The sequence below is a fragment of the Phaeoacremonium minimum genome, assembly GCF_000392275.1.
Source record: "Phaeoacremonium minimum UCRPA7 unplaced genomic scaffold PA7_03_scaffold_597, whole genome shotgun sequence".
NCBI lineage: Eukaryota > Fungi > Ascomycota > Sordariomycetes > Togniniales > Togniniaceae > Phaeoacremonium > Phaeoacremonium minimum.
In genome coordinates, this window is record NW_006921499.1 from 168,904 (window position 1) to 240,176 (window position 71,273).

General features: G+C 47.8%; 9 protein-coding genes across 9 annotated transcripts in view; 3 read left to right on the top strand and 6 right to left on the bottom strand.

The window, feature by feature from the left end:
* Positions 1-5,589: 5,589 nt before the first annotated feature.
* Positions 5,590-7,268, top strand: UCRPA7_8505 (putative amino acid permease protein; the record flags this gene model as incomplete). Its single annotated transcript, XM_007921018.1, has 3 exons — positions 5,590-6,220; positions 6,334-6,526; positions 6,578-7,268. 3 exons carry the CDS (start codon positions 5,590-5,592, stop codon positions 7,266-7,268), a joined length of 1,515 nt encoding a protein of 504 aa, XP_007919209.1.
* Positions 7,269-8,709: 1,441 nt separating this feature from the next.
* Positions 8,710-9,246, bottom strand: UCRPA7_8506 (putative acetyltransferase protein; the record flags this gene model as incomplete). Its single annotated transcript, XM_007921019.1, has 1 exon — positions 8,710-9,246. One exon carries the CDS (start codon positions 9,244-9,246, stop codon positions 8,710-8,712), a length of 537 nt encoding a protein of 178 aa, XP_007919210.1.
* Positions 9,247-21,661: 12,415 nt separating this feature from the next.
* Positions 21,662-23,305, top strand: UCRPA7_8507 (putative mfs protein; the record flags this gene model as incomplete). Its single annotated transcript, XM_007921020.1, has 2 exons — positions 21,662-22,894; positions 22,949-23,305. The coding sequence occupies 2 exons, from the start codon at positions 21,662-21,664 to the stop codon at positions 23,303-23,305; spliced, it is 1,590 nt and encodes a 529-aa protein (XP_007919211.1).
* A 3,338-nt stretch (positions 23,306-26,643) lies between these two features.
* UCRPA7_8508 (putative duf895 domain membrane protein) lies at positions 26,644-28,105 on the bottom strand (the record flags this gene model as incomplete). Its single annotated transcript, XM_007921021.1, has 2 exons — positions 26,644-27,980; positions 28,042-28,105. 2 exons carry the CDS (start codon positions 28,103-28,105, stop codon positions 26,644-26,646), a joined length of 1,401 nt encoding a protein of 466 aa, XP_007919212.1.
* Positions 28,106-39,893: 11,788 nt separating this feature from the next.
* UCRPA7_8509 (putative tpr domain-containing protein) lies at positions 39,894-42,112 on the bottom strand (the record flags this gene model as incomplete). Its single annotated transcript, XM_007921022.1, has 3 exons — positions 39,894-41,379; positions 41,452-41,867; positions 41,930-42,112. The coding sequence occupies 3 exons, from the start codon at positions 42,110-42,112 to the stop codon at positions 39,894-39,896; spliced, it is 2,085 nt and encodes a 694-aa protein (XP_007919213.1).
* A 1,442-nt stretch (positions 42,113-43,554) lies between these two features.
* Positions 43,555-46,518, top strand: UCRPA7_8510 (putative metallo-beta-lactamase superfamily protein; the record flags this gene model as incomplete). Its single annotated transcript, XM_007921023.1, has 8 exons — positions 43,555-43,605; positions 43,658-44,162; positions 44,218-44,412; positions 45,001-45,059; positions 45,496-45,546; positions 45,674-45,718; positions 45,780-45,937; positions 46,143-46,518. 8 exons carry the CDS (start codon positions 43,555-43,557, stop codon positions 46,516-46,518), a joined length of 1,440 nt encoding a protein of 479 aa, XP_007919214.1.
* Positions 46,519-46,946: 428 nt separating this feature from the next.
* On the bottom strand, positions 46,947-48,628 carry UCRPA7_8511 (putative aminopeptidase y protein; the record flags this gene model as incomplete). Its single annotated transcript, XM_007921024.1, has 3 exons — positions 46,947-47,075; positions 47,126-48,267; positions 48,349-48,628. The coding sequence occupies 3 exons, from the start codon at positions 48,626-48,628 to the stop codon at positions 46,947-46,949; spliced, it is 1,551 nt and encodes a 516-aa protein (XP_007919215.1).
* A 4,520-nt stretch (positions 48,629-53,148) lies between these two features.
* UCRPA7_8512 (putative nmra-like family protein) lies at positions 53,149-53,615 on the bottom strand (the record flags this gene model as incomplete). Its single annotated transcript, XM_007921025.1, has 2 exons — positions 53,149-53,420; positions 53,477-53,615. 2 exons carry the CDS (start codon positions 53,613-53,615, stop codon positions 53,149-53,151), a joined length of 411 nt encoding a protein of 136 aa, XP_007919216.1.
* A 17,538-nt stretch (positions 53,616-71,153) lies between these two features.
* Positions 71,154-71,273, bottom strand: part of UCRPA7_8513 (putative mfs protein) — a gene marked incomplete at both ends in the record, with an annotated part of 1,929 nt that continues 1,809 nt past the window's right edge. Inside the window, one exon of the mRNA XM_007921026.1 lies at positions 71,154-71,273. This exon is cut by the window's right edge and continues 211 nt beyond it. Within this exon, the coding sequence (XP_007919217.1) occupies positions 71,154-71,273 (120 nt within the window).

Below are 71,273 nucleotides of genomic sequence, written 5' to 3' on the forward strand. Positions count from 1 at the left end.
CCAAGGTCATATGAGCATCAACACAATCAGGCGTCGTCACCAAAAGATAAGGCTCAGTGGCATGACATGATGGTTTTTTGCAGCTTCAGGACTAAATCAGTGGCTCCTAGCCCCCGCTTTGTGGAAGTTGTCTCCACCAATATTGGTCGAGCCGAATTTGCTTGTGGAAAGAGAGAGGCATTTCTCAACTTCCTAGTCTTGTATAGAACCTGTTCGAGTTACATCGGGTAATGGTGAAAACAATCTGTTGTGCATTAGTGATGACAAACTACCCTGGTGATAATGACCTAACCCCTGTGGCGACCAATCGCGGAATGCGGACTCGCGCTTCACTGAACCAACTGCAGCTCTCCGGCGCTTTTAGCGTCCAACAAACAGCCGCATCGACCTTGTGAGGTTACATTACCCCCCTTTCCTTGTCGTTACAGAGCTCCTTGCCCCGGTCTCTTGCAGGCAAATGCAATCACTTGATTTTGGCCGTTAGAGGTCCCGAACTCGGTTTCGCCATGAAAAGTGGATGCCGTTGTTATGTAGTTGGCTCTTTCTAGCAATAGCAACCATGCTTCGACATACAGGTGTCTTGTTCGTGCATTGGTGTGGCACACCAGCCTGATTTGGCGCTTTAGGGAGGGTAGTCTGGGGTCTTGGAAATCTTTCGATAAATTAGGCGTCCTGCCCACATACCTTTCAACGCGCTTCTCACTTCTTGAGATCCAAGAACTGAAGACTCGTTATTGCGACACGAGACGAACCATGGATGAGTCCCCGCGAGGCATCGCTCCCGTGTCTGCCGACGATAAATCCGACTTTGAGCAAGGCCTGGAAAAAATCTTGTCACATTTCAAGGATCTGAGAAAATCAGAGTTGCTTCAACTTCAAAACAAGCAGCAAAATCTCCAAAATGAAATCCAAAGATTGCAAGACGAACTGCAGAAATCACAAGATCAAATGCAGCAACTGGGGAAAGAATATGAGATTGCCAGACGAAAGCTTGATCACAATCTTCGAACACAAGTTGGCAATTACTACCTCCAAAGTGTCAATAACGGGAATGTGAGTGTACAACTTCCACTTCTACCATGCTTTCCGCTAAGTCATTACTGACATGCACGTTCAAAGCTCGAAAATGAAGAGGGTGGCCCCGTCCAGGGCAAGCAGGCTCGCCCTTCAGTAATCGAAAGTTCACAGCGCGAGAACGAGAAAAGCAATTCCCTTGGTCATAATAGTTCAATTCCAATAATAGACCAAGAAGAAAACAATGATGGCCCAGCGACAGTACAGAGGACGTCGCCTGGAGACAGCGGTGCAGCCCAAACCGTAGCCGCTGTAGAAGATTCAGCACCATCAGATCTCGCAAGGCTTAGAGCTAGACCGAGAAGAGCTGTTACAATCTCTAACAATCTGGTTCGCTTCACTATATCCTTTTATTTAACTCGACTAACAGCGAGATCCAGCAGAACGAAAAGTCAACAGAATCGTTGCCCAGGAGAGGATTACGCAAACGATTACAAACAGACAAGGCCTGGAGAAGCTCATCATCTCAAAGAGCAGAGAACTTCGGATCCCCCGAAGTTTCTCCCGAACGCGGTCTCAAGAGACGAAAGGCAGAGAGAACTATCCTGTTCGAAGACCTATATCAAGGTGGAAAAGCCAAGTATAAACACATGATCGTTCAGTTCCCCCAGGATCAGGACACCTGGTACATACTACGTTGTGATGAGCACCTTCATTTTGGATCAGGCCCATTGAAAGGCGCTATTCAGCATCTGACTGGCCAACAACATATGGTGTCACAGGTGGACTACCGCAAGTCAATCGAACTGCTTGGCGTTCGGGTGCTGAATTGCGATAAGAGGAAAGTTGCGTTGAATAACAAGGCATTCGCAAAGGCTTTGAGCAATGGATACAAGCCATTCCATGCAAAAAAAGCTGAGCGTGGCCAGGAATCGCGCCGGAATGATCATTCTCAATCTCGAGATGAATCTCTCGCCGACCAGTCCGAGGAGGACCTTCTACAAGAGAACGTCGACGCAGAAAGCCCTCAAGAGGCCGACACTGATTTCCAAGGAATAGTTGAACCCGTCAGCGGAGAGGTATATCTGGCGTTTTGGAAAAACACCAAAACATGGTATGCAGCATTGGCTTTAGATGTTGAAGATTTGGGCTCTCTGGGCATGTCAGGATCTTTCGCGGACACGGGCCTTGATCAGTACATTCCCGTGTGTTTCAATTCAGACGGCAAGAAAATCACAGGCTGGGCACATGGCTTTGAGAGCGGCGGGAAGAAGGTCACCAAGAGGAAGTTTCCCATAATGTATTTCACCAATGACCTAGAAATACCACTGAAGGGCAATTGGAAAGTACCAAAGGGAGATCTATACAGCTGGGTACTCGCCAAAGATTTAAGATATTTTGACTTCGAGGATCACGATTGCCAGCAAGCACTTGGATATCGAACAGCACTGAGGTTTCGAGACAGGCTGGAAGCAATGGCGCAGGGCAAAGGACACCGAGGTACAACTCCTATCATAGTAGAAGATGAGGATATTGGTTAGTCAATCATAATAGGGATGTATCATTACAATTGCTAATGTCATAATCTTAATGCACAGAGATTGAGCGGTTTTCTTTCTCTGCGCCGATAGTCGAAGTGATCTCTTCCGGCAGCAGTGACTTTGTTGACGAGACTCCAAGTGCGAGTAGCTCAGTGCTTCATGAAGAAGACTGTATTGCTCACAACAATGCTCCTCAGATAGCACCTTCAGACCAGCCGATGGAAGTCACGCAGGCGGGCCAAACTTCTGTTGCATTTGAAGAACGAGCTCAGGAAGAACGAGCGCAAGAAGAGGCGGCGCAAGAAGAAGCGTTATTGGTTGCACCTAGAGTCCCCACGGATGAGTCAGATTCATGCTCTACGACGGTGCTCCTTAACTTGGTTGACGAGGCACTACAGCACTCCATAGACATGGAGGATGATGGCATCAATGAGGGAGTGCTCTGTACGATGCCCGAAACTTATACGAGCCTACCTCCAGCAACGGATGTTAACGCCCACGAAGCGGAACTATCCAATGACTGTGGGAGTTCGGAGAGGCCAGCCGAATTAGGCAATCTTCCAAGCGCATTTACGACAGGTTTGGGCAGGTCTAGTGCTTTAGAATCTCTCCTCCAATACCAGAATCTCGCGAAAACAGTCCTAGAAGCTGCCGGCCATCAGGATTATTCATCTACAACGCCCCACAGCGACTCTGATCAAGATCCATGTTTCACAACGGAAGGCTGGCAACCACCGTGCTTAGATCACGTTGGAAGCGATCCAAGGGATCAAGATAAGACTATCTGTAACGCTGATGTTGTCGCAGTTGAACTCAGTGACGTGGTGTGTGAACAATCCGGTTTGGTTTCAGGATCAGGCACGCCTGCGGCAATGGGAAGTGCTTCTGAAGTCGAGAGAAATCATCATAGCTCCTCAAATTGGCCACCCATACAACCACCGAGTCCAGACTTCTCACCCCTGAAAATAAGCGATCTCGAAAGAGAACAACATGTTGAGCTTTATGGAGATCATGAGGCATCTTGTGAGATTGAGCCACGTAACTCAGTCCATGATATATCATCTACAAGACCGGGAGCTGATATAGGTAGTGCCATACCTTCCACAACGACTCCCCCAGATCTAATGAATATGATGACCCCAGTGTCAGAAGATCATATATTTCATGATGAGACCATGAACAGGACACAGGGCGTCGGCTTGTCTGTCGAGGTCGACGAAAGACAAGCCGATTCAATATCCACCCCAAAGGTGGATGTGCGGAGCCTGATCCACGGCGCTTCATATCATGCCCTAACTGGCCCAGCACAAACTCAGGTTTGGTCCAACCCACCATCTATTACGGAAGCAACTACTAGCGCTTTTTCAATCGAAAAGCGTCCTTCGAACGCAGCAGCTCTTCCATACCAGCGCGAAACGCCGAAGCCGCATATACAACTGGTAAAAAGAAAGACCTTATATCCATGGATAACTGATCCGAGAGCACAGTTGCCAAATGCAGCTGAGCAAACTCAATCGCTAGTGCAAAGCAATGCGGCCGGTCGCAGCCAGGTCCCTACCGGTCCGGCGTTTCCAACCTCAGCGGCTAGTGCATGTGATTCTCAAGCAACGATGCCTGCAGTTTGGGCTACTGAGGACATAATGAGGCAACAAAAATCACGCTTTGGACCTTGTTCAGAGCGACCAGCGTGGACTAACGCGGCGAATACGGATAATCAGCAGTCTCCTGGGCGGATATCTACTTGGACGGTGCGACAAGTGTCATTTGCTCCAGCACACCGCGAAGCGAACGCAGCTGAACTTGCAAATGTCCATCTGTTTCCGGATCACAGACAGCATCCTATACTCCAGTCGGCGCCAACGAGGGAATATAGCGAGAAGACACCAAATACTCGGGACAACAACTTGTTTACTAAAGCAGCCTGCGTTTCATGCAGAAAGGGACAACGAAAATGTGACGAAAAGCGACCTTTTTGTATGTGCCAATATGACTGATAGCGTGCCAAGCCAGCTGACGGCTTCTAGGTGAAACATGCCGCCGATATGGTGATTGCTGTCTGGGGTATTCAACAGAGTATGATACCGTTAACACGTAGGAGAATATGCTAGTCAATCTTCAACCTCAACCCGTAGTCGCACAAGCTCCGGCTGTCACCCAGGCTGTGAGTGACAACCTGCAAGCCCAATTCTTCAGCAACCGATACGATTCAGGGTGGTCGACCATAAATTAGAGTCGGTGAGTATTGGGTTCACAAAGCTCATCTATAAATTCTGATTACTTCGGTTTCTGAACCATGCTAACTGAAAGTAGTCAGTGAGTGGCTAAAGGACTTCGAGCAAAGTCTTGTCGTTGGTAGGGGCCAAACCTCAAAAGCAAGATAGCCGAACGGCAAGTTGGCCCTCTTTCAATCAGGTAACTTTGGGTGGATTACAATGGCAATTGTATATACTGGTCCATAAAAATTGGGACGTTGATTTTGGTGGACGCTAATTACATAATTGTTCCACGTTTGCGCTTGTTAAGGCTCATGTTGACGGCTCAACTGCTTTGGTGATCAAAAAACACACGAATTGCCAAATCTCCTCTTGATCTGAGAAGATGAGCGGCACGAGGCCTCCGGAGACAAACACCTTCCCGAAACAATAAAGTCAACCGGATCCGGCCTCAGGGGTCCTAACGGCCTCGGCACCGGGAGTTGGACGTACCTCGGCGAGACCGACTGTGGATACTTGGCAGACCCACAGCCAAGGAGCCAAGTCGGCGGTGATGTCAGATTTGTTTAGACTGGAGGAGATTTTGCGCGAAATTAGTCCATTATCTAAGATTAGAGTTAGTCGTTTGATCCAGTTCTGAAATTCTTGGGGCCTTCAGTTTTAAATCTGTGAGGTTGTCATCCTACATCTCAAGATCTCACTACTTCACCCCTAACGACCCGCAAACCACAGTGGCTACTCACCAACGGACCGGACCGACCTCCTGAAGGCGTTGCGAGCAATCGGACAGTGAGCTGTAGCTAATCCGCACAGCAGCAAACATGTCTTTAGTCGCTCCACAAGATCACGGTGCCCGCGCGCATCACGGCCACCATGGGCACGAAGAGTCGAAGGTCGGCCTGGGCAGGAAACACGCTGGCGAAGACCTGCTAGGCGCCGATGAAGGCTCTGCAGATCAACTGCTTGAGGCTCTCGGCTATACACCTGAGCTATCACGTAATCGATCTACCCTACAAGTTGCCTTTATGTCATTCGTCTTGGCCTCGATCCCGTACGGCCTAGCTACCACGTTCTTCTACCCACTTGCCGGGGGTGGCCCAACGAATATCATCTGGGGCTGGGTTGCCGTCTCATGTATTATCCTGTGTGTTGCCGCCTCCCTTGGTGAGATCACGAGCGTCTATCCCACGGCTGGCGGAGTCTACTACCAGACGTTCATGCTCGCACCGGCGAGATGGCGGCGCGTTGCCAGTTGGATTTGCGGCTGGCTCTATGTCGTCGGTAACATCACTATCACACTCGCTGTGAACTTTGGCACCACTCTTTTCCTTGTCGCCTGCATCGATGTGTTTGAGAAAGAACCCGGAGCCGGAGTCTTTCCTGGTGAAACGTATCAGATCTTCCTGATCTTCTTAGCCATCACGCTGCTGTGCAATGCCATCTCCGCCCTGGGTAACCGTTGGCTTCCACTACTGGATGTATGAGTTTCCATTTATTCTAAATTACTCCGCGTGGAATCATGCAATCGTACGTATGCTTACACAGTGACATCGATTAGACTGCAGCCATTTTCTGGACATTTGCCGGAGTCATTGCTATGGTTATCTGCATCCTAGTCATTGCTAAGAACGGCCGCCACAGTGGTGAATATGTCTTCACAACATTCGAACCTCGTTCTGGTTGGACCCCCGGATGGTCCTTCTGCGTTGGTCTGCTACAAGCTGCTTATGCGACGTCTTCCACTGGAATGATTATCTCGTAAGTCTCCGAAGTTGCGAACTAACGGTTGAATCGTTCTAATTCCTACAGAATGTGCGAAGAAGTTCAAGAGCCATCTACACAAGTTCCAAAGGCCATGGTCGGGACTATTGTCATCAACACCATTTGCGGACTCCTCTTCCTTATTCCTCTGGTCTTCGTGCTACCAGACATTGATGAGTTGGTGGCTTTGGCATCTGGACAACCAGTTCCTAGTATCATCAAGTCAGCTGTGGGCTCTTCAGGTGGTGCCTTCGGTCTTCTAGTTCCGTTGCTAGTTCTCGCCATCATCTGTGGTGTTGGATGTACGACAGCTGCATCTCGTTGCACTTGGGCATTCGCCCGAGACGGCGCTATCCCGGCTAGTCATTTGTGGAAGAAAGTTAACGTCAAGCTTGATGTGCCTCTCAACGCAATGATGCTGAGTATGGTGGTGCAGATCATTCTCGGTGTTATTTACTTCGGATCAAGCGCTGCCTTCAATGCTTTCTCCGGAGTCGGTGTTATCTGTCTGACAACATCATATGCTGCTCCAATTGCAGTAAGTGTTGCCGAAGGACGACAAGCTATCAGAGAAGGAAACTTCTATCTTGGCCCTATTGGTCTTGTTTGCAATATTGTTGCGATCGGTAAGAGTCTAAGTTCTACATACGTCCTCACTGCGGATTTCAAAGCTAATCTCTATAGCCTGGTCACTACTCGCCATTCCTCTATTCTGCATGCCTTCTTATCTACCGGTTGAAGCCGCTACGATGAATTACGCGTCGGTAGTTTTCGTTGGATTCACTGTTATCTCAGTTGCCTGGTATGTTGCCTGGGGCCATCGCAACTATGCTGGTCCTCCAGTTCAACACTAAGGAGAGGCACTCGATCATGCAAGCTATGATTCTCCTCTCTATACCTACCGAGACCACATCAAGATGAAACCTCGGGACAGGTGAAGTGACCGTTTGTTCAATATTGCTTTATAGTCTTTTACGGACCTCGCAGAACTTTGTTTGGAATATTTAATATCTAGAGTACTCTTCGCCCATTGAAGAGCTACATGGCGTATTTTGAAGGATTCTCGCGCATAGAGTTGTATATTGGCTGTATTGTTAGTGCGAGGCATGGAGAAGTTAGACTTAAATGGCAAGTGGTTGTCTCATAGCCCTTCTTCTAAAACAGTCTATCGTGAATCATTGTCCTAAATCAAATCTCCAGTCTAATTTTATCTCACATATTCTGAGAGGATAGCATCATGGCATTGTAAGGTGAGCACCAAACCACCAGTTTTCTTGCCCTAGAAACATGGCTATGTCCACATCCTCTCCTGTAATGTAAGGCTTCAGTGTAGTCCTATATATATGGCTCAAGAGGAGCCTCTGACAAGCTTAGGTATGTGTAGGAAGTAGGGACTAGGTGAATTCAACGTGACATAAGTTATATTTATGCCTATCGCTGACCACACGCATGGAACCAAATCCAATGGGCATACCCGACGGGGCTACCAGCCGCTGTCGGGACATCTTATGAGTCAGTGTACTCGGTTTCGAACGACTCTGTGGTGCTTGAACTGTGTATCGGCGAGTTATTATGAAATATGGTAAGTGAGGCATCGAATTAGGACCAGGACGTCAGGACCAGAGATACTATTCCACCCTTTACTCGAATGTGATCAAGATCAATTGTAGACCCGTACTTTTCATCACCAGCTGAGATATTGCTTCGGTAATTACATGACCTTCTCTTTCAGAAAGAGCGGGCACTATATCCACTTGAGTATACTACGATATACCTCTCTTCTAGCTACCTCATAGAACCAAAGATACCGAGCCGCTGTAGTTTAACTTGCGCGAGCTATGGTTTATTATGACATATCTGTCTTGGCGAGAGCCTATCGAGTCCGTCAACGCCATTATCAACAGAACCGACCGCATAGAATCGTGACCCCTCCTTGCTCACCAAGACAGAGTCACCATTGCATATTCCAGACTTCAATCTACCTTATCTTTTTTAACCGTTTATTTTAATTCCTTGTATTTTCATTTCTATATTCTATCCAATATATATATATAATATATATCATCTAACGGTATATAGCTATAATAGATATTCTACCTAGGTATTAGCCAGCACTATTATACTATCTTATCTTTAGTAGAAGAGAGATGTAAGCCAGACCTCGGCTGGTTAAAGGTCGATCAGATGCCCTTGGCTAGCACGTCGAAGTATAGATCATCGCGGAGAGCTGAGCCATTGACTAGATGTGCATACGGAAACGGAGCTTTTTTTCCCGTGCGTTCGAATCCTCTTCGAATGTACCACGCGATGAGTTCTTCGCGTGTCCAGATGACGCTCATCTCCAACCTGCTTACTCCCCATGCATCGCGAGCGTATAGTTCTGCGCGCTCTAGCACCTGCCGTCCAATACCACCGGCCTGGCGTGCAGGATCAACGGCAAACAGCCCAAAGTGGGCAGTCTCGGAGTTCTTCTTGAGTAGCTCGCAACATGCGGCGAGATTGCCGGCACAATCGTGCGCAAGCAAGACAGCCCCCTGCGGTGCGTTGATCTTTACCAGCAGGCCAGCCTCGTCAATACGGTCGTCTGCCACCAAGTCGGCCTCGCTTGTCCATCCGGCGCGGCTGGCATCCCCACGATAGGCTGACTTGATCAGGGGTAGAAGAAGAGGAACATCGCTTGGCGCCGCCTTACGGAAGGTGAGCTGGGTGACACCCATTGTCTGGCCTGGGTCTAGTAAGGCTGCACACGTCTAGCACAGTAAAAGATTCCCCCGTCGTAGCGATTGCCTAAGTTCACAGCACAATCTAAAAAAATTGGTAGATTTTACTGTCTCGCTGCCGCTTGGGGTTTGCCAGCTGGCAGACAGATGGTGGCAGCGGCAAATCTAAGCGGGTCGAAAAAAAAATTTGCGCTTGTGCTCAGGGGGTCGAGTTTCCAACAGGATTTCCTCTTCACAAGAGTCTTGAAATGTCTCTGCGATTTCCTAATATTTCTTGAAGTCATATCTTCAATAGCCCAACCTAAACCCGCGAGGTGTCATAGCCTGATATACAGTAAAAAGGCTTCCCCCACAACGGAAGCCCCCAGCAATGTCAGGTCAAGGGCGCACCGCCGCCGGTGTGGCCGACTAAGGATAGCATGCGATTTTCGGCTTTGACTAAGTGATTGACTAAGCTCGTCGTAACCAGCGCTCAATTGCGCACTACGTTATCTCGAAGCGTGAAACAATTCTAGAAAACGCCACTCAAGTTTAGCTTCGATGACGCAGAGCGCTGGCATTGACGCGTTTGTAAGTATGCCGGATGTCAACCGTGGGTTCTCCCAAAGACAGTGCCTTCAATGGCTCCATACACCACTCAATCAATTCTAATTCAGCGCATCAATCCCAGCTTGAAGCAGGGCGTCTAGCCATACTTCAAAAGATGCCATCAATGCTTTGCAGCGAGGGGGCTAGAAGGTTGAAAGATCTACAGTGGCTACATTGAGCAGCCTAGCGTCTTCAGTGTTCTTCACATCGTTTTTGCAATCAATACACAATCTAAATCTTTTCCCGCTTTGCGAGGTGACCTTGAAAATCATGCCGTCCGAAGTGCAGCGGCAAACATCTCTCCATACATAATGTCGCCAACGTAGCACTCCCCAAATTTTCACGTAGGAGCGTAGTAGTGTGCGAACAAAAGCATACAATCTCCTCCCACATATCCATGTCTGACGCTTTAGCCTGCTCTGTCCCTCGGAGAACATGAAAATTGTCCACAGTATATTCAACTCTTGGGTCCTTTATGTTTGAGAGACAGTAACCGTTGATGCTCGTTCCTGTACTGCGACAAACACCGTTGAGGTTGCCGCTTGCCGCATGCAACTAGGCTAGCGGGACCTCGCTAGTGTCGTTTCGAGAGTAACTCAGGACTGATGTTGAAGTATTAAATGGGGCAGATGGTTCAAACTGAGGCAAAATGGGCAAATGAAGATGTTGACAGAGTGCGGTAGCTTTTGACAATAGCTAGGTAAGGTATTCAATCCGAGATTTCGCAAGCGGCCCAGTCTCACATGCGCGGACTATGTTTAATTGATGAATAATTCACACCGTAAGCTTAATTTTTACTTCCACTCAAGTTTTATCGCATCCCATAGAATACCTCTCCATCGATGATTCTGTGTTAGGGTGCTAAGCGTTCATACTGTTAGTAAATTTCTTGAATATAACGAGCTATCTTCTGTCGCTTACAGATCGAGCCTGTTTGCCTTGTCATAGAGAAACATCTCGCTGGGAATTTCAAATTGCCTAGAATAATATCCCCCAGCTGTTGTTGCACTTCGGTAAAGAGCTCCGTCGGTCGCGTTCTCGCTGCTGATCTGACCCACTAGGTATTGGTTCAAACTGATGTTCAGTCCGGTTGGCGTGACCTCCGGAAAGGCATAAGAATCTCTTCCTAGGCCGTAGCCGTTCTGACTCGTATAGCCTGCAAATGAAACGCTGAGGACGGCCTTGCGGTTCTGTACGGTACTCTTGTCAAAGATTACTGTCCAATTTCCCTGGGCACTTTGAGCGAAGCACCAGTCTGCCGGCTTGTTCACGCCGATAGCATAGATCAAGTTTGCAGGGCAAAGGTCACTCAAGCCGTCTATGATATTTATTGTTAGTTATTGTCTTGTAAGAGTATCGTGAGAGCGTAAACACCGATGTTGGCGGTTCTTGAGTGCAGCTTTCAACCTTTGAATTGCACAGTTGCTAGGAAGATCGAGAAATTGGTGTAAGAGGACTGCGTTCATATCGAAGGTTACTTACGTTCCATGACTGCGCCCCCATATTTAAAGCCAAGAGTCTTGCGATCGAAGTCCCCGATTTGCCACTCAATGTCCCGATTTGGGACGGACCACACAACTGTTCCTAAGTCAACAGAGCATGTCTTATTGAATGAGACTGTTGTTCCATTGTGTACTCCATCAACATCCGAAAGTGCGCCGCCATTAGCCCAAGCTATCAGCCTGTACGACTTTTCTCGCCTGACGTTCTTTAATGTAAAGGAACCGTCATCTGCGGCATAAGTGGTGTACTGATAGAAGGTACCTTGGTTATTAGTTTCCAGTCCATTCTCATCTCCAAGAAATATGGCGGCCCCAGTTGCTGGCCGACCATCACTAAGGATAAGTTTACCAGTAACCGAGCCACGGTTCTGATAATCAGTGTCATCAAGCCAGCGATATGGCCAAGAGAGATTTTCCTTTTTGCTCCTTGACTCGGCATCCCATAAGTCGCCATTGTTGACATAGAATAGCCATGGACCCCACATTTTACCAATGGGAATATTATTACTGAATTCCGAGTTGTAATGTGATCCTGCAGAGTTGCGTATTAGTATACCCATTAGGATGTACCCTCATGATCTTACCATGATACATGTGCAACAAAACAGCATCGTCTGTGGAACTTTCTCGGTGCAACATCAGTTCTTGCTTCAAATGGTCGCCGATGTAATAGTCTTTTCCGGGGGCAATCACATAGGCTCCAACACCTTCGCCGTATAAACCATGAAAGTCGAGATCTCTTACGAAACAAGAGAAATCGTATTTTGTAATATAGCTTCCATTACGACGTTGCCATGTCTCATCCTGCACCTTATACCCAACTTCAATATCCTGTATCGCGTGAAGGGGCCCGTTCTTGATATTAGTCCGGCCTTGTGTGAATTGGAGTGGATCAAGTCTGTATAGGCTGCGAACCTCGCCTTGAGATCCGAGGTTCTGATTGACGACATATTGGTAGAATCCCGCTAAACCACTGAACATTATATAATGAACGTCTGCATAATATGACTTGAAGACGACATGGACCATGTTATCCGTTTGCTCGACTAGTGTTGGTCCATTTGTGAAATTGAATGTCGTTTTACCGCCAGTGTCCGAGTAGCCCCCTGTTGCATTGCGCACAAGCTCACGACCATTCCAAAGCATTGAGTTCGTGTACCCATCTGGATGAATGCTCATCTCGAAGGAGTCGCCATTCGTAATCGTTGTTACAGTCTCATTGACACGAACCAGTGACGGCCCGCCAAGGACGGCATGCACATTGATAAAGAAGGCGAGCCACCGAGGCAAGACTTTAGACCACATGATCGATAGCTCGAAACCATCTTCCGGCTAATGAATGCTATAACGCCCATCATACAACTGGCTTGGCAGGACTTGAGCTTCATATATCTTCGAGTCTCACATCACCCCGCTTGCTTGGTCCCCGGCTAGCATTTACCAGCTTACACAACGTCATAGCCAAGCAACAGAAATGCACCGACAGCTTCGTGGATCGCAAGAGCTATAGTCTAAAACAATTGTTAAAGATGCCGATCCTAAACAGTTCCTATTCTAGCTGGCTAAGTTCTTAACCCTTCGCGGCAGCACACACCGAACCTAAGGAGGGGCAATGCGGGGAAAGTTGGAATCCGGGGTTAGTCTAGTCAAGCCTAATTGATTAATAGAGCAAAAACAGCATTATCTTCATTCGTCCTGAACTTTATAGACTTGTGGCGTAAGCGAGTGCCGGATTTATGGGTCATCGTAAATCAAAGGCCAAGAGGCGTGCAAATAGTGTTATTTTTCCATCAATAGAGTAAGCTTCTTCATAAGTCACAGAATCCTACCATCAAATGTCATTGCTAGTCGCTCGTGTCTCCGCCTTTGAGAGACATAGCTTGCCCCTCACAACAACATTACTAGCCTAGAGCACTTGCTTAAACATTGAGTAATATACCTCAGACTTGACAGTCCTGTCTCCAGTACACTTAACTCCTGTTGGAAGATTACCACCGATAGCGCCAAAGCGAGTTGCATAAACAGCTATTCCCATATCATATTTCCCTGCCTCGGTCTTAGGCTCCGATGCTTCAGTTCTCAATTCCTGTTCGAGAGTGAGATCCAATGAACTATGAGCCAGAGGATCCGGAGTGAGAATGATTGTCTTGCCCACCCTAATTAGCCACGGTCAGTTAGTATGTAGGCAACTAGAACGTAAACACCGAAGGCTTTGGAACTTACCAATAAGTGAATGTATTGTTTGCAGTATAAAAGACCGAGTTCCCTCCTTGGACATCACGTTGCAGCATCAACACATGTTTACCGAGGTTGAATTTGCGTCGAATATCGATCTCAGCATCATACATATCATAATTGAACGACTTCAGCGTGTAGGGCGATGATTTGTTGGCTGGGTCGCACGTATACGTCCGATCGCCGACCGCAAGGAATGTAACATAACGAACATAATGGTCCGCAGGAGTTGGCACAACCAAAGAGTCGGTAAAATTCAGCGCAGAGACCGAGGCAACGAGAACAAACAAAATTGGAAGCATTATGCTTATGTTTCTCAACGTCATATGTGTTTTCTTCGTCCTCTGATTTTTAGGGTAGGCTAGGGTCGAGTGATATAGTCCCCGAGAACAATGATAGTTGCCCTTTTAAGTGCCATGTAGTACCGCGTATTAGGGAGGGAAAAGAAGAAAGTAACTATCCAAGACGAAAGTCAATGACGAGCGCTGTAAGGTCACTCATCCTGAAGCTCAGCTTCAGAGCTGCATACTTGGCACACGGTTCCCTTCGCATGGGGTCACAATATGCACCAAAATAGGGTTGAGGCAGAGAATCGGACATGCATGAGAGCGTAGATATCGAATGGGTTGCATACATGTGTTTACCATTGGAAGGGTCCAGACCGTCAAAATGCCAGTTGATCGTGTTGGATCGCAGCTGAAACTTATCACGATATAAGACCATTGATCCCGTACCGGGGGAAGCGACTGCGGGGTTGACGGCAAGTGGCTGGCTGACGAACAAGGGAGCCTACAAGCGAGTGTAAGATTATGGATGAGGAGTGAGCTAAGATCGGTTGGAAGATTAGATCCTTATGTGGCCTCTAGCAGATCCAGAATTAATGCTTCTGCATGATAAATTGGTATAGCTATTGACATATACATTTTTAAGAGACTTAGTAACCATAAGTTGTAAGTGTCATGCTCACATTAGATTTGACAGACCTGAGGTTCGTAATTGAACGGTACTTTTCGATCACAGTCCGAACAATAAGAATGAAACCCTGAAGTAAGTATATATCTTAGAGGCTGTGTATTAACTCGTCACTCGAAGCGTATATTGATTTGTATAGAGGGTCAGTAGCTGGTGTTATTTTTGATAATATTTGTTGGCAGGGAAGCACGGCTAACTACATGGATAGTGGCGCCACGCCAGCATCAGATCTTGGTGTCACGTCAACGACCAAAACAAGGCCACGATGCTAGAACCGATATGGTGCAGTGGTTAGCATTTTGGACTTTCATTTGAGTTATGTGAGCTCCAAAGACCGGGGTTCGAACCCCCGTATCGGTGGTCTTACCCATAGCTTTTATTTTTTATATCTAACCTTGAGCTCACCTTTCTGTGACTTGACCATCAGACCTCAACAAAATGCAATCATCAGTGTTTTGATGGGAAAGTCTCAATATTCCCATATGGTGACATTCACAAACAACCTGTCATCGTTTTGCTTAAAATGGGGTGAACGTCTCATAGCCATCCCATAAGCTCACGAGCAGTGATCTCTCACCTACCCATGGAGAGCGCGCATGCTATTTTGAATCAGCCACGGTTATCCGCCAAGCATAAGACGTACTTACCTGTACAGTATAGTTATCAATCAGCGCGACATCACCCTCTTGCCATGGGACCAGAAACCCTATTTCATCAGATATCTTCAACAAGCGCTCGAGATATTCCCGTGGAATATTTGTGCCATCCCCATAGGTTGTTGGTAAATGATAATTGCCATCTGTGCCCTTGTGTGGAGGCTCTAATGCCTTGCGGTCTCGCTGTCGTCCATACACACCACCCAGTCCATTGAATGGTACAGGCTGTTTGGTGGAAGCAATTCGACGAACAGCTGGAAGTCGTTGTAATACAAAAAGTGCTCCGTTGCTCTGCCACTCAGCATCTGCTTGGAGTCTGATTTTGAGAACATTTTCGACTTTACTTCTCTGGATTTCAATCGGGTCTCCAGGGAGAATATCGAAGCCATATGAATCCTGCCAATTCCATCCAATAGTCTTGGACTCTGGATCTTCCTTCGCAGGATAGTATTGTCGACCAATGATCCCTACCACAGTACGTTAGCAACGTATCTGACGCCGTAACCGCAGGGACCTGCCTTTCTCAATCAAAGCTTCAAGAAACTCAGGAATTTCTTCATTGAGTCTGTCGTAAAGTTCGATAGTCGACAAGAGAGGAGTTTGACCACCTGACTGAGTTAGCGATGAGGCCATCAACAATCGTTAACATTCAGCACTATCTACCTTGTTCTGGAACTTTCTGGGAATAGAAGAATAGAATCCCAGGGAAGTGAGCACTTCTGCCATACTCGTTGTGGTAGTAAAACTTGATATGCGGAGGCTCCTCGTTCGCTGTTTTCACATTATCGCCAACCGTGCTTCTCTTGCCAGAAAGTCCGACTTCCTGGTGCGGTCGCGGGAGTTTGAAAGCCTTAGTGAATTTTGAAAGATCTTCTGCAGTTTTGATTGGAAAGCCCCGGAAAAGAATTGCACCATCTACGCCGCTTTGTTAAGACTTGTATGAAACTTGGAGTTGATACGAGGCTTACGATTAGACAACAGGCTGTGAAATATTCCTCGGTCGGTAAGTGATTCAATGTAGTCAATTGCAAAATCTAGATTTTCAAATAATGCACCTTCTTTTGTTCGTATACCCAAAGGAAAGGCATTGCCATGGACTCGGCGGGCGTTTGGGATTTCGAAAATTTCAATTCCTGCATCGGTATCAACAGGTAATTGACCAGGTGCCGATCTCGGGCTATGTGCTTGTGTCTCGAGCGTTACAGCGACCATGGTTAATGACACTACTAAGCGAACTAGATAATCGGAGAATACACAGCGAGTTTTTATTGGGACTTGGTAGCACATCCAGGTGTTTTTAAATGGTTGTCCGTCATGTTTGTAGCTAGGTTAAGATTGTGTGACTGCATGGTTTTGTTTCGTGATCTCTTTACGGATGTAGGCTTCCTGAACCCACTCACGTACATCCACCACGACACAATAGCTTTAGTTCGTAGGAACGATCATCGCATATATTGTTCATTCTTTATGTTCTCGTTGCCGAATAGTGCCGGATAAGGTTGAGTGACCTGAAATAGTGTTTCCGAAGGATCTGCTATCTCAAAGTCGGTCCACTAAATAGCACTCGTGATGGTGGCCAAAATGGCGAGCTACACGCCAAGGAAAATAGTCGCAGCAAGGACTTCTACGGTTGTATAAAAACAATCATTGCTATACTCTAACAAATTAGATGCATACTAAATTTATTTGACGCTGCTTGCCACTCTCAAGATGTCGTCTTCCAACAAGCCTAAACAGGCCGTCCACGGCAACATTGTCCAAGAAGCTATCAATCCAGATGTCAATCAAGCTGCGGAGAAGCCAAAATCATGGAAGACCTATTTCTGGGACTCGTGGGACTGCAGCCCCGAAGTACGACGTCACACTCAACCTTGGCTAATTGAGATAAAAGTTGACAAACATGAACGCAGGAACGCAAACTTATTCTCAAGCTGGACCTCACATTGATGACATTCGGCTGCCTTGGTACTTTCATCAAATATCTCGACAAGTGTGTGGACCAGAGATTTCTCACTCATATACTTCCACTGACACGTTTAGGTCGAATTTACAAAGTGCTTTTGTTAGTGGTATGAAGGAAGACTTGTCGCTATATGGAAATGTCAGTTTGACATCAAATATCGATCACGCATAAAGTAGGAGAGACTGATGTAAAGTAGGAGCTGAACTACGCCAACACCGCCTACTCAATTGCCAATGTGAGCAGCTGTCCTGGCACTCTATCCTCAAGTGCTAATACATTGGCTAGATTATCGGGCTTTGGCCCAGCAATTTGATTTTGACGAGAGTGAACCCAAGATGGTTTATTCCATTTCTAGAGATTGGATGGACCATAATCACCTTTCTCCAATCAGTCATGAAAACACCTCAACAGATGTATGCTTTGAGAGCGATTCTTGCCATTTTTGAAACAGGCCACTACTCAGCAATCGTATACCTCTGCGGCGCGTGGTATAAGAAAGAAGAATTGGCGAAAAGATTGGCGCTTATCAATATCACCACCGCCATTGGACCAATGTTCTCGAGCTACCTACAAGCTGCAGCTTACACGGGACTCAATGGTGTTCACGGAAAAGCAGGTTGGCAGTGGCTCTTCATTATCGATGGTACGTTCGCAACATGCCAAACTATCGGAGCATTTTCTCACATTATCGCAGGGGTGATCTCTCTCGGTATCATAGTTCCGCAGATCCTGTTCTATCCGGATGTTCCTTCTCGTCAAAAGCCTGATCGCCTGTTTACAGAGAAGGTTGGTAGTTTTCTGGGAAGTCCTGAAGCTGTACTAGGATATTGACAATGCACAGGAAATTGAGCTTGGAAGAGACCGTAATCCGAGAGAAGGTAGAGTGAAACAAGGCGCCTTCACTCTGAAGCAAATTAAGCGCTGGTTCCTGACTCCAGACATTGTATGTGTTTACAAAATCATACCGATTGAATAAATGACTAACGAGTTGGTAGTGGCTGCTTTGGATCATCTCTTTGTGAGTCACACGACTTGGTCATTCTACACAATATTGACGTTTCTAGCGCAAATGCTGTGGTAGATCAGCCTATGAATTCAATGGCTTTTTGGCTTAAGCAATGGAATATTGTAAAGCCTGGGTCTTATACAGTCCCCCAGATCAGTAAGTCATGTTCTCTTGCGTAGGTGTCTTTCTAATCACGATTTCAGATAATTACACAACCCCCGTCCAGGCCGTCACAGTAGTTGTCACCCTGTTCATGGCATGGTGTAGTGACAGCTGGTTGCGAGGTCGCAGATGGCCTATGCTTGTCCTGGGTAGTAGTGTCACTGCCGTTGTGGACATAGTACTTGCGACCACCTCTGTATTCCCGGAACATCGTGCCGGGAGGTGGTCGCTATACTACCTAACAGGCTTCTGTCAGGCCAGCAACTCCATGTTCTGGGCATGGACGCAGGACACCTTGGCTGGAGACCCGGCAACGCGCGCATTTGCATCGGCCGGTTTGAATGTCTGGGCATCCCTTTCGCATGCAGTAATCCCACTAGGTCTCTTCAAGACAGTGGACCAGCCAGCTGTCGTGGCCGGAAACTATGGCGCCTTCGGTTTCTCAGTCCTGCATTCTCTTACATCAATAGCTCTAGCTTATACCCAGCATCAACGTGGACGACAAAGTATCACGGAGGCCGAAGAAACAAGTGATGCCGAGAGGACCGAAGGAGATCCAAAGGTGGTTCAAGTGGCAGAGAGAGCCGTGTAGACTAATGTTGGCCATCATAGATGGTGCGTGCCGAAGCCCACACCCACCGTGCGAGTTGCGTTCGATCTATACTCGCGGGACAATAGCGTATATAGCCATACAACGACACGATAGAGGTTACAGGAGACGACTGCTTTAATAAGCCTAAGCGGCATCAAACATATCCCACAAGCTTGGAAACAAGTCGTCAACACTGGGCATGTTGGCCATCCACAGCTCCTGGAAGTCGGGAACGGCGTCTGATGGCTCTGCCGCGGTAGTTGTCAGTTTCTCCAGAACATCAGAGTACTGTGCAATGCAAATATCCCCAAGATCCCAGCCTACCCGTTGCCTATGTGAGCGCAACGCCGTGACCATGTCGTGAGCCAACTTCAGAGAGATACTGTCTGCTAGTCCAGCGGGTCCACTCTCGCTTTCTAGAGCACACCTCAGCAGGAATGTGACTGTGCTAGATAGTATGAAGCAGCTCAGTGTCAGCCAAAAGTCACCTAGAGCTCTATCGTCAAGCTCTTGAATGAGTAAAACGATGTCCTCTGCTGCTCGGCGGACTTGTGCCTGGCGATTCCGCAAGTTGATGGGGCTATTACTGTCACCATTCTTTTCGTTATCTAGCTCAAGCTTTTGGCCAAGAAGCTTGATATATAGATAAGCAAGTCGCAAGTTGGAAGAGCCTGGGATATCAAGGCCCACACCTCGGAGAATCACCCTCCTTAATTCCCCAGGTAAAGAGTCTTCCCACTGAGTGAGTCGACTTTCCAAGTCAAGATCCGTCGTGCGCCGAAGGAGATCACCACCCTGTTTAAGGAGAAACACATGCTCCAAGTAAACGTCCAGAATCTTCGTGAGGGTAATGAGACCCACAAACACGGCGGCAGCTCCAGGGTCGTGCGTGTCTTCGTGAGGGGCGTAAATGTCTATTGGGTCAGGAATTGGGACGTCGTGTTGAGTGTCTCTTAGGTGCGGCGGTGTCCCATAGGCAACACTCGACCTGACAAAATTAGTGAGTAGACCGTCGACAGTCACTACTTTCTTGACTTACCATTTGTCATAGATAAAGATTGCCCACCAAATCCTAATTCTGAGACACTTCTCTGCAGTAGAGATATCCCAACCGAGGCAGTTGCGATTAAGCCCAAGCGAATGCGCAAGAGATATGGCTGAGCCAAGCAACACACCATTACCTAAAAGCGAAGTTAATGGGCGGCCACTGACATTTAACAAGATAGCGATGACAGTTGATATTCCAGGCGAGAGGTGGAGCTCCGAGTAGAGCGCCTCGTTTGCTTGGTTCCATATGAATCGGATGTCTGGGCAGTGGTGGCCAGAAGACTTCAGAGACTGTCGCCAAAACACCATGGTGTGTGCGTAAAGGCATGATAAAAGAGTAGGTGATATCTGGTCTTTTTCGGTAAGATACTGGCTTTTGAGTAATGCTTTGTCTAGTATCGGAAAACATTCGTACACCTGATCGAAGTATCTACAAGAATTAGCTTGACGATAAACCATTTCCCGCAACTGCAAAGCACACTAACAGATCTATCAAATCGGCACAGAAGGGGTCGATAAGCTTCTCTATCATTTGGCATTTCAAAGAAGCAGTGGTCTGACTGATCGAGGTTCCTAGGGGACGTCTCCGAACAGCGCTGAACATTATAGGCTTTTGTCCGGCTGCCGACTCTCCCGGACGAGGCCGTACCAATTGAGCCACTCCCACATCGCCGCTTGGATTGTTCGATAGGTAGCTGGTGATCAGCTGTGTATCAGGGCTCAGTACTGGACCGATAACATGGGACTCTTCTTCGCCGCCCCCAAAAGGTACGACAGTATTTGAGAAAGGTGTTTCCGGCAATGTGGAGATGGGTATCGCACGTGCAGGATATCGTTGCTCGTGTGGGTTGAGAGTCCTGCGAGGGACTTCTGGTTGACTCCTTCTATGTGCAGCTTGTTGGGGCTCCACTGCTTCTGCCCGAGAATTGTTAGCTAAGACTGAAGACGTGGTTGCATGTCTCGATCTCAGGCGACTGCCCCGGATTGCGCGGGGAGTCCGCGCTGCCTCCTCCTGAGTTCCGGGAAACTTGCAGTCGGTGCCATGGAGACGACACATCAAGCATCCCGAGGCCTCCGCGGCATCAATCTTGCACCGAGACTTTCGTTTCCTGCAGGGGATACATGCAGGCCGCAAGTGAGACCGGTACGGCCGTTCTCCTCCCGGAGGTGACGCCGACATCATCAATGAAAGACTCGATCAAAGACGCGTTGTGCCAATGCCACCATGTCACTGTTCGTCTCACAGCCAAAGTCTGAAGCACATTGCTAACGCGTGATAGAACCTGAAGTGCGAGTCGAAAGAGTTTTCCGCGATCAAAGTTTTCCGCCCCGCGGGAAGGAATGGTGGCCGCGGAGTGGAGCCGGAAAAGATAAGGGAGCTCTGCCGCACCGGCATAGCGATAAGCTAGTGGGTCTACCTCCGCTCGGCGTGCGTTTGGCGCGGATCCAAGGCCGCTGGCGCTGATATGAGGCGAGGGAGTCGAATGTCTCTCCAGATCTGGCCCCGACACTGTGACTGCTTATCACTTCTCCACTCAATGGCTCCTGGTACTTGTCCTAAGGATTGTTTTGTTGTGAGGTCTACATAAGGCCAGCCTGGGACAACCACAGCACAACACTCTCCACATTGCTGAAACCATCAGCGCTGCATTGATCATTCAAGTTGCGTTCGAAAACAAACTTTTCACAATGGCCGAGCGTAGAAGCACTGAGCTGCCGCAGGGCCAAGTCCAGCCGGAAAAGGGCTCTGAAATTGAGCTTGACTCGAAGACCCAGCCCAACGACACCGTCGACGTTGAGGCAGACCTCAAGAATGGAGTCACAGTCGACATTGACGAAGCAGAGCTCTTCCTCCAGCAGCATGGAATTCCACACTCTCGTCTTAATGAGCTCATGGAAGACGAGGCTGCACTGAAGAAACTTCGCCGCAAAGTGGACTGGACTCTAATGCCCCTTCTATGCGGCACTTACCTTTTGCAATATGTCGACAAGCAAGCCCTGGGTTATTCGGCAGTTTTTGATCTTTTTACATCAACTGGCATGACGAGTGATCAGTATAGCTGGATGGCCTCGATATTCTACTTTGCATACCTGGTTGCTGAGTGGCCTGCATCATACCTGGCCCAGAAGCTTCCCACCGGCACTGTTGTCAGCGTCTTCGTCATATCTTGGGGAATTATTCTTCTTTGCACTGCAGCAGCCCAGAATTTCGCTGGTCTTGCTGTTTGCCGCTTTCTTCTCGGGATGTTCGAGGCGGTTATCACGCCGGCTTTCATGTTGATCGTTAGTCAGTGGTATACCCGCGACGAACAACCAGCCAGAGCAGGATTATTTTACTGTTTCAATGGATTCGGCTCTATGTTTGGAGGGGTGCTTTTCTTCGGAATTGGTCAAGCAAAGGGCTGGGACGTGTGGAGAATCATCTATGTCTTTACAGGAGGCTTGACGGTGGTTTGGGGAGTCGTCCTTTACTTCTTCCTACCCAGCAACATCCTTACAGCTAAGCGATACTCTGTGGAGCAACGCGCCATGCTAGTTGCTCGAAGCGCGAGTAATAACACTGGTATTTTGAGCCGGAAGATTAAGCCAGCACAGATCAAGGAGGCTCTCTGCGATACGCAAGTGTGGCTGCTATTTTTCTATACTCTTCTCAACGAGTGCATCAACGGAGGCATTGCCAACTTTTCTAAACTCATTGTTAAGGGCTTCACTCATGATGCTCTTCTTACGACCGTGTACGGTATTCCATACGGTGCATGCACGGCGATTTTTATGTTCACAGGACCTTACCTTGCTAGTAAGGTAAAGAACGTTCGAACAATCGTCATGATTGTTTGGTTGATACCCACACTCATTGCCGTGTGTCTATTTTGGAAACTAGAACGAACAAACAAGGGAGGGCTGCTTGCTGGTTACTACCTGGTAATTTCCCTCCTACTCTTACTGTGGTTACAATAACACTAACATTGATACCAGTGCGCCTCCTTTGTCGGTTCCCTCATTGTAGCTTTGCAGATGCCAGCATCCAATGTCGGCGGCTACACAAAGCGTACAACTGCGACAGCATTCGTCTTCCTTGCCTACTGTATTGGCAACATCATTGGCCCTCATGCTTTCCTCGGATCTGAGGCGCCGATATATCAGACGGGTTGTAAGCTGATCATTGGATGCATTGGAGGACAAGCTGCTATTGCACTCGTGTTACGTTACGTGTTGATTCGTAGAAACAAGCTTCGGGATGCTCAAGGCGACGCGGCGATGTTTGCAAGTCAGACAGATGCTTTGCAGGATTTGACAGACTTTGAGAACCCGACCTTCCGGTACTCTTATTAGACATTTGGCAGGTCAGGGGTACGGACTGCAAGCTGGTGCTCGATTTAGGGGAGTAGGATGACGGAGGTGTTTTGCAGGTTGAGTGGGCGAGCTCTATAGTCTACTTCTTAAGTAAATAATATACAATGATGCTATTATCACAATCAGGCGTCAATGTCATCTGGTGAAATTATGCGGTCCTTGGTGACTTTGAAGTGGAACAATACATATTGATTTCATTATCGTCTAATCTAATCATCATGATGCATATTAGTATCTTTCCTTTATTTCCGTGGCATCAAATTCTCCGCCACGATCCTGGGGCCGCTTTATAAATATCCGGGTTATCGGTTAGTTGCAAGGCCCGTTGTCGTATCCGACGTTGCATATTTATCTAAAATCAAGAGTTCATTCTTATCCAAAATTGCGCCTTCTCCCTGATGTACTCCTTCTTTGTAGCACCTAATGAGATTTAGTTCGCGGTGTCAAGTATGTGGTTTTGTCCGCAGCTATTGCCAAGTCCACGTTCCTCTTCCTTGCTCAGAATTAAGGGGGTAATTCTATTGAATACCCCTAATAGACTTGGAACAAAGACACTGAGCTTGGCCTAACAAAGCCCTCACTCCTCCCATTTAGCAGACATTCTCCACCAAAAGTCACACTCTTTGTCGGCCCATTTGTAGTCTTTGAGCGCGGCTGCGACCCCAATGCCAGTCCCCCCAGCACGCTCATCATTGCCCTCACCGAGCACCATTGTCAATCCTTTTCCCCCAGCCCAAGAAGTCCACTCCGGCCTATCCGAATATTTACCCTTCTTCATGGAATTAGGGTTGCCCTTGGTAATAAAGCTGACGCAATACGCATGGAAGTCACCCGAAACTTCATCTTGTGCTGGGGAAATCTCCCGTACTTCCTTATTGTAGGTTTGATATCGCATTTGATCACCATGGTTTGCACCAAATAGAGCGGTCTTGTTGAGGGCCCAGTGGTACAGAAAAACGGGCGGGTCAGCTTTGGAATGGGATGTGCCCCAAATTGCAGTCTGCCTTACGGGGCAGGTGTAGGCGTAATGTCCATATGCTGCCTCCATTCGCCTATATTGTGACCCAATGCCTTTGTTTCCACTCTTCTCAACGTAAGGTGAGTCTGAATTCGTGTTCGGATCGGGATATAGTTTCTCTAGCTCCGCGTATTCAGATTCTGATAGGTGAGGCAGGAGAGTTCGGAAGAAATTCGTAAAGTCAGAGGACATATTAGCAGTTCTTGGGACATAGAATGATCCCTCGTTGTGGGCGGAACCGGTAAGAATGGGTACTTTTTGCCATTTTCCGGACTTCCAAGCATCAAGTGGACGACGGGAGATGACATTTCCATCCATGACGGGCTGCCAGGCCCAGCGAACGGATGGATCAGACCTGTCGAAGACTTCTTTTCCAGCCAGATCAACAGTGTCAGAGGGCAGGCCTCGCAAACACGTCAGGATTTCCGGGTCCAAGAGGTCGGTAAAGTGAGAGCAAGGTGTAAGGTCTAGAAACTCGCGAAAATGCTGGCGATTGAGATTGGCTGATGGCAGATGCATCGCCCGCGCTGTGTGCGCACCACTATCCATGATAGCCTTGTGAAAAAGTCGCTTGGGCTGATTGATATCCATCACAAGGTGTCCAATACCATGAGCTGCAGCGCTAAGGCCCATGATGGTCACAACATCGGGATCACCACCAAACGCGGCGATATTCTCCTGCACCCACTCTAGAGCAGCGTACATATCCCGTAAACCGAGGTTAAGCAGTTTCTCCTTTGCAGTCAACTCCGTGTTCAAGCCTCCAAAGACACCGATACGGTATTGCATGCTGACTCCAATGAATGGCTCAGGCGAATGTGCCAACATACTATGTGTGTTATGCATACGAGCCGCGCCGCGATTGAAGGCACCACCTGGAATGAGCACGGCAACCGGGAGTTTACCCTTTGCAGGGGAATGATCCTTAGGCCGCCATATGTTAATGGTCAGACAATCCTCAGACTCAAAGTCTGGGCCAAGACCGTCGTCATCCAGAAAAGGCACCAACTGCTTGCCGGGACATCTATTTTGAGGGGATATTAGCTAAATGGAAAACCCCTCTGAAAATGACAAGTGCTGCGAGCTCACCTTGGTCCTAGATAGAAAGCTTTGAACGTTTCATTCCCTGAGGGAACAGGCACTGCTGGCCGAAATCTGAGATTATCTACAGGAGGCAATGCGTAAGGAATGCCCATGAAGCCTTCAAGAGGCTCTGGAAACGTTCCATCATCTACCATACGGCCAACGACTGTTCCTTGTCTGATTGTGACCACCGGGCGTCGTGGATGAGCCAGACTTGTAATGCCTTGTCGTACACCAGGCGCGTAGGCGATTAAAGACCCTAGCAGTACGGGTACGACAGCCAGCCATAACCAACTTGGGCCAGTGCGCTTCGGTGCATTGACACTCACTCCAGTTGTTGGTTTAGCCATCGTGATACCATTAGACGAATGTTTCAAATTCCATGTGTTCCCCTTACTCCGTCTTGCTTGATAGCTTAGGTGTTTCCACAACGACGTTTAAGAATTAAGACAAATTGCCGTCTTCGGACCATTGTGGTCTTCGTCCCCGCTTACTTTGGGCCGCGACTCAGGTACAATGGCGCCGTCGCTTTTCCCTATCGGCTCCGGGCCGCACCTCTAACGTAAGCGCTGTAGCTCGTAGTTATCTTTGCCCGCGGACAAGGTTGAGCTCCGCGGGAAGTCTTTAGATCTTCGGTACACAAATGAGAAGCCGACTGATTCTCGTCTCTTCTGATGGTAGAGAGAATTGATAATCTAGCTAAGAGGAATAATCAAGCAGCTATCAGAGATCAAGGCGTTGGATGCGCTGATACTTGCTTCGCGTGGCGCATCGGCCCCTTTTCGAGTGGATGACGTCAAAGGGGGCATCATGGGCAAAACAGCGCGTACCATGCGAAACCATTGCACAACAGAAATAGATCGCTGATGAATGGAATAGTCACCAAAAGTATCTATCTGTATATTGTATCTATAGTGATTTATTTGCTTATTAATATAAAGTAGAAACATGGTTTATAAGCCATGCTTCCCACTCATGTCGTCTGAGTACATTCTTTTACTCACACACCAGCCGACCCTTGACCTCTGACTAGACAGCCACTCGATAACTTTCACGTTCAACTGGACAGCATTATTATGATCCGGACCCGAATAGTTGGCTATTTGATATATCTAGGTCCCACTATCAGCGAGATAGCTCTTTAAATTGAGAGCTACTTCCTATCATCCTATCTAGTAGCTTGAGCTATACTAAAACATAGGTCAAATCTGCTAGATCAATCGCTCGATTCGACCTTATCCTTCACGGTCACTGTCTGGGAATCAGAAATATCCTCTTCATCCCGATTGCCGCTATTAGATGTGCCGATTGTCCGGATGACGAGCCACGCCGGAATCAGTGACAACCCCCACAGGCCAAAGTTCAGGTAAGTGCCACCAATACTGGCGAATATCGGGATGGAGCCAAGGCCATAACTGAGCGCTTGCCAAGCGGACTCGGTGCCTCTCAGGAGAGCTGAAAGTCGGATTGTTTCTTGTGAGCTGGAGGATAGCCGACCAATCAGGAAGAAGGCAAAGTTGTAGTTGAGCTGGAACCCTGCGACGAGGAAGATAAATACGCCGAAAGCACGACCAAAGCTTGGATCACTCCAGTCATAAGTTGGCTGGGTGCGGTTGAATTCAGTGACATTGATAGTCAACCAAATCCACCAAGCTCCCTGCAACGTCATGATGACTCCAAAGGCGTATCGCGCCCGTTTCTTCAAGTCAATTTCGTTCTGGTCGAGCCACAAACCGAGCAGGTTTCCTGCAATAACAGCTACAATTCCTGATATGAACGAACCCAAAGCCCTAGCTCGCACGCTGAACCAAAGGGCAATGTAGCTGAAGAAGACTGACTCGGAATAAACCCCCTGCCCAATCCAGAGGACGAGCAGAAGGAAATCTTTTCTAAGGAAGGTTCTCGTGGTTGATTTGAACTCTTGCCAAGGACGGTCGAGAATAGACAAATCAACAGGCTTGCCATCGGAGCGCTGGACCTTAGACGGACGATTGAGCAACAGAGCGACAAAGGGGCCCAGCGACTGAAGAGCTATGAAAATGAGGTAAACTTTGTATGAAACCTTCCCACTTTCATTCCGGTCTGCATTCAGGCCAAGGTTAATAGCGCCACCAAGAATTTGCCCAAGTCGCGTCCACGATAGCCAGTAAGCCACCAGCCTTCCCCTGTTCTTTGGCTCCGGATAGCCGATAGCGATAGCTGCCTCTGCAGCCCAGAAGATTCCGGCCGAGATACCGCAGCACGCAGCGCCGAAGAGGACAAGCCACTCAGTCCCGAAGCGGTTGTTCGTATAGAGGCCGGCACTATAAGGTGCATATCCAATGGTTCCGATGATTAGGGCGCCCTTGATGCCAACGTACTTGACGATACCGCTTGTGAACCAGCATGAGATAATCATCAGGCAGAACGTCAGGGCATTAGCTGCGTTGACAAGGTAGGGCTTCTGAGCACCGCCCGCACCCAGGGAGTTCATCGCGCCCCATAGCCCTGGGGCAGCGAAGCTGCAGATACCCAGGATGGTCGCATTATAAAAGGAAGAGCGATACCATTTAACTATAGAAGAACGAGTGAGTGGTTTGACTTCGCAATACAGAATTGGGGATTGAGAACTTACCGTGAACCTTCTCAGGCTCTTCACCCGTCGAGCCGGAGGCTGTGGTATTGTCTAATGCGGCCATATCTTGTCCCACCGCTCGGTGTAGTTTCGTGCACTGATTGTTAAAGCAGACGGCAGAAAGAGTTTTAATCTGTCGTCGCAGGCGACCTTTAAGACAGCTTGATAACATCGATGGCCACGTGTATGTGTGAATGACACCACATAGCCCTTGCAATTCGGAATCCCTCTAAATATGCTAGCGCCTGCATCGGCAGTTGAAGATTAAGTCAGGCACCGTTCCAGATCGTCGGGATACGGCAAGTGCCGGGCATTGCTCTAGTGTCTTGCGATCAAAGCTGCATTTGTATTGAACAGCTTGCCTCGATCTCTGCCATTCGGCTCTTTACGTGAATCTCTGATTCACCCAAACGAGAAATATGAAGGCAGTAGTTTGGTAAGATGCTGAGGGTCCCCTGGTCTTGGCGTCCTGGCGCGGTTGCGTGATCAACCACTTCGAAGTCGTTATCGCCCCGTTTTGTGAGCACCACCAATACCTGGAATACTCTATGCATGTAATAGAAGTCCACGGGCGCATAGGCTAGAACAGAATATGGAATGTCCTCCGATCTATGCGCTAATTTCCTAGCTAGTTACTTGTTACAATATCTGGACTCGCTCATTTGAAAGAGTGCCCTCCGAAGATGTCGGTCGTGTCACTTGTGTTACATTGGAGGTCGCCATGATCGCTAGGAGAGGTGAGAACTTTAACTATTCTTTTTAGTAGATTCAATCAAACGTGGTACAAAGGTTGGATTTCTTTTCTATATCTGACCTGATTACATCCTTAACATGTCTTATGCAACAGAGGTGTCTTAGCCATTCTATTTCAAGTCTTTAGCTCTATGCAGCGGACCATTTGAATTGGGAACCGGGATGGTCGGCCGTCAATCTACCCCCTTTTGCAACATCCTCGCCTAAGAATATTTCTCGTGTAGTCTTACCTTCTGCGGCAGCTGGATCCCAAAAGATACCTCGTGCCTTCAGTTCCGGCACAAGGTATTTAGCATGATCATCTAAGTCTCCGGGGATGATGGCATATGAAAGATTGAACCCATCAACGTCCGCCTCTTCAACCCACGTCTCGAGAATGTCCGCTACTGTCTTAGCAGAACCTACCGCGCGAGCATGTGCACCTCCAAATGCGAGCTCTTGAGCGACCCTTGCTTTTGTCCACTTGATAGTGCCACTTCCGGGAATGGTCTTACTCCAGTTCTCCACCATACTTTGCATTGCAGGGGGTCCAGTGAATTTGAGATCCGCATCGTCGGGGATCCCTGCAAGATTAGTTCCACTCCAACCGCCGAATAGAGCGAGCGTCCCTTCTAGGTCGGCATACGAAATGTATTCTTCATACTTTCTCTGAGCCAGCTCGTCGGTCTCAGCTAGCACGACATGAAGGCCAGCGACGAGCTTCAAACTTTGAGGATCGCGGCCTTGTTCTCGCGCCGAAGTACGAATTTCCTCCACTAGCCTCCGAACTATCTTTAAGTCCATGCCGGGTAGGAACATGGCCTCGGCGTGTTTTGATGCGAAAGCTTTGCCTGCTTTACTTGCGCCCGCTTGGAAGATGAATGGCGTCCTCTGTCTGGAGGGTTCAACAATGTGCGGACCAGCCACCTGGTAGTGTTTCCTTACTTCCATTTAGCGGTAGGCACAAAAGAAGTCAATTATGGTTCAACTAGCTTACCCTTCATGGTTGATTCGCCTAACACGTTCGGGGTGCGTATACTGATGTTTAAATTCGTCCAAAACTACGGCATCGTCACGCCAGGAGCCCTCAAGTAGCTTATAAAAAACTTCAAGGAACTCATCAGCCATTGCATAGCGTTCGTCATGAGGAATCTGGTCAACAAGACCAAAGTTCCTCGCGGCACTCTCAAGATAGCTGGTCACAATATTCCAGGCTATGCGTCCATTTGTGAGATGATCTAAAGTGCCGAACCTGCGGGCTAGCATAAAAGGTGTCTCATACGTGGTGGAGGCAGTAATTCCGAATGAAAGGGTCTTTGTCACCGCTGCCATTGCTGATATCGGCAGACTAAAGATCATGTATGTCAGATACTTGATTTCATCGCGATCTGTAGAAGTGCGGATGATCTTACAAGGGGTCCGAGACAGGGAATTGTGCTGCGCCAGCCAACACTGGCTCAAAGTTTCTTGGACCTTTGTACACATCATATGCGCCAAGCACATCTGCTAGAAATATGGAGTGGAAATTCCCCTCAAGCAGCTTAGCTACTTCAATCCAGTAAGACAGGTCATTGTAGCGACGAGTTTGGTTGCGTGGATGTCTCCAAATACCTAATTAAATCAGTAATTCTGCCAGAGGTGAAGCTGCAGTTTCAATTATTAAGCAACCTATCTTACCAGGTGCTACAAATGCAGGCTGATTCATGAAGAATGCATTCAGTATCAGCTTTTTGCCTGCCTTTTCAGGCTCTATGATGTCTACCATTGTGATACCGTGTATAGACCCGGACAAGACTAGTAGAACTTCTATAGTTCAATCTTCTTGTCAATTGCATCAATGGCAAACCGTTTCAATAGGAACCTATATAAATAAAGCATCTCATTTTCACGTCTCTACGGGTTGCCTGCGTCATGTTAATTCTGAAATGTGGCGTTCGCTGAGCCAAGCAGCCTTGCGTCTCCACACTAAGATCTAGAATACGGAGGACATTGCCACATTCAGTAAAGTCAAAAATCACGACATCTCGGTCGCAAAGGCGCCACCTATAATCTCAATTCGAGGTTCATCTTCAGTTCAATGACCAAAGACACAAACTCCGTCTTTCTTCGACGGTAACCGACGGTCAGAATAAGGAGTGATGTAGAGAATCCTCCGATCGAAATGGCAGGCATTAAATACATTACGAATGCTTCCAGCTAGAGCGCGCTAAAGAACTCGACCTTTACAAGGTTGAGATGTCGCCTATATCATTTCACATTGTGTCATTTATCAAGATTAGTCTGTCATTTGTTAAAAAAAAATTGTCAGTATGATTCAGGAAGTTAGAGCCCAAAAACTCGTGCTCTACGAACGGAAAAGTCTGTTTTCAATGAAAACAGTTAGACAAAACGTGTACCCCGTGTTTCCCGCAATGCCTCTTTTCTGTTAAGTGGAGGAGCAAATAGGACTTGGTAGCGATGCATTCTGAAAAATATTCTGTCATAGATATTGTTTAAGTTCTTGTTTGCGAGATGTGGAAAGGTCAAACGTTTACGAAAACCCTCCATGCAACGCACAAATTCTGTACAGGCGGTTGTCATACTTGACGTATTATCAAAAATTTTGGGAACTATTTAGTAGACGACGACGCTTGTTGCTATCCTACTACCGTTCAAGAAACAGCTTTCCATGGCGGTCATCTTGCACTCGTGCTGATCTTAGACTATCAGACATAGAGCCAAATTCCATTCCGGCATCGAAAGAATTAGATAGTTGGTCTTTGCTCGCACGTTTGACCATTAGACATGATATGTCGAGCATGTCAATTGGACTTCTGGCTTAAGTTCATGTCGACTATCGAACACCACCAAACTCAAATCCGATTAATTGTTGCTTATAATGGTGTCCATGGTCGGCAGCGTGAATTCAAAACTTCGTTACTTAATATTTACGCTTATGTCTGTTTTTTTACCAGGAAATAAAAGAATGACCGAGGCTCAATAAGCTAAGATCACATATGCAGTGCATCTTACGATGCTTATCAAAGGTGGAGATGATATGGCCCGGTTTTGAGTCTTAATCCAGATTTAGTATGACCATATCTTGAATTATGAATTCAATTGAAGCAGCCCTGGACATATCTTAAGCCCCGAACAGCCGGTGTACTGACTACAAACCACCGGAGCTAGTTTAAAATTGCAGTTCAATGCCAATTAAATAATTGGAAGGCTTGAACAAGACGAAGAAGCATTATTAATTCCTTGCTTGTGTGTTCGTCATATTATTTCGACTTTAAGGCATCTCAGGATTTGGCCGCGGAAAACTTGCCTGCCACTTGCCCGCGCTAAAACTCGCCGCGCCCAACCAGGGGGGCGAGTATCACTTTTACAACATTGACGATAGTTCTAGGGAGAGTGTATTGTCACAGAATTGAACAAGCATATAGTCAACATAATATAATGTTTATTTAAACTGTGGCCTATTGTGTTTCGTCTAATTAATTCACTGAGATTCTTTCAAGCGGTTAGAATGGCGATGAATGGCGATCTATCGTTCTGGTCCAAGGCCGACAAATACTTGATGACCACGGGGGTCCCTTTCTCCCCAGTCGTGGTCACAAAAGCTAAGGGAACACGACTTTATGATGGCAAAGGTCGGCAGATTCTTGATTTCACCTCGGGTCAGATGAGTTCGCTTCTCGGCCATTCACACCCAGAGATTGTCGAAGTCATCAAGAAATATGCCGAAGATCTGGATCATCTACTCAGCAACATGATTACCCAACCTGTAGTCGATCTCGCTGAGCGACTTGCACGCTTCCTGCCCGCACCACTAGAGAAATCTTTCTTTCTCAACACAGGCTCTGAAACGACCGAAGCAGCAATCAAAATGGCTAAATGTTACACGGGAAAGTTCGAGATTGTTGCCTTCTCAGCGAGTTATCATGGCTTGACGCAGGGTTCAGGCTCTGCCACGTACTCGGCAGGTCGAAAGAATGGAGGTCCTATGATGCCCGGTCAACTTGTATTTCCAGCTCCATATCCTTACAGATCTCCTTTCAGAAAGTCGGACGGGTCCTACGATTGGGAAACAGAACTTGACTATGCTTGGTCAATGATCGATAGGCAAAGCGTCGGATCTCTCGCAGCGTTCATCATGGAGCCTATTCTCTCAACTGGTGGTATTTTAGTTCCACCGAAAGGTTATCTCAAGCGAATGAGTGAGGAATGTAAAAAGCGTGGCATGTTGATTATTATGGATGAAGCACAAACTGGAGTTGGACGCACTGGTCAGATGTTTGCATTCGAAGATGACGGTGTCGTCCCGGACATTCTGGCCCTCTCGAAGACCCTTGGATGCGGGTTGCCTCTAGCCTCTGTCACTACCACGACTGAAATTGAACGAGGGTGCAAAGAGGCGGGCTTCCTATGGCTTACCACCCACCTTAACGACCCATTACCGGCTGCCATCGGCAATAAGGTGCTTGAGATTGTCGAACGTGACAACATTAGCCAGCGTGCTGCCGAGCGTGGCCAACAGTTGAGGGCTGGTCTCCTCAAACTACAGGAGAAGTATTGGTGTATAGGTGACGTCCGGGGCCGCGGTCTTTTCCAAGGAATCGAGATCATCTCGAACCCACATACTAAAGCCCCGGGTTCCGATCTCGGACAGGCGGTTTCGGATAAAGCACTTGAGCTTGGACTATCGTGTAATGTCGTCAACCTACCGGGTATGGGAGGAGTGTTTCGATTAGCACCCCCTGTTACTGTCTCTGCTGACGAAATAGAGGAGGGCCTAGTGATACTTGACAAAGCCTTCGCTTTTGTGCTCAAGTCAAAAGGCTTGGATCAATGGGCGAATGGTAGCGTATAGGTGGTGAACTTGTATGGCTCATATACTTATCAAAGCTTCTGAAATAACATGGTTTACGGCTTTACTAAGGTCGTGGACTTTTAACAATTAGACGAAACCGAGTAGTATCACAGTTAATAGACGGTATTAGCATCAAGCCAAGCCTATGAAGCTCGTATTTGCTCAAAGAATTGCATTTTCACAAACACTGGCGTTTGTCACACTCAATCAAGTTTTCAATTAACGGCTGGGGCGAACTATGAACCAATCCGGCGAAGCACATAGATTTCGCCAGTTGCGTCGGAAGTCATGAAGAGCCGCCCTTCGTCGTCCATAGCTAAACCAACAGGACGAAAACAGCTCGATGGGCAATTATTCACGTTTGAATTTGTCATGATATCCCCCAAAGCTGTTGTACTGTTTGAGGCTTCAACTGGTGCCCCATCAGCGAACGCAATGCTAGAGAGCTTATAGCCGATCGGCGGTGAGCGGTTCCCTTTCACTCGTTAATATGCAATTCCACTAGTGAACCATAGTTGATAGAGGACTTACAACTCCCGTGGAAAGTCACAAACGCCTCCGAGCCATCTGGCTTGAAGAGCAAGTCAAGGGGAGCCATATGAGCCTAGCAGCTTGTTAGTCGTTGTCGCAGCATATATTACATGTGACGAGGAAAGTAATTACTTGAAATGTCAAGCGCGGAGCAACAAAGTTTGTTGCACAGGTTGTATCGTTCATCGTACTCGTCTGCGTTGTGGTAAATTGACTGCCGACCGTCAGATTTCCCGCGTTAGGAATATTTGTATCCCAGAGAGCTAAGCACTGATACATTTGTAAGCTCTATCCCGATTCCTCCGTCCTGCTAGTTGCAGGTCTTACATAAGATACTCACATCAGGATAGCCATAATTCGGGGGTGAAGTAGGAGGCGGATCGCTAAGAGCTAGGAATGAGTTGAGCTCTTCTCCCGGGTTATTAGTATGTATATCGACACCATCTCTGGTTAATTGATCCGCCGAGTTTTCGACAGAATAAACTCTACCAGTGATCGGCTCCTCTGCAACTCCCACATCGTTTCGAAGCCCCCACCCAAGGATTCTGCCCTCTGAGCTATAATCGTATGGACGTCCGGATGGAATGCTATTCAAGTCAAATACACGAATTTGTGAGCGACCCGAGCTGATATCTCGTGTGCCAGCATCGATATTTTCTGCGCTGCCTCTGGAAACAAGGAGCTGTCCTTCTTCTTTTTTTGACAAAGTCAAAGTACGGCTGATATGGTCCGCATTCGTCATATTATTGATCAGTGTTGACCTCGTGCCAACTGCACCATTTGAGGGGTCATAGGGCCATGAATAAACCGCCTCGGCAGAAGACGCGTAAAGGGTATTGCCATCTGTTGAAATCGCGATGCCGTGAGTAAGCTATACATGTTAGTCGGTTGAAAGGCTATGTTCTGTCTGAACGAAAACCTACATCTGTCTGGCTGACAACAGTGGTCCTTTCATTCAAGACCAAACATGTCCCGCCGTTGTCAGTGAACGTAATGCGCACTACTCCCGCGCCTTGTTGAACAACTAGTAGAGCTCCATTCGAGTCAAAGGCCACACCCCTAGGACTCGCAAGACCCGTCACAACTAGCTGAGCCTCCCATCCTTCGGCGAGGACTGGGGCAGGGTAAGCCGGCGTTAAGACGACTGGGCATTGACGCACTTCAACCACGCCAGCAGCAACATAAGCAATAAGATTTAGGAAAGGGGCTATCGCCGCTGTATAACCAAGCGAGATCATAATGCCTCTGGCTTTAAATTTTATTTTGGCAACAGGAGAACAGCAGCATCCACTCATGTTCAATTCTAGCTTTTTATTTAAAGACATCACGTTTCTTAACCTCCTAAGCGGAAGGTGACGTCCGCCGCCAAGCGCTGGGTAACCTGGTAATAAAAACCAGTTGTAAGACATTTCGCCCGGGTTTCAGAAGCTTTCCGCGAATCCAGCGCATCGACCAGATGGCCAGGGTTGTACTGCGATGGAATGCACCCCTTAAACCGCTTGTGTAGTACGCTCCAATGACGTAGCCCGGTGGTCAAGGAATGCCGCAAATACATTGCAATTTCGTGATCCGCCGACAATCCTCCATCTCAATGCAACAGTACAGCAGACCAACTAGGTCAACGGCTCCGCTGATTTCGGCATTGAAAGGTTCTCCCTGCAGTCAGGGAAGTGTAGGTAGGGCACCACCCCCGCTTCGCCAAGCATGGCCGAATACTACGCAGAAGACTTGTATGAATGGCACACCAGGATCGGCAAACACGCTGAATAATTTTCGTTATGATGTGTCCAGCGGCCAAAATTCCAGTGATACTACCGAGTGCTGACCGAGAATTACCTTATCCCCGGAACATTTCTGTACCTACAGTTCATCAAATTGTCCCGCTGTCCGGCCACAGTGTAACGTGGGTTCTAATACTACTTGCCAGAAACGGTTCAATAGAATGCCTTCGAGTTTAAACCCCTGACATGTGACTATAAACTAGAGAAATGAAGCGTGGGCAATCGAATCACTCGAAACTACCACTCGCTCTTACCGAAAGATAGTGAAAGACCTTGTTTTTGCGGCAAAGTTTTAGCAATGTGTCTAGTTATGCACATAAATCAAATACCCAATCTGTTGCTCATACTAGACAGTACGAAGTGCGATTAAGGTAATTCATGTTCCTTGGAAATCCAGTCAGCAATATTGCAAAGCAGAATGCAACGAAAAACTAGTATTCATCTTGTTCTTGTGTAGTCCGGAATCTCAATATAATTTTGCACACTTGACGGGTCCTATCATAACATGATATCCTATGCTTGCTAATTAATCATAACTCGGCAAGTTGCTGGCCGTATGCATTGCTATCGTCCCCCAATCTCCCGTATCATCAAACCATAGACTAGGGTCAATCTGATCAAACAAGTCGTTTGACCACTCTGCATTGCTCTGCCAACCTTCTACGCCGTCAGGCATAGATGGTGGGCTTCTAGAGGCTTGTCCTTGGGATAGCACTGCTGATGTTAATTCCTTCTCAGGTAAAGCAAGGTAGCCACCATCAGTTATTTCGACTCCTTCCATAGTACTTCCCACTGAATCGCTCAAGCCGATCCCGCATGCAATTCCGCAGTCTTGGTCAGCTTCCCGAACACGCGCATGACTTTTTTGGTGTGGATTCCTGCTTATTGAGCAGCCTGATGCAATGATCTCGGCCCACCGCTCTAGCTTAGCGCGAGTAATAAGGACCTTTCTAGCCCCCAGATCCCATATAGTGCTCTTCCAAGCTCCTTTCGATGTCTCTTGGTTTACTTGCTCGAATCTATCATGAATTTGACCCAGAATTCCTATGATGTCGAGGCTGAGGTCTGGTAAGGCCAACAACTTAGCTTTCAGAACTGCGATGGCGTTGGAGAGAGACGGGTCTGCTGCAACTTCAAGATGATTATTTAAGCTATGACTTCCGTTATCGTGGTGTGTATGAGACTGTGATGGTGTCGACTTCGAGGCGAAGTCGGGTGGAGGTGCTAGGCCGGCGCCGTATGACGCCGGGCCTGAAGGGATGCGAGTCGATGGGTCGAAAAGGGGCTTCTGCGGCGGTAGTACTTTAATAGGTGCCGAGCGCCCAGGTCCTAGTAGTTTCGCCCATCGCGAAAGCATGGTGATGGCATAAATAAGCTGCATGCAGACAGGTAACGGAAGGTAAAGGTAAGATGATATGGGTATATTGAACCAATGGTCGTAGAATGTGCGAAGGGCAGCCTTGGCAAGATAGAAAATGTCAAGTGCAGATGGCAAGCTTGGATCGCCAGGTGTCATAGTATTGCTTAGTGATTCCAGCAATGCAGCATCGATAATAGGAGGTTCGTATAGATGAAGCCTTGCGGCTTGTAAAGCACAGGTGATAAGCTCTACCCAGGTATGGTTAGCACTGAATAAATAACAATACTACCATTCTTTAGGGTTAGCGCTTTTCACTGTGTAACACATACCATTTTCCTTCAAATCGTCAGATAGAAAAGAGTGAACTCTGTCCAGCTCTCCCTGAAACGCCCTTTGATAGGCTGAAACCAGCGCCTTCGGTATACCAGGCACCTCATCTGGACTATCGGCCCGTATGGTCATCTCATGAATTTTCTGAGTCAAATGCTGAATTCTAACCAGCTGAACAAGTAAACGGTCAGAATCACACTCGTTGGCGGACTCCAGCTCTCGCAAACACTGCTGGATATAAGTAGAGAATCTCATCGGATCAGTTTTCTGGAATCCAACGGATATCCTATACATTTTCAGCAGTAGCGCGGCGTGACGCCTTTTATCGTTACTTACGACGAGCTTAGAAACCACACGCCTAGAAGTGCCCTTCTTTCTTCATTCGTCCGTGGAAGTGGTTGGTCCGGATTGAGTACCAAGATATTTGTACGTTCTTGGATTTCTGGCGGCCTGTTGAGGCCCATATCCGCGAGAAGCCCGGTAGCTAGGGATATCAAATTGACCATTTGGGCATGGATCATGCAATGATTCTGATACCAGCCAAGTATAACAATGATACCCAGAAGCAAATCAAGAGATCTCTCTGATTGCATCAACATATGGTCTGAAATTCGTTGCATAATCAAGAACATCTGAGCTCTCATAGACTGCATGTTTTTGAAAGAGGCAACCATCTTTATACATGAGAAGAGGAATGGCCGCGATGTTTGAAATTCCGCAGGGCTAGTTGCAGGTGGAGGTATGACGAAGGGAAACCTTTGACAAAGATGGCGTTGATATATTGCAAAAAGATTTGCGTCGGATTCAGTCTGAGCAGGAGCTTCTTGCACTTCGGCGCGGCAAATGCATGTCGACGGTGCAAACGAGTTATACGTCTTAGGTACAGTAATAAAGTCCTTTTCAGTACTTGAAGAAGCTCTAGGAGATCGTCTGCTTGACAGACAGGGTAAAGGACTGGCTTCGACTGTGAAAGTCAGCATGACGTCGACACTGGAAGACGTAGAGAGTGTAGCTCACTGTTGCTTGGAGATGAACCCGTGTCTGCGGAATTTATCGAGTATCCAGTTGCATTAGCGGCTTCGCTGTTTGTTGGAATTTCCCCTGTGGCCCTTAACAGATCAACGAGACCATTCAAACGTTCCTCTAACTGTGCCGTTCTTCTGTTCGTCACTTTAGCATGCCGCAATTTGAATCAGATAGTGGCCTTGAAGAACAGCCTCTCCAGCTCAGAGAACACATACGATGGCTTACTAGCTCTCTTCTTCCTCGGGTGATGAATTTGATTCGTGCAGTCTTTGCACAAACGCTGACATCTACAATAGGTCATATCAGCAACGAAATGAGAACGAGTGGCAATTTGTATCAAACCCCCAGGCTGAACACCTAAATGCTAGGGCGCGAGTTTCAAGGCTGGCTTAAGACCTGATCCAGCGGCATGACTTACCTGTCACAAGGGGCACCAGGTATATCACTGCTGCGAAGACATTTTGCCTACATAGTAAGAAGTTTTTAGCCCACTCTGATGAACACATGAGCACACTTCCTTCTGGATCATACCTTGGCTGATGCACAGGAAGTGCAAGCACTCCCCCACTTCCCTTGGCTCTTCAGCCTAGCCACGGTCTCGGAATCCATCCGACTACTCAATATACTAAGGTGCGTCTCAGTAGGCGCAGCGGTACTCTCGGAGCGGACTTTACTTGAGAGTGTTGCATAGCAAGGAAACGGAGAGGGATGTGGTGTGTCCCAAGACATGTCGATTTGACTGAGGGTCGGAGTAGTCGGGATAGGGATAAACTCCGGGATATTCCACTAGTCGGCGCCCGGAGCTGAAAGCTCCGATAGCATTTTTAGTGAGACTCTCAAGATATAACCAATCATATTCTCAGCATGCTCCGCACCACCCATGGCATGTACCTAGCAAACAAGTCTTTTATATCAACCTGAAAGGTAAATTTTAACCTCGTAATATGAAGTCTCGGCCGACCGAAGTTCAACGACGTGCGGAGGGCTCGAGATGAACTGCGCAGGTCACATAACGGCACAGGGGAACAATAGCTACCTCGAAATGTTGGCAGGGATTAATCAGATTCCAAGCTTGAGTAGGTAGTAGACCAAGAACAGCGTCTAATTTGATATCACTTCAATTTCATGCTTGGATTGCTCAATAGATGAGTTAGAAAAGGATCCAACAAAGATAGCCCAGAAGAATAGCGATACCACATCTTGCGCGGCCCTATCCGACCCGGCCACTACGGGTTTCCAGTCATTCAATTTCCAGCTTACTTGCGTCATTCTCAAAGCCCGTAATTAGGGAATATCCAAACGTCGCAGCCTCCGCACACCGAACTGCTAGCTCTGGTTGACCCATGGCTTTGTATGCATCTGCTGCGAACTTCATCGCCGTAACGACGTGGATTGTCATCAAGAACGGATAGTCAACATTTTCAAAAATAGTTCGGGGGTCGTCACCCCTAACTACGAAGCCAAAGTTCCTTAGTAGTTTCATCGCAGTCGCAACAACCTTTGCGTGATTCTTCCTCCACTTATATGTTTCCAACAGATACATAGTAGGGAATATGAGCATCAGGCGAGGTAGGCCGTCGTAGACATCGGACTCATGGGCTTCCTCAAGCTGTTTTGCCAACCGATCTATCGAGCGGATAGTTGCGTCTGGCACGATGGTCTTCGGTTGCTTTTTGTTCGCAATTTTCTCGATGTCCCTAAGCAGTTGTCTCCGTTTCTCAATATTTTCCGGCATGGACTTCGCTTCCCCAAGGCAGAGTGAGCAAGTGCACTCGAAACCCCAACCCTCGCGAAACTGAGCTTGTCGAAGTGCCGGATGAGCCTTTACTGGTACGTAGTGCTGGAATATCTCTTCCCCAGCAGAGATATCGCGGGTTGCGCGAGAGATAAGCATGTCTCCGATGAAAGAGCGCATTGAATTTGGCACACATGAGTGGTTCATGTAGCTCGCATATGTCCAGATACCCTTGGCCATGCGCATAGCCTCAGTGTTAGGCTTCGTGTCTTCGAGCGTAGACAAGGGGCTGCTGAAGCAATTCTTTAGCCGAATCGACTCGAGCAAGAACACATCAACAACGGGAACCCCGTCGACTATAGATCCTTCTGCTCCAGACCGTTCGTAATCACCACCGTGTAATCTGAGGACAGATGGTGCAATTGAAGGGTTGTCGTACAGCTGGCGGATGACCATTGCGTAAAGCGCTGCGGACGCTTGATTTGGCTGGTATTGATTCGGCATGAGAATTGCCTTCTCGCAAAAGATAAGTTCTCCTGCCTTTATATCCCGTTTTGCAAATACACCACGACCGTGTGTGGGCGAGTCGGCAACGAAGGTTGGTGCCACATAAGTGGCGTTGTCGAGGTGAACGTTTTGCACACTGACTGTCTCGACCATCTTGTTGAAGTCAAAGACGCCCTCAGCCTCTTCACGAAGCCGTGCAAGACAGCGATCGTATTCTCGTTGCAGACCAGGACCCTTGGCATTCAGTTCAAGCGCGGCCTCGTAGTACTCGCGGCTCGCCCTGTAGTCACATAACCCATACGCCGCTCTGCCCGCGGTGAAGTATGCCTTCCAGTCCGTGGCTTCTCCCCGTTTAGATGCCAATGCGTCATCCCTCGCAGCGTCATATTTGCCAAGTACGAGGTTGGTTCCAGCGCGTTTAGAATATAGACCGGCCCTAGACGCTATATCTTCAGAGTTACTAGCTTCCAAAGCCTCAGTGTAACTACATACTAGGTCAGTACGAGCACATTCTTTCATTAAACCCGGACTGTTAGCACCATGACCTTTTACGTACCAAAAGACCGCAGTAGGCAGATCGCGTTCAAGGAACGCCCGGTCACCCGCACTTCTCCACTCGATTGACGTTTTGTTCATGACCTCATCAACTCCCATGCGCAAAGCTGCAGGAATTATTGAATCATTGAACCGAAGGAGTACAACATCTGATGGGTGGTCGACGCATATCATGTAATCATGTTTTGCACCGTTATACTTGTAGTATGGCTCTTTGACGGCAAGAATACAGCCCTCAGGCACGTTGGAGAGAATTGACGCATCACTATGGTTGTATAACGCGAGCTTGTCCGCGTTCCCGTTCTCATCTAGCACAACTGACACTGCGGCGGCTCCATGATACGGTGCTGTAATAGTTCGCACGATGATTCCTTGACCACGATGATGCGCCTCAACCCGAAGCTCGCTTAGTGGAATCTGTACATCTTTTCAGCTATCCTTATCTAGGGTTGTCTCCTTGGGACGGGCCGTATACTTACTATCTCAAGGTCGCGGATTGATCGGATACTAGCTGGGTACGCTTCAGATAGCACGGGCTGCTTCACTGGCCGAGGCGCGTTCTGGTTGGAGCCCTGCTTCTTGATGTGTGACAAGTGCGTTTCCACGAGTTCATCCTTCGCCTTCCGCTTGGGCGGAGTCCTGTCTCGCAACGATTCATCCATATTGCGAGGTCCGAAATAATACAGAGTTACTCACATGAGCAGCCAACGATGTAGTATCATGTTGTCTGCAAGCTCAGTGCGACGTTCTCACGAGCAGAGTTGAACATGTGGCACCTCGGAACGTCAGGAGCCGCATCTTGATTGTGATACACTAAAGATGGCGCGCCGCCTGCGCGCAGGGGTTGCTCGAAATTAGGCTGCGGCGTTATCGGGACCAATGAAACGACGGCGTTTTGGCTTTTCCCTCTTTGGGCGACAGAAGGAGCACAACCTGTAACTATCACGACTAGTCTAACTCAAAATCTTCTTAAAATATGCATAATCCGACCGCACGAGGAAACTTGAAGAAACAAACATCAAAATCAAAGTGCAATTTCCTCAACTATTGTCCCAATGGTCCTTGTTCCTTCCTCTTAGCAAGTCAACGAGACAAATTCCCTGCAGTCTTGCTTGCCACTGGCGTGGTGTCCTTATGATACGCTAGAGGACTGGTTGCTCGGTCTAGCCTCACTTGGCGTGGCCGAGCGCCTGTTCGGAACGCCGCGAGCCAAGCATCTTGGAGGCACCCATGGCTTTTAACCCCAAATTTACTGACCTTTGAAACATCTCACATGCTTTAGATGGCCTTCTTTGCGTGTAAACATATAATTGAAATTATATTCTCCCATCTCTATGGGCTTCGTGAGCAATCGTAACATGTGCTTTAGTGGTACAGGGCAATGTGTAATCGTCATCTTGAAATCCAAAGAGGTTTATGATGCAATACGCCACATGAGACACAGCGTTTTGAGAAAGTATTGAAAGCCTTCACTAACTAGAATGATCTCCATAGTTAGATAAGAATTACGCGTGAGATGATTCGGATTCCTCTATCAAGCAGGAAGCCGTTCGCATCCCCAGCAGAGAAGGTGTAGATCCAGTTAACGTCGCCGATTACTTCGGGCTCTTGCCCCACTACCACAAGAACGCTCCACGCCAGACTGTTCTCGTGATGCATTAGGATGTCCTGATTCTCTCAAGCCTTGTGGGTTTGTGGCGTGCCCACAGAAATCAGTAAATAGTTCCGCTGTTGTCGGCTTTGATATGTTTAGCGTGGCGTCAGAGCCGACCCCAAACCCGGCGGGCATCTGCAGCACAATACGAGATTAAAGTCGACGCTTGGGGTACATGCCTACTTAACTGCCAAAGAACATTAGTAAATAAAGAGACGGCTGACTGGATGTTAATCATATTCTTATCGACTCGCACTCGACATTACTATCGTAATGGCCGCATACAATCTAACCGAAGTAGACTCCGTGGAGGTCACAATTATTGTGAACGACGAGATTGACTTGATATCTCACAGCCCTCACCCTGTCGTCAAGCATGCAGGGTCATTCATGGGAGTAACCCTCACACCATTGTCAGAAGACACAAACTTGGGCGGAGCTAAATCTCAAATGCGAATGGACAACATATGCTGTGGAGCACATGGATTTTCCACTCTAATCGTAAGTATGTGCAGAACATCGAGATTGGGTTTGTTGATTCATTATATCATAGACTGCAACAAAGGGCCCGAAGAAACATACTCTTCTCTTCGATGCCGGACCCGAGGATGATGTCTGGGAGCGGAATGCGACCAGGTTAGGACTTGACTTGGCATCAGTCGAGTATATCCAGCTATCACACTGGCATCGTGATCATACAGGTGGCCTTCTCCGCGCCATACAGATGATAAACGCGGCGAAGAACCAGGCAGAAGTCGTGGTGGACGTTCATCCGGATCGACCAGATTACCGTGGAATTATGACTCCGACTCAGGTGCCTATAGCATTAGAAGCCGACCCAACATTCAAGGATATTGAGGCTGTTGGTGGTCTTTTACTCAAAGCCGACCAGGTTCATACAATATTGGAAGATACCTTTCTTGTGTCTGGTGCCATTCCACGAACATCGGACTACGAGCTAGGTATTCCAGGTGGTATTCGACTCAACACTAGCAGTGGCAAATGGGAGGCCGATGAGATGATACTTGATGAAAGACTTCTCATGTGTAATATCAAAGGTGAGTTGCTGGCGCGTTCTGCGAACATATGCAATGTGCTGATACCACCCTCTAGGAAAGGGACTTGTGGTGTTCACAGGCTGTAGCCACCCAGGCGTGGTCAACACAGCAAGACATGCACAGGAAATCGGGGGCCATGCCCCTCTTTATGCAATTGTTGGTGGATATCACCTTGCAGATGCAGACCCGGAGAAATTGAGAAAGTCCATGGATGACCTGAAAGCATTGAACCCACAAGTTCTCATGCCTGGTCACTGCACGGGCTGGCGATTCAAGTATATGATACACGACGAAATGCCAAATCAAATGGTTCCGATATTTGGAGGCACGAAATACACTCTTTAAACTAGTTTTCGGAATATCAATTCAGGCCTTTACTATCAACTCCAATTCAAATGCTACTCGACTTGTTGTGAGATGTCTCCCGGCGCGAGCGGGTTGGTTCCGGTTGGGTACATTTGTGCACTACGGATTGGCGGTTCCCACTGGCTAACTCCTTCGAGCAGATGTGACAGGCGGGCCGAGCCGAACTCGCATGCTGAAAAGAGATGCTCAATGCCGATAAGAGCGCAAACTGCAAATGCTCTAAAACCAAAGCAGGCTTCTTTGAATTCATTAATTGCTCTGGAGACCCCCTGTCTCGAACGATGGCGAGTTTCCACATCATGTCCAAAATCTGTCGATGGTGTGTACTGAATCTCGTTCTAGACATTGCAACTGCCGGTCAGAAGATGTCGTATGAGGGGCAGCTTGGCAACCCACTGCTTTCGACTCATTGACAGCTGGACCCTGCAGCGAAGGATGTTGTGCTCACATTGTACACGTGTACTAAGCGCAGGGAAGGTCGGTCAGATGCATCGCGTGCAGGTCAGCGTTGCCTTGTCCTCGGTTTCATTGGTAAGAATTATGTTCTTGTGGAGCTTTCACCACCGTGATGCAGCTGCAAAACCGGGATAGATGTTCTCAAGGCCAATCCGCTCAGGTGGGGACTATGTGCGGGGATATGAGTTTGAGAGAGCTAGGAGTTGAGCAACTCTTCATTTCTTTTCTGTGTTGCCATTCACGAACGCTTTTGAGAGATGACTGAACAGCAGGCACAAGAGGTACATGCGCAGGGCTCAGAGCCACCAGCCCCGGGTCTGATCGGTGAGGGATATTTACAGGCAGATGTGAGTATTTGAAACTCGTCTGAGGCTCGGTTAACGCGCTTACGAAGTTAACGCATTCTGTTATATTCAGGATAGTTCAGACGATCGAGATTCGACCTATAATGACTCGTTAGTTAATCAAAAGCAGCATTTAAGATCTTACGCTCATATGATGAACGGAATAGGGAGGCATCCAGCTATATGACATCACTGAGTTCAAGCATTGTAGACTACACGTAAGTGCTCACCAAGCTGTTTTCGGCTTACAATCTGTCTCTAACCCAATTTCACATGCCTAGGTATGAGGTTAGTGATGAAAATGACACCAATGCTTTTTACTGTTGAAAGCTAATCATCCACTAGAATGGCCGTCGCTACCATGCTTTTCGCGCAGGGGCGTACTTGATGGTTAGTCCACACCTGGGTACTTACTACTAAGACGGAAAAAGTGTCTCTAATAGAAGAATAGCCAAACGATCAGGACGAGCAAGACCGAATGGACCTGCTGCATCATGTTTACCGTCTCCTCCTTGGTGGCAAGTTGCACTTGGCCCCAATTGGTGAAACTCCACAGCGTGTTCTTGATTTGGGTACTGGAACAGGAATATGGGCAATGGATTTTGCAGAGTATGTTTACACAGTCCAAGGTATTCTCGGTGAATGATATAAGCCGCCTAACAGATATCTCTAGCGAATACCCCAGCGCAGAAGTACTGGGGATTGATCTCAGCCCCATTCAGCCTAAATGGTATAGATTTTCCAATTTTCGAAAACAACATCTACAAAATGTCAGTAAAACATTACAGAACTATTGCTAATGGAAGCTGCACAGGACCCCTCCAAATTGCATATTTGAGGTTGATGACTTTGAAGAAGAGTGGGTGTACCGCAAACCTTTTGATTTCATACACGGCCGCGAGCTAGAGGGCTGCATTGCCAAGGACGACAAGCTATTCCAGAGGGCGTTCGAGCATCTTAACCCCGGTGGGTATATCGAAATGCAAGCTACGTCTACCATTTTTGCGTCCGATGACGGCACTCTTGAGAGGGCGAAAGAGGTCAAGTTTTGGCTTGACACTCTTTTGGAAGGCACATCGAGGTTTGGCAAACCGCTGGATATCGCACCGCGCTGGAAAGGAAAGTTGGAGGCTGCTGGTTTCGTGGATGTGCAAGAGAAGATCCTCAAGGTTGGTCTCAATATTACTTAGGGTCAGGTCTCCCACGGCATACTAATCGGTGATCAGTTGCCGGTTGGAACATGGCCAAAAGATCCAAAACTGAAGCAGCTTGGCAGTTACCAATTGTTCCAACAGCTGCAAGGGGTCGACTCGTACACCCCCGCAATCGCCGCACGGGTACTCGGGTGGAACGACCTGGAGATAGAAGCATTAATGGCTAGGGTGAAGAGAGACTTCAAAGACTCATCCAATCATCTCTACCTTCCCATTCATTTTGTCTGGGGCAAAAAGCCGTGAGGTTTGCTGGCCGGAAGAGAGCCAAAGGTCTAATTTCAAGAATTCTATTCCTATTTAACAACAGAAAGCGCCTTTACGAAATGCGTCTAGTCTCCAGTCCCAGTATGCTAACCTCTACTCTGACGCCAATCGTACAAACGTCGGGAAGAGCCAGTTCGATATTACATGAAAAGCTTCCGTCCGTGATACTTCGTTGTCTGCTCGTAGACGCTAGCCAGGCCAGCATCCTTCTCCCGTTTGGGGAAGCCATCGAAAGAGAGGGCATAGGTGGCAACCGAATGCGCAACAAGCTATGACATGGAATTAGTGACAGATCATACCGACGGTTCAGTGAACATACCTTGGTGTTAAGCTCCCATGCAGTCAAGTTGACGTTGCCGACATCGTCGCAAAGCTGGTGATAGCAAGGATCGTACCAGTCCCCAGCATTGCCTCCGAACATGTCGACCTCCTCGTCCGTCTTGATACCCTCGGCACCAGTAGCAATACCACCTCCAGGAATGCCGTTGCGGATAAACGCATCGTAGTCGCTGCGGCCATCAAAGGGAATGAATGTGTAGTTCAACCCGTGATCCTCGTACCATGAGACGTACAAGTCTCGAAGCTCCTCTGAGCCAGTTGGGTTTACAGCGTTGGTCGCGTTGTAGATCTGGTATGCGAAGTTAGGGCTGCCAAGCATGTCGTAGTCCATGAAGAGACGGATCTTCAAGTTCTCCTCCTCGGGCAAGACCTCAACGTAGTAGTCTGAGCCGAGAAGACCTTCCTCCTCACCGGCCCACCACGCAAATCGGACGCAGTTTTTGACGCTGAACTTTGTGAGTTGAGTGGCGATCTCGAGAAGCGACAGGCTGCCGGAGCCGTCATCGTTGATACCGGGGCCCTCAGCTACGCTGTCGCTGTGTCCACCAAGCATCACGCAGTTGTCGGGATCACCTTCGACCGTCTGGGCAATAATGTTGGTCGTGTCTACCGTCTCAACGATTGAATCAATGTAAGCAATGGCGTCAACAGTCTCGCCGTCTTTGAGCTTCTTGAGGATTGGTCCAGCCTCTTCTCCAGAAAGGCCGAAGGTGGCAACATGATCTGGGGATGGTGAGCCAAGAGTGCCGTGTACCTCATCTGTCTCGTAGTTGTAGACAATGGCCGCAATAGCACCAGCCTTGCCAGCATTCTCGGACTTGGTGCCGAAGGCGCAGGTGCCACGGCGGATGAAAGCGATGTTTCCACTGACGGACTCAGGGTAGTCCGATGCGTCACACCCATCATGCTCGACAAAGACCAAGTCGCCGTGGACCGGCTCCTTGTTCTTGGTGGGAGGAGTCAAGCTCATCGGGGATCCCGTCTTCGGGACATCATTGCCGATGACTAAGCGAGACTCGAACACATTGCCTGATACGGCGGGGAAAGACTGGTTAGAAAGTGAGTAGTAGTCGCCGAGTTCAGCCAGGCTTGAGTAGATGTATGCAACCGTTCCAAGATGGCCTGTATCGCCGATGAGCCTTATGCCTTATGCCTCATGCCGGATGGCGGAGTGAGGATGCAGATGCAGCGTGGCCAACTCACCTTCACTACCGATCACGCGCGTGGGATGGTTGTACTCATCCTCCCCGAGCTTGGCAATCTTGTAAAGCTCCTTTGCGCGTGCTAGGAGATTGTCACTCGAAATGCTGGCCTGCAGCGCTTCCGAGTCGATCAGCGGCTTGATGTTGGTGTTGGTGTTGGGGTTGACGCCGGCATCGACGAGCGGCGCCTGGTCCTGGAAGAACGGCAGCTGGAAGCGGAAAGCGGACACGCCGCCGAGCACCGCTAGACCGGCCAGATTTAGCCGTGCGAAGCCCGCCATCTTGAGAGTCGGGTCGGGTCAATGCACCGTAAAGCCGCTTCTTCTCAGAGACCGGGGATAGAGGCGAGGAAGAGGAAGAGGAAGAGGAAGATGGATGATGCGTAGTGAAGCGAACGGTTGGTTGGTGATGAAATGAAGAGTCGCATTTGCAGTTGACGTTATGGCTGCTAGCCTAGAGTACCTAGTGCTGTGGGCTCGTGATCCGACATCGCCTCACCAGGCTGTTGGCAGCTGGTTGCTGCGCGACGCTTGCTAAAGCTAATCAAGGCAAGCGCCAATCAGCGAGTCCACTCAGCGCTCACAGTGGCTTCCACATTGGGTCGAGAACCTTGGAACAGCTGATAAGCCTTGATAGGCTGCGATAGGCTACCTAGATACCTGCAAAGATTCTGGCCCTGAGAGAAACTCACTTCGGCTCTATTACAATGATTTGTGATTATTCAACAGTGATAACTTGTATTTATTTCTGGCTTTGGAGGCGTGAGATTATATCTTTACCGCAACTTGACTATCTGCCTCTTAGACCATTGATCAGTGACCACAACTCATAACAATATGACATCCTCGACAAAAACCTAATCCACAGTTATTGAAGCAGTTCCACTACTTGTCTTTCCGTTGCTAGTATAACCTTCCACCGCAACAATCATGTAGTCATGATTTCCAAGCCTCATCCCTGCCTTGTTCCAAGCATCAAAATGTTTACCAGTCGTGATTGTGCCACCAATACGCTGCTCCGTGCGAACAGACCAGTACTGCTGGAAAGTGGCCGTGCCTACAATGGACGGCTTATTTGTGCGAGTGCTAGTGTATATCTCGTATGTGCCTTCCTCAAAAGTGAAATTGCCCTTGGAAGTCCACGGCTCGTTGGGCGCAAGATCTCCATGTGCGTCCATAATGTAATACTCGATGAGAGGGTTCCTTGTCCAGCCGTACACAGAGAGGTATCCTGGACCGGTTGGGCTGTAAGTCCCATTGTACTTGACAGCTCTATCGATATACGTTAGATAAGTGCTTGGGACAAGCCATCTCGATCTCTACTAGAATTCAACTCACCTGTTTCCACCAGGACTCCAGCCCTTTCCGCACACAAATCCGCCATTGCCTGACCATGTTACGCTGTACTGGCCACCAGCACCGTTATTGCACCTAAAGTTGCCGTTGCCTTCCTGCCAGGAGGACCAGAAGTACGGACCGGCCTGAACATCCCTCATATCAAGAACTCCATTGTTTACTTCACCCACACCTGACGCAGCTAGCGTCAACGGCACCAGAGAAAGAAGTACGGCAAACAGGGTTGAGGTCATCATCGTAGGAGTGGCTCTATAGTAATCCCCTCTTCGTCCATTCTCATACGACTATGGCACTTATTCGCTCCTTTATAAAGAATAGCTATCACAGCAATCTTCTGTTACTGCCAAGAATAGTCTTTAGCCTGAAGAATTCACGCCTTTCCCTAGGGCCGGCGTCGGTATATGTTTATTACCGATGGCACTTGCACGATTGTTGCGGGTAAGTCTGGGGAAGTAGATTAAAGTGTAACGCCCCTCACTCCTGTCGGCCAATGGGAGTTTTTGTGATGTGCTGTGCCCGACTTTCGTCAACTAGACGCAAGACTATTAATATTGCTGCCTTTCATAATCAGTCCAGCATCAACTACCGAGCCCAGCCTAATACAAGAGTGGATCATCACAAGACTACGTTCACAGACATAACACACCAACATTGGATGAAGAGCTAATCAGGCGGATTTAGCGTTTGGTTACATCTTCAATGTCGATTAGTTGCCAAGAAAATGTAATTTTCAAGCTGCGAAACGGTCTGTGCTAAGTCTTTAATACTTGTCAAAGTTCAGTGATGAAGATGTTAGTTCGACTGGAATTTGGAGTTTCCTCGCCGCTGAGCAAGAAGATAGATACGTCTGAGCCTGATTATTGGCGGTGGCTCTAACCTTGAAGCCCGGAGCTCAACTATTGTGACCTGTAAAGTGGCGGAGCTAATCGCTGTAGGACGCCAACATCGATTTTAGGAGAAGTAGCTGAGAGAAACTCTTGCATGTCCACCATCCGTACACACGATGCGCAATGCAGCATGCCACCGGAGTTGCCAGAATACCTATGCTCCAGACAACTGAAGGCATTGTTTGTGTGTAGACTAGTCTTCCATACACTAGGCTGTTTGGTCCGGAGTTGGCTTAACTTAGAGATGCGGATCTCTCAGAAAGTCAGTGTTGTGACTGCTATTCAGCTTACTAAAGAAAGCTATTTTGTCAGTGCCCCTCCAACTGAGATTTCCATCCCCAAAATGCGTCCCCTCGAAAACATTCCCGATGCCGTTAATATTAGCGACTACCGGAGACCACGCAACCCGCCTTGACACCTTGATTTAAGCGCTTTAGAGACGGGAATATCTCTGCGTCATCTTTCCTTTCCGGATGGTCGGTCGCGCAAGGCAGCAGGGGGGCCGACCCTTGGGCTGCTGGACCTGTCGGCTCCGCCGGAAGAAATGCGACGGGAACCGGCCGGTGTGCAGCAGCTGCTCTGGGTTAGAAATCCCGTGTCACACCGATGCCAGCAAGCCCATGTGGATGGACGGCGGACCAAGGCAAAGAGAGAAAGCCCGCGAGCTCAAAAGTCAGATCAAAGAGAGCTCAGTTGGTCGTCGTGAGAGGCGAGGCACGCAAATTCGGGGATTCATCGTCACTTCAGAACAGAACTACAACACTGATGAATTGCAGACCCCGCCTGAACCACTTCCACTACAAGTTCCGGTTAGTGCAGCACAAATAGAGGGCAGTGCTCCCCGGCCGAGTACCACTGAGACGCAAAGGTCAGTACCCGCTGCGGAAGGTGTTCCGAGGGATGGATTATCAGCACCTATACTCATATCGAAGCGCACGAAATACATATCCGCGTCATATTCAGATGGAGACTCTGTTCCACTTCGGAGGCAATATCCAGGTCCCTCTACCATAGGGTCTGCAGCTGTTTCTCTGAATGAATTAGGCCAGGATTTCGATTTGGAGTTGGTTATGATGTACCTGGATTATGATTTTCCATTTTTATTCCCCTTCTACCGGGCTCCCATGGAAAGTCGGAGCTGGCTCTTGCCCTTTCTCACAGCAAATAAAGCCGTACTCCATTCAGCACAGAGCCTGAGCTCGTATTTTTTCACAGTTGCCCTAAACGATGTCTTCCCGGACGCCAAGAATCAGTGCAAGACGTCTGTTTGGCTACAAGTTGTGGAAGAGGCGGACAAGTGCTTTGAGAAGATTCAAGGAGATCTTCGTGAGATCAATCAATCAAATTCTCAAGCCACCGTAGTGGAAAAGGCCCGTGTCATGGAGAGTATCATCCAGTTACTGATATTTGAAATGTTCATCCAGGTCTCTGGTGATTGGGAGATGCATCTCAATCCCGCCATAACTCTGTTTGAGCAGATCGTACAAGGCCAAGCAGCGGGAGACGGTGCGGGTGATTTCCGCTCTATTTTAGAAAGTCTGAGCATAGAAAAGCCGGACACTCCAATCCACACTCGACGTCTCGGATGGAATCCTGATCAAGCTGCCTTCAGATTCTTCACGGCGGTGATACTGTTCATCGACATAATAGCAAGCACGTCGTTGCAGCAGCCTCCTCGTCTCAAGGATTATCACTCTAGCCTTCTTCAAGACCCAAGCAATCGTGATGAGAATACACTACTGGATCTGGCATCCTTTGTCGGCTGCCACAACTGGGTAGTATGCGCCTTGGGTGAAGCGTCGTCGTTGGCAGCTTGGAAGAAAGAAATGCAAACGGCTGGCAGACTATCCGTTCCTGAGCTAGTTGGGCGTGCAGACAGAATATCTGACTCCTTGACTAGAGGTCTAGAGCGCCTCAATCGCACAACACCTTCATCGGCCTTACGCACTGTTAACATCAGTCGCTTACAGCCCTACTATGACATTGACCTGCCTAAGTCAGACGCCGGCCTCTCGGTAACTCCTACGCGAATCTGGACTTACGCAATCTTGATATATCTGTATGTCACTGTGTCTGGATGGCAATCATCAAACGCCGAGATTCGCCACAATGTGAAAATGGTTCTTAGTCTGCTTCAGGATGTCAAATGTTCCGCTCAGATACGGACTTTTGCTTGGCCTATTTGTATTGCGGGATGTTTGGCTGATCCAGGTGAGCAGGAGCAGAGCTTTCGCAACATCATTTCAGGGGCTGGAGATTTGCTGCGCACCTCAGGGCGGATCATGGAGGCAGTCTGGAGCCGGCGCGACGCATTGGATCATAGCACATGGGATATTTCGGAATGTCTACGCATTCTAGGAGCGCCCTGTCTCTTGATCTGACAAGAGTCTCGTCATTGGTGACTCTTCTGATAGTATCTTATCCTGCGGAATATTTACGAATTCTTGCCGGAACGACATGAGCCACAAATGATCCTCTTAGTCGTTTCTGTGCAACTACCACTCGATATATTCAAGGGTCTGTGACATGTTTCACCTATTACAGCTATGAAAGCCATATTTAGACTTCAGCCTCGGTCTGTTTGTGTTTAAACCACGCATCGATTGCATCTTTGACCGGGGTTGTTTTGATATCCGGAAACACCTTGTTCAAGCTCTCATCCTCAGAAATATCACAGAAACCTTTGATGACTGAAATCGAATAGTTGGCAAGGACGGCCTGCAGTACCTGTTTCGGGCGACTTTTATATAGCGGCACATGAGAAGGGAGTTCAGTGAACTCTCCCTTTTCGAGCTTCTCAAAGCTGTCGTATGTAACCGCCCACTTCTCCCCTGAATTATTGAGTCAGCATCAAGCACCAAGGATGGTCTCAAAGAATGTCACGCACCTCTTGCTTCATAAAGCTTTAGGATGTCATTGAACGTGAGCTTATCTCCGTAGATAAGTGACTCATCTTCCCAACGAGGCAGGTCCAATGCCGCCACCACAAACTTAGCCACGTCCAAGCTGTAAGTGAATGCAGCCATGTCATCACCGGTACCAGGGATTGTCGCCCTTTTATTTGCTAGGTCGAACCAAAGTGTTATTGGGTTGAGGTATGATCCAAGTCCTGGCAGCCCAAAGAAATCTATCATTGGGCCGTTGTGGAAAGTTGTAAATTCGAGATTCGTTGATCGAAGAGCATCAACTGTCGCGAGACGAGCATTGATAAAAGGGGCTCGATATTGCCTAGCTCCTAGGGTCAGCAATTGAACCTCCTACGCAATGATCAATACTCACGGGTCCGGCCACATGCCACCATAATCACTTGAGATGAAGCGCTTCGTTGGCTTTGACATGTCGGCTGCCTTCACAAGATTGATCTCCGCCTGGCCAACATCTTTGTCTGTAACACGAATGGCGGAGATGACCGTGTGAGTGTTATTGGATTGAAGAACTTCGGCTAGATGATCGACATCACTATAATCGACAACCGATACAGGGAAAGCAACAACATCAGTAATGGCCTATTGTACTTTCGTTAGCAGAAGGGGGCTATTTTGTATGAAGGCTACTTCACCTTTCTTGAAAGCACGCTGACTTGGTGTTTAGGGCTTCTCAGAAGCGCTTCGGTTATGGCTCTGCCAACACCACCAAGTCCGCCAGCAACCACAACATTCATCATTTTGAGCTAACGGAGATTGACTTTTGTTTTCAGGTTATGCGGTTTCTCATCAGAGGTGTCTGAAGACATTCTTGAGGTTTTGGTGACGAGCTATTTATGTATGCCAGCCATTAGAAACAATGCTCGGAGCGAGTCACTTAATCCTTGACAGACTTCCAATCCAATTACCAATGCGCCATTTCTCGAGTACCTTTGTGTGGAGTTTTGAACAGGCTCTCATGATCCATGGCCGATAAATGGAGGTTATGCGCGCGAGGATTTCCACTTCTAGACGAGCGCGCGCAAATTCCCCAATTGGGCACTAGCTTTCCATCTGGAGCATGCTATAACAGCGCCATGAATCCGGACTTGAGCAGTGTAATGCATATTTTCAAGTTTAATAAGCGCTCAACGGCAGACTTGGTACGCTTGTTTGATAGGTAACTGGTATAGACGATGCGACAAATGCGAATCTTTTGATTTGAATTAGTAAGTCAATAATAGATGCACAGTCTCGATTTACAAGTCGCTCGGTCCATCCCCAGCCTGAGTGAACATTCCTCCTACACCGTTCGTACGCCTCCCTTCAACGCGCTCTCTCCAGGTCCGCACAAGATTGAAAAGTGACTCTGGTTGATCATAGGGTGCCTAGTACTATTAGTCCTACACTTACTTGCCAATATGAGAAGAACTTACTAGGTGGCCTGTACTAGTCAACTCAACGTAATGTAGTCCCTCAACCGCTTTCGTTCTTCCAGCACCTTCACCTTTGTTATTTTTCCACGGCAGATATTCAAAGCGTGAAGTTCTAAATTGAGGATGTCTCTTCCACCGCAGCGCATCGAGCATACGGTGGATGCCGAGAGGGTTGAAGATCCAGTCCTGGATACCAACATAGTACAGAACATCGACTTCTGAGCTCTCTAGGATAGCCGTTAAAGCTGGCACAGAGCTGACGGCTATATCCCCAGATGCCAAATATGATTCCATTATGTCTTTGCTCTCCAATCCGAATGTCACATTGTGATCGGCAGTGCTCGTCTCTGAGGCTATTTCTAACGCGTCTCGCACCGCTCCAGAGTTTATCCACTCCGAGAGGTGATCAGCGACATCATAACACTCTCCTGGTGCTTGGCACTCCTCAACACGATTGTACCTGTTAACAAGGGTCTGGTCAATGATCCACCAGAGATTGTCAGAGCAGAACTTGTTAGCAGCCGCACAAATCAGATCATCCGAATTATTCTCGCATGCCTCAGACAGTCTTTCACACCGGTCTACCGAAGCTGCCATCGAACCGCAGGTGGTCTCATTGAATATGGGACCAATGCCATCAAATGTGAAGCATCCCACATCATAGAGTGACGGCATCTGTTCCTTGAAATTCGTCAGTCCATTGCCAACCATGATCGATTTCAATGGGATTTTATCGGCAGCAGTTGCTACTTGTTGATTGTATTCAAGAACTGCAGCTCCGTAGACGGGTACCCAGCGTCCGGCGTAGCTTTCTCCAGCAATATAGAGCGGCTGCCCCTGAAGCTCGGGGAACGCATCTGGAAACAGACGTAGAGCCCGGATGAAATCAATGGCAGACTCCTCGGCATGGTGCGGTAGAGGACTGCTGCTATTTGGTTTGTACGAGTAGCCCACACGTACAGGCTGATCAAGGTAGATGACATTGTAGAACTCGGTCCATGAATAGGGGTTGAAGACTGTCGATGTGTTTGTTTGGGGGTCAATTACGCAGGGGCCATTTTCGACAAACTGCCCCATCATTGAAGTTCCACCTGGTCCTCCTTGGAGCCACACTAAGAGTGGTGCTGGTTCAGAGCTTCTGGTAGGCTGATACCAGTAGAAGAGGTGCCTATCACCAATGTCGGCCCAGCCGGCATAGTGTTCTGTGCCGCCATTGCAGAGAGCACCATCTTCGAACCTCTTATAACGAATTGAGTCGGTAGAGCTCTTATATCGCGACGGTACTCGTGTGTACGCCGCAAGTCCGGTTGACACCCAAAGGGCTAAGAAACAAAACTTTTTGGCGTGCATTTGCAAATTCCTCCGTCCTTGCTCTAGTGTCGGTCGTCTGGCGGTCCCTGCATGAATAAAAGTGACAACTCATACCAAATTTGGGGAGGCTTCTAGGTCATATACCTGAAGCCAGCTTAATTGACAGCGAAAAGCCGACGTTTCACCAATCTAATAGCAAATGGACTCTGGGTGGTGTGCATGATACAGGAGCATTGCATTCTGGTAGATACCACCAATGTGGCCCCCACATCTCTAGTCTCTGGCGCTCCCGCATGCCTTATTTGGCTTAGTCTCAAGGCGGCTGCATCCAAGTGAGACTTCACAAAGCATCAATCTTTTTTGAGATATCCTGCACCATCTAGTCAATTAATTTACATCAATAGACTGTCATCTATTGATAAGGCCATCAGTCCCTACTCCTTGCAGCCAAACGCTCGCAAGCCTTGGCCAGCGCTCAGCGTGCGGTGGCTGTAGAGACTGTACTGCTGACGTCGCCCACCATATCTGACTTGGAAAATGGCCCCACCTCGGTTGGTTCTCTCTTGGGCGTGTCTGGCTGCTCAATTTGCTTTGGCTTCACTGTTTATCCCAAGGTCCTCAGATTTCGAGCTTGGTCGGATTTCAAGCAATCATCACAAGCAACAAGTTCCCTTAGGGACATATCATCGGAGCTCCTTTCAATTATTTCAACCCGGGAACTTCACCAAACACGAGCAGCATGGAGACATCTGTAAAACTTACGGAGAAGGGCAATGGACAGGTACTGTAGATGTAACAGATCGAAGACGTCTTTTCTACTGGTATTTCGATAGCCGCAATGATCCCGAAAACGACCCTATTATCATATGGCTGAACGGGTGAGTACACTGCGACAAACGCCTTCTTGAGCTTCGCAAGCTGACCTATTCCAGCGGCCCGGGAGGATCTTCTATGATGGGACTCTTCACCGAAATGGGTCCCTGTATCGTGACCAAAGATAGCAAGGACACAAGTCCCAATCCCTATAGCTGGAACAACAATGCTTCGGTGATCTTCATCGATCAGCCCGCTGGAACCGGTTTGTCTTCTGTTGTTCCCGGTTCACCATATCCTAAGTCAGATCAAGAGTCTGCTGTCGATCTTGCGTTCTTCATCAACATATTCTTTGCTCACATCTTCCCTGACAAAGCTTCACTCTCACTTCATGTGGCAGGAGAGAGTTATGGTGGGCACTACGTTCCAACCCTGGTGAATCACCTGTTAGAAGATCGTACTCGAGACTCCAAAGCCGCATTTTCTGGCAACATCAGCTCGATCATTCTCATCAACGCTCCCGTCGATGTTGTAGCTCCATCCGTTGGGTCATGGGAACTCTTATGTTCCGACTTCCGCGGCGATGTCTTCAATCAGTCTGTCTGTGCGCAGATTGCCGTTGCGATGCCTGAGTGCGAGCAACTGGGACGAGACTGCCGCCGCACAGGGGACGCCAATACTTGTCTTGGGGCCGCGCTGTATTGTATCACAGAGATAGCGGCATTCTACGAAGCAGAGCAGGAAGCTGGCAAGAAAAGTCCATACAACAGTGAGTTTCCAAGATCGCACGATAACCCCTCAACGTGTAATATCACTGACATGTATATTAGTACACCTTCCATGCACAAATCATCCATTCTGTTGGGATGAGACAATAGGAAATTATTCTAACTACGTTTCTCAACCCGAGGTTCTCGAAGCATTGCAGTTTCCCGCAGATTTCCATTTCCAGGCCGTCAATCTTGACCTCAACATGGGCTTTGCGATTAGTAAATCAGAATTCCTACCTCAGATTCCCTACATAACTAGAATTTTGGAATCAGGAATACGTGTGCTGGTGCTGAATGGGAATGAAGATTATATCGTTAATACACCGGGGCAGGTCTGGGCGTTTGACTCTCTGCCGTGGAGTGGACAAGCTGGATACCGAGCTGCACAATGGAAACCCTGGGATCATGACAAAGGGTTCTGGAAACAAAGCAGGGACCATGAATTGGTTTTTGTAGGAGTTGACGGTGCAGGGCATGCTGCACCTGGGGATCAGAGACAAGTGACGGACGATGTTATTAGGACATGGATCACTGGGTGGCAAGTGTAGTGAAGGTGCCCCTCCTTTGACTATGCCACATCCACTGTCAGATTATAAAGCTTGTGCAACGATCACTTCAATGATTGACAGTCACTGAACTCAATATGATTATGTTAGTTGAAACCACGATCGACCTAGGCTTCAGAGATACGAGTTCAACTACCAAATTGTCACATAAAAGTAGGGAATGCCAGTCCCTAACCGAGAGTAGGGACTTGGAAGCTCTATCACACCTCTTGTAAGGAATAACAAATAGAAGTGCTAGTAAGTTACTCATTTTAATGGTACTGTTAAGTGAAGGTGGATAGTAGGCGTAATTCAAATAGACTAACAAAGAAATTGAACATATGGCATAGACTTCATTCTCCAATCCAGTATCATCATCAACAGGAATCTACCGGGCACGCAATGTCAGTGCCGTAATACGTCCCCGAGACCTTTGCGATTTCTAAAATGGCGTTAAAAACGCCGCCAATACCTTCACCTCCGATCATTCCAGCAGCTACTGGTATCAGGTATGCTTCGGCTGATGCTGGCCATCTTTTTCTCCATAGTAGTGCTCCCAGTGCTCCAATTGCCGTCGCGATGCTATAACATGGCGCCGGAGTCACGAATGCGAGGCCGACCAGCGTCATACTCGGAACAAAGGCACGATATTTCTCTCGCTCACCAGAAAGTAAAAGGTGTTTCAGGAACGGAAGGGCAAATGAAAACACCCCAAGGACTAGTGCACATATTCCCGAGCCTGTTGGTACTGGAAACCTTTGCGCCGTCATAACCTGCGCAAGACCTGTGAAAGATGCTGCTGCCGGGGCTGCAAAAGCGCAGGACGTTGCTGACGCATCAAGAATGCATGGGTAAGCCTTTGTGAAGAGAATGAAAAGAGCTGGAGACAGAAAAACAGCCACAACATTGCCGATGAGCTGAGTCACTAGAGTCTGCAAGACGGGGACCCTCAATAGATAAGCAACTCGGAAGTCGACAATCATCCCGTTGGCTGCATATGCAGCACCACCAGCAATTTGGGTACCGGCTATGTTGATGCGCTGCGCGGCTGCCATGGAATGGTGCTGGTTGCTGTCACTCCGGACAGGACCAGTTGAGTCATTTTAGTGACTGCTGTAATGGGAGTGTTGTCCGAGATCCCAACACACTGTATTACCAAGAAGGATAATATGAAACCAAATAGTAGGGCCACCAATGATATACCAACATCTATGTGATACTGCAAAGCCATGATGACACATGGCAAAATCACCAAGATAATCGTTCCTAGTAGCCACATCCACCAACGAACCTCTCCAGCATCGTTAAGATCTTGACCGAATAGGCCGGCGAGACGTTGCTTGATCGACTCTTTTTCTCGAGCATTGTCCTTTGCCGCTCGAAACGCAGCCTTGCTAACGTCCAAAATCAATTTCCCGTGTACTAATAAATCGCCCATGGATGAGCAGATGAGAATCATGATACCTGGCCAGAGGAGCCAGTAGCCGGCGGACGGTAACGTCGTAGCTGTTCCGGGGGTTATGGAAGCGTATATCGTGTATGGAGCCCATTTAGTTCTAACATAAGGTTGAATGCCACGCGCCAGATTCTGGCTGACGATCGCAGGTCCGATGATACCCCATGCAAGGATCGACCTACCCAAGAAACTGAGGGCTACATTTGGTCCAACCAACTTTCCAATACCCGTGAAAGCCGGTGTCCATTCAATATACCATCTCCAGCTTTCAACTGCCAAGGCACCGTTGCTATATTTTCCCCAAATATAGAACCTGTGAGAGCCGTGGATTAGTCGTAATGTGCGTGAACCGCCCATCTAGGCGCAGTAGAGGAACTGACCAGGTGAAAATATGCCAATCCCACAGGATCCCTGGTGCGTACGCGGAGACAATTTGAAATACTGCAGCACTAATAAACGCATACAGCATACATTTTACTTTCTTATTTACAGATGTGCCGCTTTCTCCACTATTGTGAAGATTCTTGATCATGATGGACACAGCCGTGGCTATAATGGTATGAGTTTTCAAAATTCAGAGTTCACTAAAGGCAAACTCACCACTGGGGAACACGAGTTTCATCTGTTCAGCAGCAGTAATCAGAAAGAATTTTCGCATTGGTATCGCAAACATCAAGCCGTAGTAGGCACAAATGAAGGAGAACGTGACTCGTCTCCAATAATCATGCTGGGGAGACTCCATCAGGCCAAGCTTATAAAGAGCTGGTATTCCAGAAATATAGATAAAGGCAAGACCACCGGATGTGGTGGCAGCTGTCTGAATGATGGAGTTTTCCTTGGGATCGAAGTATCCTCTTATCAAAGGGACTTTGGAAGAAGCTTAGAGAATGGCTTGCCAACGACAAATCCGATCATCGCGCTGAACATATTCGCGCCAATACCCAAGCCAGATTTCAACCCTTTAACGTGTCAGCATACCGTCTCCAACACCAATAGTTTAGCTTCATGTAGAATGCGAACTGACCAAGATACAGATTTGAAGCATTGACAAGAGATCCTAAGATACAGCCGACTAGCACGCTTCTGAGAGTGACGACAATTTCATTCTCAGGTTCCGGCCCTTCTGCATCTTCCAGGGGTCGAAAGAGAGAAAATTCGTGAGATTGTTCTTCCTTGACTGAGAGATCTTTGCCTGGAATGGTCTCATCGGCTACAAATAAGCGTCAGAATTAGACTAATAGGAGTAGGATATTAAGCTTAGTATCATGCTAAAGAAATTTTTGACCAATCATATGATAGTATCATAAACATACAGCATTCATGATGAATAGCCATTTGACACAGTATGAATAGTAACTCTCTTATCCAATCGGAATTCTAGTACGGCTAGGCACAGGACCTTTCCAACTCAGAACTTTCTTGTAGCTGATAAGAAGTATTGAAAATAGCTAGGAAAATAATAGAGATCATTACTGTATCTTCTTACTCTTACTGACACTGTAGAAATAAGTATAATTGAGTACAAAGTGAGTATAAGTTATTAAAGTTTTCTCAACCCCCCTGCCAAGTCGAGGCAATCCCTGTTAGCCACAACTCGAGCTGTATGGGTGCCTGCATGCTGGAACACGACCAAAGGGGGCCAAGCTTATGTGTCCGCAAGCGCCCGGGAGTTCCGTGAAGAGACGTGCGGGCAAACCGTGACGCGGCCGGTCTCGTAAAGCAGGCACGTTGAGAAACCGTTTTCGATAGTCAAGCCGGCTCAACATGACGCTGCCCGGCCCCTCCAGTAAAAAGCCAAGTGTGTGTGGCTTGGGACGCTGGAAAGCAATTCCCGTATTCCTCATGGAATCCAAGCGCATTTAATCGAGAGTGTCCACTAGACTGAGGCTAGTAGAGACTGTCAAATCTGGCATCACATCGGAGAAGGGGCGGTTAGTAAAGCTACCAAAAGTGCTAGCTCCACTGCCATTTAGTAAAAATAAAGAATGGGGTGATTGAAAGCGAGCCAAGACGTTCGCTCCCGCTCTCGCTCTTGTGCGCCCTCTGGTGTCGCGCCCAGTATTGCCAGCTCTTACTGCATGTGCATGAAGCAATTGATTGAATACGCCGTATAATATCGTGGTAAGAATGTTTAGTTAATTTTTCGTAATCGGTTTCTAGATTCTCAAGGCGAAGGCGTATGTTTCATTTATCTGGGCAGGGTTCTTCCTCTTTGATCTCAAAGGTTTTGACACTTGATCGTTACACCAATGCGCTAATGCGTCAATATGTCGGGCTTTCTTGATAGCTACGGGACTCCTTCCAGGGAAGTCTACGAAGACCAAAATCATCAGCAAGGCAACACTCTTGATTCTGGTCGGCAAGGCTCCCACACAGACAATAATGATTCACACGGCGACAGATATGGCTATCATGATAATTTGTATCATGGGTAGGTCAAATTCTACTGGCTCAATGTTTCTTTTGCTTAAATCTGTAGGAACCCTTTCGAATCAGACTTCAACAGCCAACATAATGTAGACGGTCCGTCAGCGAATTACCTTGACTATTACGACGTGTCTCCCCAATATGTCGACAATTATCAGGAAGGGTATGGTGCCAATTCTTTCAGCGCCTTCGGCAACGAAGGCTTCCATTGCCGTGAGCCAGATCATGACTATGGCTCTGGAATATATTCGGCCCCAACTTCAGGAGCCTACAATGACACTGGCGCTTCAGAAGTCTTATCCGATGTCGAGCTGAACTACGACAACCCCTATATTGACAAACGTTCCCGTGAGCCCTATCCGGCGTGGACATGCGACGAGGACGCAATATTGTCGATAGAGAGCATTGAAGAGATGTTTATCTCTCTCACAGACATGTTCGGATTCCAACGAGATAGCATGCGGAATATGTTCGATCATTTTATGACGCTGCTTGACTCCAGAGCATCTCGCATGCCTGCAGCCAAAGCATTGGAGTCCCTCCATGCCGACTACATTGGTGGCGATCATGCTAATTATCGAAAATGGTATTTTGCAGCCTATTTCGATATCGAGCCCCAGGAAATGAACACTGGTGTTACATTAGACGCCACAAACCCTGGAGTAGACAATTCCTCGGCGACAAATTCCGATGCTGATAACATGCAAACGGCGGAAGAGCGCTGGAGACTCCGAATGAAGCGTATGTCCCCCGAGGAACGAGTCCGTCAGCTTGCTCTATATCTTCTTTGCTGGGGGGAAGCAAATCAAGTTCGATTCATGCCTGAGTGTTTATGTTTCATATTCAAATGCGCTGATGACTTCTGCAATATCACCAATTCTTCCTCGTCGGAATCGCCAGCGTCCAACGGCGGGATCCAGGAGCTGTATTTTCTCAATCATATCATAACCCCTATCTACAATTTCCTCCGTGATCAAGGCTACGAGGTTCAAGACGGAGTTTATGTCCGCCGAGATCGAGATCATGACAAGGTGGTGGGATACGATGACTGCAACCAGTTATTCTGGTACGGCGAAGGAATCCGGAACATTGTCCTGCACGACAAGACGCAGTTAATCGACATTCCGCCTTCCGAGCGTTATCTTCGCATAAAGGATGTCAACTGGAGCAAATGCTTTCGCAAAACCTACAAAGAGTCACGCTCGCTATTTCATCTACTTGTCAATTTCAACAGAATTTGGATCATCCACCTGACGGTTTTCTGGTTTTACACCGCCTGGAATGCTCCAGCCATAATCGTCGGACCAACATATGAACAGCAGGTGAACCAGAAACCTTCCACGACGAAGCAACTTTCTATGCTGGGCTTTGGTGGCACTATCGCACCTCTGATCCAGATTATTGCCACTCTTGCTGAATGGGTTTATGTCCCTCGGCGATGGCCCGGAGCGCAACCCTTGGGCATAAAGTTTGTACTGTTATTGGTTGCTCTCGCCATCAACGCAGCACCGGGAATCAAGATCTATCTATTTCCTGGCCCCAAAAAGCTAGACCAGTATCTCGCTATGGCTCATTTCGCCATTGCGACCCATACGTTTCTTTTCTTAGCCATCATGCCCTCAGGGAACTTGCTTGGCGGTTTCTTGCAGAAAAAGTCGCGCCGACAATCAGCAAACCAAGTTTTTACAGCAAACTACCCAAAGCTTCATGGAAACAACGTTCTCTTTTCGTACTTTTTCTGGATGGTTGTCTTCGGTGCAAAATTTGGCGAATCATGGGTTTTCTTAGCCCTCTCTCTCAGAGATCCAATTCGTTATATATACATCATGAAGATTGAAACGTGTCAGGGAGATCGGCTTTTAGGCTCTATTCTCTGCAAACACCAGCCAACAGTACTGCTGGCTATTACAGTGCTGACAGACCTCATATTCTTCTTTCTAGATACCTATCTCTGGTATATTCTTGTCAATACGGTCTGCTCAATCTTGCGTTCCTTTTATCTCGGGTCATCGATTTGGACGCCGTGGAGAAATGTATTCTCATCATTACCGAAGCGGATCTACACGAAAATCCTAGCGACTTCTCAGATGGAGATCAAATACAAGCCAAAGACACTTGTGTCACAAATCTGGAACACTATCGTCATTTCGCTATATAGAGAGCATCTAATATCGATCGACCAGATCCAGAGCCTACTGTACCATCAAGTACCCTCTGAGAAATCAGGAAAAATGACTCTTCGGGCCCCAAATTTCTTCATCGCCAAATCAGATGAGTGGTTTGGAAGTCAATTCTTTCCCAGCAACAGCGAAGCTGAGCGGCGCATATCTTTTTTTGCTCAATCTCTGTCTACCCCTATGCCTGAGACAATGTCCGTCGACTCTATGCCAGTATTCACGGTCATGATTCCACACTACAGTGAGAAGATACTGTTTTCTCTGAGAGAGATCATTCGAGAAGAGGACCATTATTCCCGACTGACAATGCTTGAGTATCTCAAACAACTACATCCTCACGAGTGGGACTGTTTCGTCAAAGATACAAAGATTCTTGCCGATGAGAATGAAGAATCTGACACTACTGACGAGAACGAACAAGATCGAACGAGACGAAAAATAGATGACTTACCCTTCTATTGCATTGGATTCAAATCTTCTGCGCCCGAATATGCACTACGGACGAGAATCTGGGCTTCTCTACGAGCTCAAACTCTCTACCGAACTGTTTCCGGCTTTGTAAACTACAGTCGAGCTATTGAACTTCTCTATAGAGTAGAGAATCCCGAGGTGGTGCAGCATCTGAGCAGGAACGCGGAAAGACTAGATTCCGAACTTAAACGTATGTCAAGACGAAAATTTCGAATAATGATCGCGATGCAGAGATATGCGCGATTTCGACAAGAAGAGCTCGAGAACGCCGAGTTTCTCTTACGAGCGTATCCAGACGTTCAAATAGCGTACCTTGACGAAGAGGCCTCTGAAGATGGAGAACGTCGAGTATATTCTGCCCTTGTTGATGGGCATTCGGAGATTCTCGAAAATGGTACCAGAAAGCCCAAATTCAGGATCCAGGTCTCTGGCAATCCAATCCTTGGCGATGGAAAAGCCGATAATCAAAATCACGCGCTTATATTCTATCGCGGTGAATATATTCAGTTGATTGACGCTAATCAAGATAACTATCTTGAGGAATGTCTTAAAATCCGCAGTATTCTCGCCGAATTCAACGAGATCAAACCGGAACATATCTCGGGTTACTCAGACGACGCTAAAGGAAAAGAGCCAATTGCGATCGTGGGAACTCGAGAATATATCTTTTCTGAGAATGTTGGTATCCTCGGAGATATTGCAGCGGGCAAAGAGCAAACGTTTGGAACCTTGTTTGCACGTACCCTGGCTCAATTAGGAGGCAAACTTCATTATGGCCACCCAGACTTTATCAACGGAATTTTCATGACAACCCGTGGAGGTGTGTCTAAGGCCCAGAAAGGGCTACACCTCAATGAAGATATCTATGCCGGAATGAACGCTATCATGCGAGGCGGCCGAATCAAGCACTGCGAGTTCTATCAGTGTGGTAAAGGCCGAGATCTTGGCTTCGGGTCGATTCTCAATTTTGTCACAAAAACTGGCATAGGCATGGGGGAGCAGATGCTTTCTAGGGAGTACTATTACCTTGGTACACAACTTTCTCTGGATAGATTCCTCTCCTTTTACTACGCACACGCAGGGTTTCATCTCAATAACGTATTCATCATCGCGTCAATTCAGATGTTTATGATAACTTTATTGAATTTCGGGTCACTCCGGCACGAAACTATACGCTGCCATTATAATCGCCATACGCCGATCACAGATCCACTACTTCCGACTGGTTGCGTCAATACTGATGCCCTGATGGACTGGGTCTATCGCTGTACTCTATCTATTTTCCTCGTCTTCCTCATGTCATTCATACCTTTGACTGTACAAGGACTTATAGAGAACGATCCATGGCGGGCAGCCGTCAGATTTATCAAGCACGTCTTCTCGCTGTCTCCCCTCTTCGAAGTCTTCGTCTGTCAAGTATATTCTAGTTCTTTACAACAAAATCTCTCCTTTGGAGGGGCTCGATATATTGGAACTGGTCGCGGGTTTGCCACAGCTCGCATTCCATTCGGCGTGCTTTACGCACGCTTTGCTGGACCATCCATCTATCTCGGTGCACGCCTACTAATGCTAATACTTTTCGCGACCCTTACTGTTTGGCAACCGGCTCTTGTTTGGTTTTGGGTAACCACCACCGGGCTCATATTCTCACCATTTCTCTATAATCCTCATCAATTTGCGTGGGACGATTTCTTTATCGATTATCGAGAATATCTTCGATGGCTGTTTCGGGGGCACTCGAGGTTTCACGGATCATCGTGGATCACGTTCTGTCGCCTATCCCGAATTCAAGTAACTGGACTAAAACGCAAGAGTTTAGGCGACTCATCAACACCTATATGTACAGATGCCTCTCGTCCTACTATCACCAATCTTATATTCAGCGAGATCATCATGCCGATGCTGACAGTGGTCGCGACCATGATACCGTATCTCTACATCAATTCACAAACGGGGGTACTCTCGGCCAACAATAATAATGTCAAAATCGAACCCACTGATGCATTGATCCGCGTTTTGGCCATAGGATTTGCACCAGTCGCCATTAATACTGGAACAGTCGCCGTCATGCTGTGTCTTTCCTGTCTCTCGGGCCCTCTTCTGGGTCTTTGTTGTCGGAACTTCGGCAGCGTACTTGCCTCCACAGCATATTCAATCTCAGTAGTGGCACTGATCCTGTCGTTTGAGGTTATGCTCTTCCTCGAAGGGTTTCAGTTCACTCGAGCACTAGCTGGCATGATCGTTGTCACTTCGCTACAAATTTTCTTGTCCAAGTTGCTTATAGCAACCACCTTAACCCGGGAGAACAAAACCGCAACAGCTAGTACTGCCTTTTGGACAGGACGATGGTATTCATTAGGACGATACTCTGTCACTCAGCCATTTCGAGAGTTCATTTGTAAAATTACCGAGTTAAACATGTTCGCAGCCGACTTCATACTTGGCCATTTGATCCTCTTTACCATGTTACCCGTGGTTCTGGTCCCGAAGATCGACAAAGCACACACGACTATGCTATTTTGGCTTTTACCAAGGTATATATAACCCTTCACTTTAAAACGAGATGCTAACAGCTATAGTAGTCGTCAAATACGCAAGACAATATACTCAATGAAGCAATCAAAGCTGCGGCGGCGTCGCGTTATTCGTTACGCCGTTGCGTATTTCCTCATGTTCTCCGTGTTCATCGGTCTTATTGTGGCTCCTCTCGTCGCGGGAAAATACGTGCCGGGAAGCGTGAAAGATATTTTTTCAGACCTGGCAGGTTTTCATCTGTTACAACCATACGGCCAAAACAACAACAATACAAATGGGACTCAGCAAACCGGCACGGGGATGCCTGGGTACTCTGGAGCAGGATTGAAATCCACAACCTCCACAGCAGTAGTGACAGCGACAGGGGCCAGCAGTGTCAAGTTATTTTAGTCGTGGGGTTAGAGGTGTGCCTTGAGATTTGTGTACTTCTCAGACCTCTGATCGGGACCGGAAAATTCACAATCCGCTCCGTTTGTCAGGTCCTTGTACATTACAGTCTGCTCTGATCAGGGTTGTTAGGCAGCCTTTGCCAAGACTCGACATAGATCTCAGCAAGCAGGGGCTAGCAAGATATATTTGCTTTAGCCCTGGGCATAGTATTGAACTGCTCAACGATGTATTAATCATACTATAGCAGATAATGGTATTCATTTGGGAAATTTATAAGGCTTTTATTAGAAATTTCTCTCTATCGACTCCTCTTGAGAAAGAATTGCTGAGTGCTGACTCTACCCTTGCAAATACTGACGGTGTAAAGCAATCGCTAAATTTGTACAAAGCAGACTATGATAAGTATGATGAGTGCGGCTAAAGTATGTTTTGTGCGATTTCCTCTAAGAGATGCTTCCTGTCGAGCTTTGGGCACTCGCGTTTGATTGTACATGCACAACTCAAGTCTCCGCCTCATCGATGACGACTTTTTGGTCCTAAAAATAATACCTGAATGCCCCCCGACACCGCCTGCTCGAATCGGCGAAACCGAGACCGAGACCGACGTGTTGACTCTCTTCATATAGGTCGAACATGATCTGTTTCTACAAGCCTTGCATCTGATGCTTTCGACATTGATCTCCATCATCGGACATACAATTACAACTTAGTGCGGAGTCATGAGAGACGACACAGGCCTGAAGTGTCTTCAGTGGCTTATTCGAGGAATCCAACTGGGCTGCAGTCTTCTACTCCTGGCAGTCTATTCCTATTTCTTAGCGACATTGGCCGCACATGGCTTTCACATTAGCACTGGCATCTGGGCTGTCGAGGGAATCGCTGGAAGTGCGGTCTTATATACGCTCCTGGGCGTGTTGTTGGTTTGTTGCATTGGTGGTGTCCCCTTGGCATCTATTATAGCTATGGTGTTAGACGTGGCCTTCATAGCTGCGTTCATTTACGGTGCTATTGCTAACAAGAACGGTGCTGGCGCCTGCCATGGAGAGGTTGATACACCTTACGGCCATGGTTTAGCCCATAACAAAGTTAAGGGAAAGAAGCGAGGTTCTCTAGCGTTGCCAACATACGGAGTGGCGTGCAAGCTGCACAAAGCATGCTTGGCTGCTGCTATTATTGCCATGTGCGTATTTGCTGTGCTGTATCGGGGCGGATCCCTGATGAGACAACGAACCGACTAATGCTGCCAGAATCTTCTTCGTCGTCTCAATAGTCATTGGCATCAGTCTTTCTCGATTTCATTATCAGAAGAAAAGAGATGACAATAAGCATTATGGATACGGGTATGCAGAGAGGGGTTTGTTTCTGCAGCCTTCCCATGTCGATTCACTAGACACAAACCGCGATGATCTCCCTAATCACATTTCACCAAGCGAAGTCAGTACATCTCCGAGGCAGTCAGTCGATAGAAGCGATGGAATATATGATGATTTTCGACCTGGGATGGATCCAGCTGTCCATGACCAGACTGTTGGATACAGAGACCATAATAATACGCCGCCTTATCCAATCTAAAGTGTAATTACTTAGCGGAATATTAGACGGAATGAATTCTTGATATGGCGGTCATTTAGCCCTTACTCCATCTTACGACGTTGTAAAGTAATGAGAGGCGTGGCAAAAGATCAAATCAGTCATTTATGGTACTCAATTCCTTGGCTAGATTAGCTGCAGTAAGCAGCTCAGTGAGCTGGAGGTAGAAGCCATGAACGCGAACTTACTATAGTCTACTAAATAACATAAAAATATGTATATCGAGACAGAAGTGATGTTAGTTTGATATGGATAATTGGACTTTTGAGTTAGGTTCAGATAATCTAAGTTGCGACAGCTCCCCACTCATGTTGGATACCCTAGTACATGATTTCTTGCCAATATTTCAACTGGCTTAGTTGGCACCTATCTTTGCAAAGTCAAAGTCGCCAGCCCATGCCCGCAGCATGTCATCTGGTGATGTTTGTAACCATATATCACTAGGGACTTTGTCAAGGCGTGGCATACCAGACATGACAACATATAGGAGACCCTCTGTTGGAGTTTGAACATCAAGTTGGGGTTGGGTGCCAATGATGGTCGACGTAGGTACAGGAATTTACCAGGAGATGTGCTAGGGAGCTACTCGGACCCATCAATAGACACAAGGTCTAGATTAGACCAGAAGCTCGGCGTATTGAAGGTTGTAAGAGAGATGCGTTCTGCGGAGATTCTGATGCGGGCCGCAATTTTCTCCGGACGGAAAAGACGAAGCCTACCGTCATAGCCTCGGTAGACCTACATCCCTTCGAAACACTGCGTGGCATAGTGCGAGCCCGATGCGGTAGGCATGAAGGACCCAATCGCCTTCCGCGGTACTGTTCGCGAGAACCTAGATCCCGAAGGGATCTTCGACACCTCAGATCTGCTTCGCGCTTTACAGGATAGCTACTTCGCGCATAGTTTCTCAAATGCGCATGAAGCCCTTGATTTCATGCTGGTTGACAGAGGGTGGGCACTCGAAGTCGATTGTCTCGTCCCAAGCTAATGCGCATCTCTCAGCTCTAATCTGTCGGGTGGCCAACTGCAATTACTAGCCATTGCCCGCTGCTTACTCCATAACTCAAAGATCTTGGTACTGGATGAAGGTAAATCAACTGAGTCTCACGTCAGATATGCGGCATTGAGCTGACTCTCCATCGCAGCAACTGCATCCGTCGACCAGGGAACAGAAGAACTCATTGTCCGTGCTATCCGGGAGCATTTTCAAGACCGAACTGTGATCACAATAGCTCATCGTCTACAAACGATCGTAAGTGCTACCAGTTTGTCGGGCAGCATAGTAGCAAGCACTAACCACTGTCTAGATGGATAACGATCATATTGTTGTGATGCATAAAGGCGAGATCGTGGAGCACGGCTCACCGAGAGAATTATATGAGCATGGTCGAGTGTTCAAGGAGCTTGTTGATGAATCTGGCTTGTCTGCTATGATAAGAAGCTAGATAGATCATCGGCAATGGATGCTGTGCACTCGGGTCTCGAGAACATGCCTATGATCAAGTCATCACGAAGTGATAATCCGGTTGAATACGTTTTATTATGACATCTCTCGTTTTGCTGATGACTATTTTGCATTATCTTTATAAACCGTCTTCTTTCCCCTTTATATCCCTTCGTTTACCTGGATGCTTATATAACTTTTGATTTCCATGTAAATTGTAAGCTCGCTATGCAGTAAATGCTCCAAATTTCGTGTACGTGGCTTCGTAGAATGCGATAACGGTAAAACAGGGCTTTTCATACTGTTTGGGTGGTGATCTGCGGTACCGCTCCATACTCTGCGGTCTCCTCGCGAATAAGGGGCACTCTTTCCGGTGGTGCACTTTCTTCTTTCAACTCTTCCTTATACTCCCTCGT